We start from the raw sequence: 72,089 nt of genomic DNA, 5'->3' as shown, positions 1-72,089 counted from the left end.
TCCCTCTTCCAAGTTATAAAATAGTTTGTTGGGTCCTAGCCTTAATATATCATATTGGGTGTTATATTAAGGACTTAAATCAACTTTACGTGAATTTCTCCCATTGTTGATGTCTGGTTTAGACAACAATGATCTTCCCAAACCAAGCTTTCCTAATGAATATGACTTCCCGAGCTTGGCTCATGGAAGTCATACTTCTCTTCCTCCACCTCCTCCAATTATTCTCCCTAACCCACAAGTTCAAGGTCACTCAAGCCCTAATGGCAAGCAAGGTCTATGTGTGATCACATCTTAGAGATGAAGTCACATATTGACAAGCCGGGAGAGTTGGGTGTCAAAGTCTTGAGAAAGTTGGATGTTCAATCACTTTCTAAGTCACATAGTGAGTTCCTTTGGGACTACTATGAAACAGACTATGACATGAACCTTAATGATCATATATATTTGCTTGGTGCTGCTGAATCAGCAATGATTTGGAACGATAGTAAAGCAAATTTGATTAGCAGATCAACTTCCCAAAAACTTTATGGACAGTGACAATGGTGACACTGGAAATCCAGAAAAAGCATTCTCTTCCCAATGGAAAGGGATTGACCATAGTCAACCCGGTTGACCAAATGGTAAAGAGAAAGGCTAAGTCTGAGATAGTCCCATTACCAAAGGATCCATATGTTTATTTTGGCAAAGGAAGGGGCGTTGATTGCAAAGTTGCCAAATTTACCTAAGGATGTTAAAGTCAATAAGTTTGACTCTACATCAGGTAGAGCACATTATCTAACTCTGTTAAGTTCTATTCTGAGATCCACATTACATGATGTGACTGGGTCGCATGTTGATGTTTTAAGAATCAAAGAATAGAGAGAAATCTTAAAGGAAGTATATGCTGATTCTGATCGCGAAGGTGGATTTCGATCGCATCAGAATTTTAAGCAGTTGCTTAAGAAGTTATGATATATTGCTAAGGAATAGATAACAACAATTTTCCATGTGGATTGTAAGGATAAGTTTTTCCGCAAAGTTTTAAAATAAAAGAAAATTGTTTAATTTTATTTATTTGAAGTATCCTTACAATGGTATTTGTGGAAAATTGTTGCTTATATGATTCCACTGACAGCGATATTGGAAAATGGATTTGATTCTTTCATTTGTGGTAGTGTCTAAATTTACCAAATCAGGAAAGTTCCTCATCACCCAAGTTTCAATTGGACCGAAACTTGGAATCATGCAAGTTGAATAGTATGATGAATGAGACCTTTCAAGCATTGGAAAATCAAGACTAATTACTTGTTCACATGGATGTGTGAGTCAAGTGAAGGACTAAAGGGATCGAGTACACATTCTTGTGTACTGGTCATGTCCACCACAAAGCTCGTTAAGACTATTTGATTTACTAAAGCTTAGTAAATATGGTTATACTTACAAGTTTAAGTATAATTCTGAAACATTGGAAAAGTCTCAATGTATGGTAGAACGAATGGGAAGAATCAAATTAGTTAGAAAGATAAAAGTTTCTCAAATCTGAAAAGATGGGAGAGTACTTTAGTATCATGTTTGTGATCATCTTAATGATTTAGAAATCATATCACAATTAGTCCTCTAAAGGTCATCTTAGTGCATTATTATGACTAAGAAGAGGAGTCATGAATTGTTGAAATGGTTAGATCAGGAAGATGAGTCATACTTCGTTCCAAAACAATTCTTAGAGTCATACTCCAAGATTGTAACTGGAGTGACATATCTTAAAGAAAGGTTTAAAACACTTGTCAAATGTAAGAGTAAAAGTGTCCTACTCTTGTACATTTGAAATTGGTAAGTTGTGATGTTTTGGATAAAACAAAGACCAACTAAGGCCAATTGTGTGAAGTGTTTGTCTTGATAAAGAATCTGCACTATCTCTTGAATATTTGGCAAGATAGTCTTATATGTCAAGAGGATAGTGGGAGTCTTAAATATCCTAAAAAGAATTTCAAGAACTAATCAAGAATAAAACCTGAGGTTCTTCACTAGCACACGACTTGAGGTTTATAACCTATCGTGTTGACATATTCTGTGCCCATTCCAGTTAAAGTTGGCTTTGCATAGGAGTTCTGAAAGCTCTCAATTGGTTGTATAACAACTTGGAAGCAATGGCAGGCCCTGTACTGCCAGGTGGCAAGAAGTTAAGATTGCATAAGTTCAGTCCATATGAGTTTGGATTTGTCATTATCCTTGTCTTGTGACTATGGTTTTGACGATTCACATGGATAAGAACACATACACCATAAAATCTAAGGGTCATAAGGTTTCTCTTCGATTCATGAAAATGATGGTGAGGAAACACTTCCACCAAGTAGATTTGAAGTAGATGGCAAAAGGTCTAAACAATTGAGACTATGATTAAGGCATCCCTTTTCATAGTTCTGAAATTGTTTAGACACACATGCATGCTATCTAAGGAAAGGTGTATGATTTTGATAAAGTTTTATCAAAGCATCTCGTATCAGAAATCTGAACTTTGGTAAGAAAGTTAATAATGTATTGATTTCTAGAAGTCCAGCTGATTTCTGAGTACATGTCAAAGCTAGTGGGAGCATAAGTGTTATGCTAATAATCATCATGTTAGTGGGAGCATGATAATTATTGTTAGTGTTGCAAGTTAGCAATGTTAATTATAGAAAACAAAAGTTTCAATTCGTGAGGCTGCAGGGATTGAAAAAGTTGTTTTGCTATAATTAAGGGAGAGGATATACTTCATTTCAGTTCTAAAGGCTTAGATTGAGACCTTAATCATCTTTAGTCAAGAATATATATTTGAATTTCATGTTGGATTGGTTCAACTTAAAAAAAATTCTATATATTACGTTCTCAAAATTCGATTATGATTATGACATCCCTCTTCATAGTCAAATTTTGAAAACATGGCAAATAAAAATATTGTAGCGAAAGACTGGTCTAGAATCATGTCTTTATGTGAGACATCATGAATCGTGTACCATTTGCTTTGGGTACAGGATCGATTGCATGTGCTATAATATTTGTCATTTCTAAATTTTTCCAAATGCCCAGAGGCATTAAGAAGGGAAAAGGTCTAGAATTGGATATGACTAAAATGATTAAGCAATTGTCGAGGACAATCTAAGGTTTACCAAAGATTGGTTGATCAGGGACAGTTGGAAGTATAGTGCTAATTTTGGAAGGACCATATTGACATATTCTGAAAAGAGGCATCTCTTATTCAGAAGTGATAGTCAAAATGAGAATATGGAGTTGTCTTCATAGGTGGAAGTTATCTGTGTAAGATTAGAAAACTTAATGCAAGAAGCATGTCCAAAGCAATGTACTTTGAATATGAGACTTAGTTTCCATGGAGTTGATCTCCATTGGAATACCTTATAATGTCTGTTGACAAGTCTTTGTGACTTTGTACATATTCATTACAGGAGGGTCAGTGCATATAAGTTTAAAATCTAAACAGATTTCGATAAATGATATGAATTTGAAATTCTCACATTTTTCGATAAGGATTTGGGAGTGTGAAATTAGAATCATTGAAATTATGTTCAATTGGTTTATTTCAAAAAGTAAGGATCATAGACAAACATAGAGTGCATACTTGGTGTATGGCAAAGCTATTGTTTAAGAAAAACATAGTGTACATGCTTGGAGCATGGGACAACTAGTGTTTTTAATTCAAGTATAAAGTTGATAAAACCGAAACAATGAATAATGAGTAATCAGTATGGTGATAAATAAAAGTGTTTATTTATATTCGTAGGGTTTGATACCATATTTGATTCATTTATTCTTGTGTTTCACTTTGCATGTTTTGACTTCCAGAATAACTAAGTCGCTCTTCCTGAATGATTAAGTTATTCAAACCATCCACAGTCGGTCATATGTTGGAAGTAGATATGAATCAAGACTGTCATGGGTTGGTTTGTAGAGGTCCAAGTTGGTGGACAAAGTGGTGCTACAACACTCATGAGTGCTCATAAGTTCTGAGTATTGGATCCAACCCGCGCTCATTTGAATCACTTCATGGATTTTATCACGAGTGATCATGAGACGATAATATCTTATATTCTTCAAACCTAGAGATATGAGTTGTTACTATAAGTTGGTTATACATTGATTGCACGAAAACGCATTTGGTAACTCGATGTTATAAAATGTGCCTTTGTGTATGATTCAACAAGTAGTAGAACAAGCCATATGAGTCGAAGTTTATCCATTCCTTTTACCTTCGGCATAAAAGCGATATTTGTGGGCCCCTCGATGATTTAGCGATGACACATGTGAGTGCTTGGCCAAGCCAGGACTGATTTGATTTGTTAAATCAGTCAGTCATCATAAATCGAAAATCGGGAAACAACAAATGGACAGAGAGAATGATTATAATCCATGTCTCAGTCCATATGATATCTAGAATGGAGGAATATATGATCCCTTATCTAATGGACAAGTCATTGACAAGGTCAGAGTTCGACAGCGACTTTAAGAGCTATGATTGCCAGTTAGGTTTTGAAGTCATACTCAATAGTAGTTTTAGACTTATCCAAGTGGGAGACTGTTGGATTAATGTCTAAGTCCATAACTATATTTGGTATGTACTTGACCCGACCCGGCATGGTCCATTTGGGTTGCACTTCACCAGCATAATTTATATGGATAGTCTTTTGAGAATAGTATATTTATGATTTATATTAATATATTATAAATTCTAATATATTAATATGGAATCATATTATTTAATTAGTATTGATCAAGAATTAATTTAGAATTAATTAAGTGATCAAAAAGAACTAATTAAATATGGACTCTTATATATATGGAATGGGCCAAGTTCATTTAGGTTGGGCTAAGCTTTCATGGATGGTCCATGGAGCTTTTAACCCATGGATCCTATGTAAATGAAAGGTCATGGGTATTAGGGTTTACATGGATGTAACCCTAATCCTCCATAATATATAAAGGGGTCCTTGGCTCACAAAATTGGCACAAGTGTGTGAAAAAAAGTGTGGGCCGATTTTAGTGTGCATACACATTCTCTCAAGTTCTTCCAAGGTGTTTTGGTGATTTGTGATTCCATTTGAGGCTTCCACACTATTGGGGTTAAGCTCTTAAAGCTTGAAGACATCAAGCTACATCAAAAGGTATGTCATCTAACTAGAACTTTGTAGTATAGGTGCTTCATAATATGCTAGTTAGGATGAAACCTTGGAATAGTTAATATTTGCATGTATAATAGAGAAAACATAGATCCAAGGTTTATAGGGTTACGTGTACACCATAGGAGTGTTAGAATGCTCAAAAACCCAACAGGACTATCCATATATCTAAACTAAACTTGTTTTCTTCTTTTCAGATGTCTTCCAACAATGCTACTTCTGGCTCAAACCCTACTGGCGCATTCTCTCTCATGAATCATTATGGGAGAGTCATCTTTGATGGATCCAACTTTACTGACTGGATCAAAAACATCAGGATGGTCACTCGATACGAGAACAAGGAATAAGTTCTTGACAAGGAGCTTAAGGTACCTGAGCCAACTGCTACTCCTGAGGAGTTTGCTGAATATGAGGCACATGAAAGAGATGCTACAAAAGTGGCATGCATCATGATGGCCACTATGAGAGCCGAGCTCCAAAAGTCCTATGAGGACTACTATCCTTTTGAGATGCACCAGGATTTGATGGACCGCTACCATCAGAGTGCTCGTCAAGAGCGATATGAAATCATCTCCTCTATGATCACAACTCGAATGAAAGATGGTGAACGCATCACGGGCCACATGCAATAGATATTATTTTCCACTCCTTGCCTTCGTGTTATGATCAATTCCACATGACATACCACATTAACAAGGAGGAAGTTACACTTAGCAAACTTCAAGGACTCCTAAGGACCGCATAATCGGGTCTTAAAGGTAAGTCGGTTGTGACCACTCCTACTACTACTCCAAACTCAACACCTGTCCTGGGAATCATGAAAGGTAGAGGGAAGAAGAGGAAGAACCCTAAGAAGGGTACCCAGGGTAAGACCCTTGATGGCTCCTCTTCTTGCGGAACCAAGAAAGGTTTTGCTACACCTTCTTCTGATCCCAAAGAGGCTGAATGCTTCTATTGCTATGAAAAGGCGCACTGGAAGCGGAAGTGCCCAAAGTACCAGCAAGACTTGAAGGATGGGAAAGTCAAACCCAACCATGCAGGTATTTACACTATCTTATCTAATAACTCACCTATTCTAACTCTTGGGTCCTTGATACCGGTTGTGGTATACATATTTGTTCTGATTTGTACGGACTAAGAAGAAGTGAGAATGTGGACCATGGAAAGATAAACTTGATCATTGGGAATAGGAAAGTTTCACCTGTCACCAAGATTGGAGTTTATACTTTGTTGCTAAGTAGTGGGTTTACTTTAGATTTGAAAAAATGTTGTTATTCGCCAGAAATGGCAAGAAATGTTATTTCCTTTCATGCTTTGTACAAACAAGGTTTTACCTTTTCTTTTGATAATGAAATTGGTGGAATAAATGCTTTCTTTAATAATGTGTTTTATTTTAAAGCATTACCTTGTGATGGTGTGTATGAAGCTGTGTCTGTTGTAGATAATTTAGGAAATTATGTGTTATGTATTGATTCTACTAACGATAATAACTTGGATAATGCATCATTATGGCATTGTCGTCTTGGACATGTAAGCAAGAAACGCATAGGCTAACTCCAAAAGGATGGAGTTTTGGAATCATTTGACCTAAAGTCAGATGATAGTTGTGAATCATGTGTACTTGGAAAAATGAAAAAGTCACCCTTCACAGGTTCTTGTGCTAGGGGTGAAGGTTTGTTGGATCTAGTGCACACGGATGTGTGTGAACCCTTTAAAACTGCCACAAGGGATGCTAATCGTTATTATGTGACTTTTACAGATGATTATAGTAGATATGGATATGTCTACTTAATCAAGCATAAGTCAGAGACTTTCGAAAGGTTTAAAGAGTTTAAACAGGAAGTCAAGAATCAATTAGGCAGGAACATTAAGATGCTTCGATCCGATCGCGGTGGTGAGTATCTTAGTACTGAGTTCCTCGACTATCTGAGGGAATGTGGGGTTGTCTCACGATTGACACCTCCCAGGACACCACAGTTGAATGGTGTAGCTGAGAGGCGTAATCGAACCTTGTTGGACATGGTTCGTTCGATGATGAGTCGAGCTACGCTACCAATCTCATTTTGGGGGTATGCCTTAGAGACTGCCGCCCATATCCTTAATCTGGTCCCTACAAAGAAGGTTGCCAAAACACCTCACGAGATATGGACTGGAAAAGTTCCTAATCTAGCGTACATCAAGATTTGGGGTTATGAGGCTTTCGTGAGACACGAGACTCACGACAAGCTCGAACCTAGAAGTGAGAGGTGTATTTTCATCGGCTACCCACAGAAATCCTTTGGTTACCTCTTCTACAGACCTAGTAAGAATGTGGTCTTTGTAGCAAGGAGGGGTGTCTTTCGAGAAAGAGAGTTCATAAGCTAAGGAAACAGTGGGAGGCAAATTGACCTTGAAGAAATTCAAGAGTCAAGTGGTGAAGGAACCTCAAACCCTAGCAGTCAACTTGAGGAGGAAACTCCTATTGATCCAATTGACGAATCCGCACCTCTGAGGCGTTCCACAAGAGTTAGGAATGCACCTGAGCACTACTATGGTTTCCATATTACTGCGGAAGGTGAGACACTTATCAGTGATGAGACATTGGTAAGTCTGGATGAACCTAACAGCTATGCAAAAGCCATGGCAGGCCCCGAGTCTGCTAAATGTAAAGAGGCAATGGACAGCGAGATACAGTCCATGTATGACAATCAGGTTTGGGACTTGGTTGACAATGTACTAGGTCGCAATACAGTTGGGTGCAAATGGATCTTCAAGAAGAAGACCGTCATGGATGGTAATGTACACACTTATAAGGCATGGTTGGTTGCAAAAGGTTTTTCTCAAACTCCGGGAGTTGATTATGATGAGACCTTTTCACCAGTGGCCAAGATAAAGTCTATTAGAGTATTGTTAGCCATAGCTGCATTTCATGACTATGAAATATGGCAAATGGATGTCAAAACCGCTTTCCTCAATGGCAAGTTGGCTAAGGATGTTTACATGAATCAGCCAGAGGGTTTTGTAAGTACAAAATACCCTAATAGAGTGTGTAAGAAATCCATTTATGGATTAAAGCAAGCACCTCGCAGATGGAGTTTTTTCGTTGATGAGAAAGTCAAAGAGTTTGGCTTTCGAGGAATGAATATGAATCTTGTGTATATGTCAAGGCTAGTGGGAGTATAGTTAGCTTTTTGGTACTGTATGTGGATGACATACTACTCATAGGAAATGACATCCCGACCTTGTAGGAAGTGAAGTCCTGGCTGGGGAAGTGTTTCACTATGAAAGACCTAGGAGAAGCTGCCTATATTCTAGGGATAAGGATTCTGAGAGATCGGAGTAAAAGACTAATTGGACTTAGTCAGAGTACATACTTGGAGAAGGTGCTGAAGAGGTTCAGCATGCAATATTCCAAGAAAGGAGAGTTACCCATCTAGAGTAACGCTAGACTGAGTAAGACTTAGAGCCCGAGTACCAAGGTTGAGATAGCAAAAATGAGTCGAGTACCTTATGCTTCTGCAGTAGGCTCGATCATGTATGTTATGACATGCACTCGCCCTGATGTAGCCTTTGCTTTGAGCATGTTTAGCAGGTATCAGGGGAACCCTGGTAAGGCTCACTGGACAGCGGTAAAGAATATTCTCAAGTACATGCGGAGGACTAAGGACTGGGTCCTTACCCTTAGTGGGAGTGATGACTAGAGAGTTGTAGGGTATAGTGATGCTAGCTTCCAGACTGATAGGGATAATTTCCGCTGTCAGTCGGGCTGGGTCTTTACCTTAAACGAAGGAACTATCTCTTGGAAAAGTTCCAAGCAGGAGACAGTGGCTGATTCAACTTGTGAATCAGAGTATATAGCGGCAAGCGAGGCAGCAAAGGAGGCGATATGGCTGAAGAACTTCATTAGAGATCTTGGAGTTGTACCAACTATTATGGAGCCTATGGAAACCTTCTGTGATAGTGAAAGTGTTGTTGCCTTAGAAAAGGAACCAAGGGATCACGGGAGATCCAGACACATTGACAGAAAATACCATTTCATCAGACATCATATAGAAGAAGGACTCATCGTGGCAAAGAGGGTATCATCGGATGAGAACCAGGCAGATCCCCTCACGAAGGGACTGGGTAGGGTTAAGCATCTCCAGCATGCAAGGAGCATAGGGCTGAAGGACGATATGAGTTTTAGTAGTTAGATAATTTTGAAATATGTAAAGTGTAATTGACATTCGATGATGAATAAAAGTTGTGTTTATTTATGAGTAAAGTGTTGCTATCTTTTGTCAATCGTTTACTATTATTTCTTTTGCATGTTTTGACTTCCAGAATATTTATGTTGTGTTTACATATTATTCAAATTATCCACAGTCAGTCATATGTTAGAAGTAGATATGAAGTAAGACTGGCATGGGTTGGTTGTAGAGGTCTAAGATGTTGGACATGGCCTCAACACTCATGAGTGCTCATAAGTTCTGAATATTGGATTCAACCCACGCTCGGTAGTATCACTTCATGGAATTTATATCGAGTGATCGCGAGACGGTAATATCATATAAGTCTTCAAGCCTAGAGATATGACGTGTTGACTATGAGTTAGTTATGCATTGATCGTGCGAAAACGCATTGGTAACTCGATGTTATAAAACGTGCGTTTGTGTGTGATTTAACAAGTAGTAGAACAAGAATATGAGTCGAAGTTTATCTGTTCCTTCTTTGATTAGAAGCGATATCTAGGCCCCTCAATGATTTTGTTTTGACCCATGTACCGGGCCCGGTCAGAACTAAGTTGATGTGTTCAATTAAGTTCTATGTCAAACAAATCAGAAATCATGAAACAAACTGATGGACAAAAGTAAGACACTGTTCCATGTACTTGTCCGGCTGATATCTAGAACAGAGGATTATATGATCACTTATCTGAAATGGTGTACCATCATCTTCTCAGTTCCGAGAAACCTTGAAAAGAGCTATGATTGCTGATCGGTTCCTGAAGTCATACTTGTAGTTATAGTTATTAGACTTATCCAAGTGGGAGACTGTTGGATAAGGTGTCTAAGTCCATAACTATTTCTGGTATGTACTTGACCTGACCCGGCATGGTCCATTTGGGTTGCATGGCATCGTGCATTTGGATAGACTAAATGAGAGAAATAACACTTGTGGTTTATTAATATATTATAAGTTCTAATATATTAATAGTATTATTTAATTAGTATTGATCAAGAATTAATCTAGGATTAATTAAGTGATCAAAAGATGACTAATTAAATATATGGGTTGATTATGTAAATCATCCATAACTTATATAGTGGGCTAAAAGGCTCCATGTATAATCAAGTTGGGTTAAACCCATTGGATGCTCCATGGAGGCTCCATGGGAGTTACAAACCAATGGGTCATGGAAATAAAGAGTCATTACACATTAGGGTTTACATGGTGTAACCCTAGATGTGACACACTATATAAAGTGCATATCATTCACCAAAATCGGCTACACATAGAAATATAGAGGGCTTGGCCGATTTTTGCAAGTGTTACACTTCTCTCAAGTTTACTCCAAAGCATTTGGTGATGCGTGAAGCATTTGAGGCATCACACTTGGGGTGCTAGGCTCTCAAGGTTTTCAAGGAATCAAATCATCAACAAAGTATGTTATTCTAGCAATTCTTTTAGTTAAAACTTCCCCATGTATGCTAGATAGGTTTATGAACCTTGGAAAAAGTATTTTGCATGTATTTTAGACAAACATAGATCCAAGGTTTTCTAGGGTTGCATGTACACTTAGGAGTGTTAGAATTACTCAAAACCCATCACTTGGATCCATGGGTTCAAACATACCAAGGAGCATCCATGGAGCATCTTATGCGTTTTAGCCCAACTTGACAATCCATGGAGCATTAGCCCACTATACAAGTATGGGTGATTTACACAATCAACCCATATATTTAATTAGTCTTCTTTTGATCACTTAATTAATTCTAGATTCATTCTCGATCAATACTAATTAAATAATCTTATTAATATATTATAACTTATAATATATTAACAAACCTTTAGTGTTATTTCTCTCATTATAGTCTATCCAAATGCATGATGCCATGCAACCAAAATGGACCATGCCGGGTCGGGTCAAGTCTTACCAATTATAGTTATGGACTTAGACATTAATCCAACAATTACCACACTGTTATTTGATATTGTGATATGTTAGAACAACATGCTAGTGATAGACAAATGTTCTTCAGCAATTGCATGATAGAGTTGCCTGATTATATACGGCCTCATAGCCTAGGTTTCTTTCTTATATGAAATTGACATCATTATTCTGTTCACTTGGTGTGTGCATCATAGTTGTACATAACAAAGATTCTATAGCCTGAGAATGTTTGATTTAGCTTTACTTCCTTTTCTTGTATGATTAAGGGCTCACAGTAGAGTCAAGTATTCGACTGTCTATAGGATCCAACATTATGTATGATTAGAATGCACGAGTGGTTGCAGGCTTCGTGGAAGTTTCATGAGTGGGTGCATATATATTTGGGCATCGTGAAGAATGATTAGCCACTCTTGAGAGAGTAAGGCCAGGGTGAAGGTGCATCCGAGATGCTTGAAGATAGCGATCGAGAATTTCGTAAGAGGATCTGCCTTATTTTATTGTATCTTAGTGTCGGTCATCTTCGTTGCTCGAATGCTACTTGCTTTGTTCTTTATGAGACTCACATTGATGTGAGCCAACTATTAAACGAACACATTAAGTTACATACAATGGAGGTTAAATAATATTAGAATGAAAGATTTGGCCCAATTGTGCAGCTCTCGTTTGAGTCTAACCATTGTATGATTGGGTCCTTTAGTCGAAGGATTATTTAAGTTTTGTTGCATGTAATTATATTCACGAAGTAGTTGGCTGACATTGATTGGAGCCCTTCAGCAGCTGATAGCAGGGGAGGTGGCGAAATCCTTGGAGAACATAGGAGGTATTTTAGTGCGGTTGTTTTGCTGTTGAGCAGGTATCTGGAGTATTATTACGAGTAGGTCTTAGAGGACCTAAGAGGATTCTTGAGGAAAGTATCGATAGGTGTAGAAGGTAGTCTTGGGCTTGTACTATTGGAAGCACAGGATCCATACTCGATTCGAGGGGAGTTTCGGGGATTCTAAGGGCTGGTCTGGAAAGAGTGCATGGTTTGATACCTTGATTCGTGGCAGTAGTTTCGTATCTGTCGATCTTATGGTTTTGGTTACTCAGGCATGAGGATGGGTTTGGTAGTTGTTTTGGGCCCCAACGACGATATCAGTTTGGGTTGACTGGTGCAGAGCTAAATGATTTTATTGGTTTCGAGGCCTCAAGGGTTTTGCTCGAGACCGCCCTTTCGAGTCATGGGACTCAAGAATGGAACGATTGTTATGATGAATGGATTGGAATGTCACTATCTATAGTGGGGATTTTTTCCTTTCAGTTTTCCGAGTTCGGATGAGTGATCAGGCTTGACACTAACATAGTTGGGATGTAAACCCAACATGTAGCCAGTTGGTTGCAATGTTCGGCGACAATATATTGGCGTGGGAATACGCAGGAGGATTGATGTTGTATGGATTCTTAGTAATGCAATAAAGGTTCTGTTTTCCTTGGTTATAGGAAAGTCAGGTATCAGATTGACGATTAGGATTGCAGACAATAAGTGTATGTTTTAGATCGTAATTCGGTGCGTGTGTATGCATTTGCATGAAATCGCTAAGTTATAGTGGTTATAATTAGGAATTTCAGACGTCTTCAGTTGAATCCAGAATTCTCTAAGGATTTGATTGGTCCTTATCTGGAAGACCATCCTGTGTGTTATTCATTCCAGGGTCAAGGATGGTCGTACCTGGTTGAGCCAGTTGAGTTATGGTTTTGTTTCAACATTAGTGGGTGGTAGTTCGAACCCTAAGTGGGGGGTGAGGGGGAACTGGGTATTCTGCTTGGAGGATCATCGATCCGTTCGAGTTTGTGGTATTAAGAGGATTGTTCATAGGGATCTGCGGTGCGAGTATCTGGGATCTCGATTCATGATTTGGTCGAGGCAGCGGTATAGTAGGTGGCGATCGGATGTATATGTTCATGAAACACATGAATTCTCCCTCAGCAGAAAGTGGTTAGTTAGGGGATCGTTGCAGTTATTGGTTCCTTTTGGGGGTGCCAATGAATAGATGAGGAGTTGCTGGGATGACTCAAGTTGAGTGTCGGTTCTTGAGGAATTTGTCAACTTGTTGTATGGATTTTTAATCATAGTCTAGCTTGGGCAAAGGTCAATCAGGGAATCAATTTCAGAATTGGGTACATTCAACTCCGTGCAGGTTTTGGTTCATTAGATCTAATGTCAATGTGTCCTCGATCATTGGTCGTTTCGTTCATCATTCATCGCAGATTCTCCGAAAGTTTCAAAGTTGTCACAGTTGAAGTTCACGGAATGTGTCAAACTATCATCAAGCTAAGTATGTTTTATGTTCCTTTGGCCTCTGGCTATGTTTGTTGGATTAGGTGTCTAAGCCCATAACTATAACTAGTATGTACTTGACCCGATTGTAGCATGGTCCTTTTGGGTTGCCTTCACCAGTGCAATTTGATAGGATGAATTTTGAGAATAAGGTTATTTATGGTTTATTAATATATTACAAGTTTAATATATTAATACAAAATTATTTAATTAGTATTGATCAAGAATTAATTTATTAATTTTGTGATCAAAAGAGACTAATTAAATATACGGGGATTGATTATGCAAATCAATCATTCTTGTACTGTGGGCTAATGATCCATGATTATGGGCTAAACTAATCCATGTATAGTCCATGGAGGTTAAACCCATGGAGCATCAGAATGTAGAAAGTCATGGGTTATTAGGGTTTACCAAGTGTAACCCTAGAATCTCCAACACTATAAATAGAACCCTCCATAGACGAAAATCGGTTGCCTCTTCTTTTGGAGATAAATAGCTTATTCTCTTAAATCATCCTCTTGCATATTGGTGTTTGTGAACCATTAGTGGCATAACACTTGCGGTGCTCAAGCTTTCAAGGGTCAAGAACTACAAGTCCTTCAAAAGGTATGTCATCTAACTAGATATTTTATTCATTTGGCAATTTGTATGCTAGTTAGGAAAATGCTTTGGAAAAATTGAAAATATGCATGTATAATAGATAAAATATAGATACAAAGAATTTAGGGTTGCATGTGCACCATAGGAGTGTTATAGTGCTCAAACCCCAACAGTGGTATCAAAGACTAGGATTGTTTTCCATTATATTTGATGCTTACTTGTTTTTCAAACTGAAAAAGTCGAATTTTTTGCCTCTGACTGGTGAACACGCCGAGTACATGAACAGACTCGACGAGTCCACTCCGTAACAGAGCAACTCGGCGAGTCCAGTTCATGTACTCGACTAGTTGAAGGCTCTGTTTGCAGATTTTCGACTTTCTTGGCTTGGTTTGGATTTGGATCATTGGAAATGTTTTTTTATGATATGGTAGTGCTTGTACTCATTCAACCACAAGATTATTGTCAAAGATTTAAAATAATTTTTGTTTTTATGTGATAAACAAAATTGCATTCAAATTGTTTGACTAGAAATTATATTGCCTATGAGTTTACTTAGATCATGAATTATTTGATAATTTAGTTCTTAGAAAAGATGATCTAAATGCATTTTAATGACATCTATAACTTGTCCTCAAGTTATGGAAAATGAAAGGTCACATACATTAAAATCCTATTAAAATCATATGTTATGAATGTGAAGAGTTTTGACAAGTTTTAAAACTTGCCCTCAAGTTTTTGAATTTGGAGAATCACACTAATGAAACTTTAATTCCAAACCCTAGAGTTTTAAAAGTTTAATTTCAACCCTTATAAGTTTAATATATATATATATATATATATATATATATATATATATATATATATATATATATGTGTGTGTGTATGTATAAGATAAAGTCGGTCTTACCGTTAGTAGGCCTCATTCACGAAGCTGGTCTATAACGGGGGTATAAGTTTACTACCTATAAAATGGTAGTTTAATGGGTGTCCACTCTCACCCACCACTTCCTCGACTGGTGGTGGGTCGTTAGCCGAACGGGTAGAATAGGACATTAATTCTCCCTCATTAAAAGTACAATGATAAAAAAATATAAAGTAACTAAACTTTTATTAAAATTCTCAATCTTAGTTACTTTAGGAAAATGTGAAATGCTGCTAATCCATGAAATTTCACTTTGCACCTTGTTAAGTCGTTACTGGAGCGTATGTGCTTAACCGACACACTAATCTGGGACTGAAAATGTGTGGCAAAGGGTAACTTGGTGATAATCATAGATCAATAAGAGCGTGTGGTTAACCGGCACATTGATTAGGTGATTTGTAACATTGGGTGTACCAAGCTAATTTGCATGGTTATTCACTCCTTCTTTGTGATCCTCGGCATCCCAGTCACAAACTTGAAGGGCACAATCGAGATTTAAACATGTCGTTGAAAAAGTTCAATGAATCTCAAAGATTTAGGAATTTCAAATCCAATTAAAACATAATAATCTCTTTTGTTTTTTCATGGTGGAAATTGGTAAATCGTCATTTACCTACCTTCAAATATTCTATAATTCGATTACGGCATCCCTCTTCGCAATTGTAGAATATTGTGTTGGATCCTAGCCTTAATATTTCATATTGGGTGTAATATTAAGGATTATCACTTAATCTAAACTTTGTTCTTCTTCTTTTAAAGATGTTTATCCCAAACAATGCTTCCAACCCAATTCCTTCAGGCTCTTTCTCACTAATGAATCTATGTGGGAGGGTCATTTTCGATGGCTCGAATTTCAATGACTGGATTCGAAACATCAGGGTGGTATTCGCTATGCGGACAAAGAATATGTCCTGAACAAATCGCTAAACACACTACTCATGAGAGGGATGCGACAAATGTGTCATGTCTTATGATTGCAACCATGACTGTTGAGCTGAAGAAGTCCTATGAGGACTATTATCCTTTTGAAATGTATCATGATTTGAGGGAAAGATACCGTCAAAGTGCTCGGAAGGAGAGGTATGAGATCATTGCCTCCATGATCATAACCAAAATGAGGGATGGTGAACCCATAACGACCCACTTGCAGAAAATGCAGAGATTCGTGGACCGCTTGCTAAAATTAAATGTCAATTTTGATGAAGAGTTGGCCATAGATATTATTCTACACTCTTTACCTTCTTCTTATGATGAGTTTCGTATGACTTACCATATGAACAAGGAGGAGGTCACTCTTAGCAAACTTCAAGGCCTTCTTAGGACTGAAGAAAGCAACCTGAAAGGAAAAACGGTTGACTTTACTCCTACCACTACTTATGCCCCTGTTCTGGCAATCAGACATGGGCAGGGAAAGAAAAGGAAGGCTCCCTACAAGAGCCGCAAGGGAAAGTCTCTTGATGGATCCTCTTTAAGTGGCACCAAAGTTGGTTCTGTTAATCCCTCTTCCAATCCGAAGGAAGCAGAGTGCTTCCACTGTCAGGATAAAGGGCACTGGGAACGAAGGTGCCCCAAGTACTTGCAAGACATTAAGGATGGGAAGATCAAACCCTCATTTGCAGGTATTTACACTATTCAATTTAATAACTCATCACATGCTAATTCTTGGGTCCTTGATACAGGTTGTGGTACTCACATTTGTTCTGATTTGCAGTGACTAAAAATAAGTACGGATGTGGAGCACGGGAAGATAAACTTAATCATGGGAAATAGGAAAGTGTCGCCTGTGACCAATATTGGAGTTTATTCTTTATTGCTTAGTAATGGTTGAAATTTAGATTTGAATAATTGTTGCTACTCGATCGATATGGCAAGAAATGTTATTTCCTTTCACAGTTTGTATAAACAAGGTTTTACCTTTTCCTTTAATAATGAAAATGGTGGTATTTATGCTTATTGTAATGGTGTATTTTATATTGAAGCATTACCTTGCAATGGTATATATGAAACCGTGATGGTCGTAGATAACTTATGAAATAATGTGTTGAATATTGATTATTCCAATGATTTGGATAAGGCATGCTTGTGGCATTGTCGTCTTGGACATGTCAACAAGAAGCATATAGACCAACTCCAAAAGGATGTAGTTTTGGAGTCATTCGACTTAAAGTCAGATGACACTTGCGAATCTTGTTTACTTGGAAAGATGACCAAGTCACCCTTCACTGGTACTTGTGAAAGGGGTGAAGGTCAATTGGACCTCATACATACTGATGTGTGTGGGCCATTCAGAATTGCCACAAGGGATGCTAACCGCTTCTATGTGACTTTTACTGATGATTATAGTAGATATGGGTATATTTACTTAATCAAGCACAAGTCAGAAACCTTTGAAAAGTTCAAAGAGTTTAAGCAAGAAGTGGAGAATCAATTGGGCAGGAAGATCAAGATGATGCGATCCGATCGTGGATGAGAGTATCTTAGTATCGAGTTCCTTGACTATCTTAAGGAATGTGGAATTGTTTCACAATTGACGCCACCTAGGACATCACAGCTTAATGGTGTGGCAAAGAGGTGCAATAGAACCTTGCTAGACATGGTTCATTCCATGATGACTCGAGCTTCGTTACCTATCTCATTCTGGGGGTATGCCTTAGAGACTGCCGCCCATATCCTTAATCTAGTCCCTACCAAAAAGGTTTCCAAAACACCTCACGATATATGGACAGGGAAAGTTCCCACATTATACCACATCAAAGTTTGGGATTGCAAGGCTTTTGGGAGAAAAGAAACTCACGACAAACTCGAATCGCAGAGTGAGCGATGTATTTTCATCGGCTACCCACATAAATCCTTTGGATATCTCTTCAACAGACCGAGTGACAATGTTGTCTTCGTTGCGAGGAGAGGAGTCTTTCATGAGAGAAACTCATAGGCCAAGGAAACAGTGGGAGGCAAATTGACCTTGAAAGAGCTTCAAGAGTCAACCAGTGAAGGAACCTCAAAAACTAGCAATCAACCTGAGGAGGAAACTACAGTTGATCCACTTGACGAGTCCTTACCTCTGAGGCATTCCAGTAGAGTTAGAAATACACCTGAGTTTTATGGTTTCCATATTACTACTGAAGGTGATACATTTATCAGTGATAGAACACTGGTAAATTTGGATGAACCTAACAACTACAAAGAAGCCGTGGCAGGCCCCGAGTCTGCAAAGTGGAAAGAGGCAATGGACAGCGAGATTCAATCCATGTATGACAATCAAGTTTGGAACTTGTTTAATAATGTACCGGGTCGAAAGACAGTCAAGTGTAAATGGATCTTCAAGAAGAAGACTGGCATGGATGGGAAAGTACCCACATATAAGGCGTGACTGGTTACGAAGGGCTTTACTCAAACTCCAGGAGTTGACTATGATGAGACCTTCTCACCAGTAGCGAAGATTAAATCAATAAGGGTTATGCTAGCCATAGTTGCATTTCATGACTATGAAATATGGCAAATGGATGTCAAAACCGCTTTCCTTAATGGAAAGTTGGCTAAAGATGTTTACATGAGTCAGCCAGAGGTTTTTGTCAATGCAAAGTACCCTAATAGAGTGTGTAAGTTTGAGAAATCCATTTATGGATTGAAACAAGCATCTCGCATATGGAATATTCATTTTGATGAGAAAGTCAAAGAGTTTGGATTTTCGAGAAGCAAGGATGAGCCATGTGTATATGTCAAGGCTAGTGGGAGTATAGTGAGCTTTCTGGTATTTTATGTAGATGACATACTACTCATAGGAAATGACATCCCAACCTTGCAGGAGGTCAAGTCCTGGCTTGGGAAGTGTTTCGCTATGAAGGAACTCGGAGAAGCTGCCTATACCCTAGGGATAAGGATATTGAGAGACAGAAGTAAAAGGCTAATAGGACTTAGTCAAAGTATCTACTTGGACAAGGTGTTGAAACATTTCAGCATGGAGAATTTCAAGAAAGGTGAATTACCTATCCAAGGCAATGTCAAACTGAGTAAGACTCAGAGTCCGAGTACAGAGGCTGAAATAGTAGAAATGAGTCATATACAATATGCTTCTGCAGTTGGTTCGATCACATATGCTATGACTTGTACTCGCCCTGATGTGGCCTTTGCTTTGAACATGGTCAGTAAATATTAAGGGAATCCTAGTAAAGCTCATTAGACTGCGGTTAAGAACATTCTTAAGTACCTATGGAGGACTAAGGATTGGATCCTTACCCTCGGTGGGAGTGATGACTTGAAAGTGACAGGGTATTGCGACGCCAGCTTCCAAACATACATAGATAATTTCTGCTCTCAGTCGGGCTGGGTGTTTACCCTGAATGGAGGAGCAGTGACATGGAAAATTTCCAAGCAGGAAACCGTAGCTGATTCAACGTGCGAATCAGAGTACATAGCAGCAAGCGAAGCATCGAAGGAGGAGATATGGTTGAAAAACTTCATTGGAGACCTTCGAGTCTCTTCATCCCTAAAGGAGCCAATGGAGATTTTTTGCGATAATGAAGGTGTGGTTGCCTTAACCAAAGAACCGAGAGATAATGGTAGATCCAAGCATATCGACAGAAAGTACCACTTCATAAGACATCAAGTAGAAGAAGGGCACCCCGTGGTAAAGGGGGTATCGTCAGATGACAACCCAGCACATCCTCTTAAAAAAGGACTGACTAGGGTTAAGTACTTGCAGCATGCAAGGAGCATTGGGCTAAATTGTAATTGACATTTGATGATTGAATAAAAGGAGTTTTATTTATAAGTAAAGTCACTGTCTTGTGTCAATTATTTACTATTATTTCACTTTGCATGTTTTGACTTCCGGAATAATAAAATTTTGATTATTATTATTATTATTCAAACTATCCACAGTCGATCATACGTTGGAAGTAAGTATGAAATAAGACTGTCATGAGTTAGCTTGTAGTTTGTCTAAGGAGTTAGACATAGCAAAAGTGTGCTACACCATTCATGACTGCTCTTGAAATAAGATTTGAATATTGGATTCAACCCGCGCTCACCTGAATCACTTCATGGAATTTATCACGAGTGATTGTGAGATGATAATATCATATAATCTTCAAACCAATATATATGTGTCGCACCCCAAAACTGAGAACGGCGGAATACGTTCTGGGGTGGAGGACATCATGTACAGTATCATAACAATGCATAATAGTAAAGACAAGCAACAACATCCATTGCATTTATATAATAATTGTAATACAAGCGTGTTCTGTACAGTTTGTTAGACACCAAAAGTATAATCAAAATAAATAGGAGTCTTGTATGTGCTCCATCTTCTCAAAGCTGCATCTGTACCTTTCTACTGATGACCTGAGAATACAAGTTATTTTGAAAGCGAGTATCAGCATAAAGCTGGTGAGTTCATGAGTATTTAGTGTCATTGCTTGTATAAAAATGATTACAACCATGTAGTATAATAATTGATCTCAATGTTGGAAAATAGTATGCTCCCTAGGAAAACCCTATGTTTTCCAGTAAAAGTGGTCTTCTACCAAGACCCGATTGTATGTATGTTTGATCCTTTGAAATGTAAAAGTTTTCCCAGAGAAACTATTAGTAGGAAAATATAGTTTTAGACTTCATTCATGTAAAGTAATTGGGAAAATAGTGTTTTACCCCAGCAGTATCACTGCCAGCTAATAAAATGAAAATGCAGACTCCAGGTAGTATTAAATGTACAATACACCCCGGGGAGTCTGTTTTGCCTTTAATTCTTAATGTATTAATTAAAGGTCGAAATGTGAACTTGTATGTAACCATGCTGATTGACGATCGAATCCCTGATGACCCTCCGAGTCATCTGTAGAAATGTGACATTTTGTCACCCCTAGGCCTAGTCGGCTCGGACTGTAGCTAGCAGTCGGGATGTGGGAGTGTCTGTCCCGTATAGATCTATACACATAATGCCCGCTCTCCCTCCAGGAGACTCTGGTTACACGGTGATAGCACAGTGAAGTGTCGTATCGAGAGATAGTATGTCACATTCTGTTGTAGTATGTTCTCTTTGTATAATGTATAATGTACTTTCTGGTATAGTGTATAGAGTGTTCTCTTGTATAGTATATAGTATTCTCTTTTTATAGTGTTTAACATGTATTGACTCATAACTGTTCGGACTCTGGTAAGTACCATTGTAATAGTATACACGAGTAGTAACCCTTAACTATACCTATTATAGTTAAATAGTAAGGTTGGTTGCATGCCTTTGATACATAAAGGTATTGAACTGAAGTGAAGACTTTAATATTCAACACGAATATATATAATATATAACTAAGAATTCAACGACCGTCGGACAGATAACAATATACCCTAAGTCCACAATCAAACAAGAACAGGAAGTAAGGTGAGTCATCAGTCCTAAGTCCTTCAAGTCTTACTTATATAAATATATTGGTGTAGATATGGTTTGGGAACAGAAGGAGTTTTAAAAGAGTTTAGAAATATTTATATAACAATTTAACATGAAAATGAGTTTGATAAACGCTTAAAGCAGTTTTGTTGGTAAAGCAGTTTAAAGTATAAAAAAAATCCTTTTGGTTGCAAGTTATAAATCATGTGTGATTGATACTATAACTTGATTGATTCAACTTGTATTCCCCCCCCCCAATAAAAGCATTTAAAAACATTTAAAAGGTTGATTAAGGGGTATGAACTCACCTGCAGTGAGTGAAGCGGATGGTAGTGCTGAGTAAGATGTTAGGTGTCAAGTGAGGACTTGAACGCACCCAATGATCCTATGTAACATGTAGTGATACATAAATGTATCTAATTAGTTATTTAATCACTAATTAAGTATGTAATGACGCTCCAATGCAAGAAAACACTTGGTTTAAAGTGCTAAGAGTGTTAAAGGTTGCTTCTAAGGAGTGTATGACCTCACTATGGAGTTTACACCTCAATTGGTAGTCCCTAAGGATGTTTACGGTTTCTTGACCATTTCCCCATGAGTTTACGGCCGTAAACTCATGGTAATGGTGTATTTGTGTGATTTAAGGCTTCATGCTTCACAAAGAAGGGTCCTAGGGTTGAATCAAAGGTTTAGGAAGTGATTGGGGCTAGAAATGGACACTTCTTGGAGTTTACGGTCCTTGGACCACTCCCTTGGGAGTTTACGGCCGTAAACACATGAGTTTACGGTCGTAAACTCATTTTGGTTCATTTCTCTTGTGCTTTGGTGGTTCTAGGCTATGCATGCAAGGTTCTAGTCACTTATACAAGCATAGGAAGGTTTTTAAGGCACTTAAACACCCTTAGAAGGTGTTTACGGTTTTGGGAGGCCTTCTCAAACCGTAAACTCATGTTTGCACCATTCAATCCATGTTTTAGGGTTCTAAGATCATTCCAGCAAGTTTCTAGGTCATTAGGCAAGCATTGAAGAGGGTTTGGGGCATCAAAACCCCATTTTGAGGTGTTTACGGTTCATGAATGTTCATGGACCGTAAACTCATGTTTACCCCCAAAAAGTCATGATCTTGGGGTTTTAAGTTCATGAATGCAAGTTTCTAAGCCATACCTAAACACTAGAAGAGGTTTGGAAGGGTTTTGGGGCTTCAAAACCCCCTTATGGGAGTTTACGGTTTTGGGAGGTGTTCCCAAACCGTAAACACAAGTTTTTGGGTCCTTTGGAGAGTTTGACCCACAGATTTGTATGCATGTTAAGTTAAACAACAAGCTAGGAAGGATTACTTACGATTTTGGAGCTTGAATGAGTCATTCTTGAGCAAAAATCCGATTTTTAGACAGAGAGTGTAGAGAGAGAAAGTTCTAAGATGGGAAAAGACTCAAATGGTGGCCACTCAACCTTTATATAGGCCTTGAGTTAGTGGTCAGGTGGGGACACACCCAATCCTGACATTAAACGGAGTTTAAGATTTTTCCCGATTAAGTGACCATAACCCGACTTAGTCGTAAACTAGAAATTTTTCCAAAGGATTATCGAGGGTATTATATGTGATTTTATTGATTTCCTACACATAGGAAATTATGACAGTAACCCTAGATGAATTATTTAACTTAAAAGTTAATGGACAATTGTTAATAATAAAATAAGTTTTATTAACGGAAAGGGTTACAGTGACGGAATAAATTTCGGGTTGTCACATCATCCCCCCGTTAGAGGGAATTTCGTCCCGAAATTAGAGTTCAAGGAACTAAGTTATTATACAATAACTAAGTAAAAAGATGAGGATATTTAAGTCTCATTTGATCCTCGCGCTCCCAAGTGAACTCCGGTCCTCGCTTGGCGTTCCAGCGAACCTTCACAATTGAGATGCGGCTTTGTTTCGTTCGTTTGACCTCTCGGTCCATAATTTCCACGGGTTCTTCCACGTAGTTGAGGCTTTCGTTGATCTCGATCTCGTCGAGTGGGATTACAAGAGTCTCGTCGGATAGACACTTTTTCAAGTTCGAGACGTGGAAGGTAGGATGTACATTACTAAGTTCGTGGGGTAGGTTGAGTTTGTACGCTACGGGGCCGATTCTGGCGAGAATCTCAAAAGGCCCTATGTATCTTGGATTCAGCTTTCCACGCTTTTCGAAGCGTATCAAGCCTTTCCAGGGTGAGACTTTCAAAAGGACTCTGTCTCCCACCTGGAATTCCAAAGGTTTCCTTCGTTTGTCTGCGTAGCTTTTCTGTCGGTCTCTGGAGGCTTTCAATCGTTCACGGATCTGAACGATCTTCTCCGTTGTTTCCCGAATGATCTCTGGACCTATGAGAGTGCTTTCAGGAACTCGTCCTTTAGCTAATTGAGTGTCACCCACCTCAGCCCAGCACAGGGGGGACCTGCACTTTCGGCTGTAGAGGGCTTCGTATGGAGCAACTTTGATGCTCGTGTGATAACTGTTGTTGTAGGAAAATTCGACGAGGGGTAAGTGGGTATCCCAAGCCTTACCAAAATCGATCACACAGGCTCGCAGCATATCTTCCAGAATTTGGATGGTTCTCTCACTTTGTCCGTCAGTCTGAGGATGGTAGGCTGTACTCATGTCCAGCCTCGTTCCCAGGGAGCTTTGTAGGGACTGCCAGAACCTCGAAGTGAATCTGCTATCCCTATCGGAGATAATAGGTATAGGAACACCATGCAGTCGTACGATCTCCCTGATGTATGTTCTTGTGAGTTTCTCCATCTTGTCAGTTTCTTTGATGGGTAGGAAGTGTGCGGACTTGGTCAATCTATCGACGATGACCAATATGGTATCAAGCCACCCGTTGTCTTGGGTAGCTTGGTTATGAAGTCCATAGTGATCTGCTCCCACTTCCATTCAGGTGTCTCCGGTTGTTGGAGTAGACCTGATGGTTTCTGGTATTCGACCTTGACCTTGGCGCAAGTAAGGCATTTACTTACGAAGGTAGCGATCTCCGCTTTCATATTAGGCCACCAGTATAATTTCTTGAGATCCAGATACATTTTATCTGAACCCGGGTGGACGGAATATCGAGTGTTGTGCGCCTCCTTCATGACCAAGTCTCTGAAGCCACCGTGTCTCGGGGTCCAGATCCGGTCCATGAGATATAAGGTTCCGTTACCCTTGACCTGTAGGTTCTTATCCATTCCTCGCAGGGATTCTCCTGCTATATTTTCAGGTTTCAAGGCTTCGAACTGAGCCTCCTTTATTTGTGCGGAGAGACGCGAATGGATAGTCATTGTTAATGACTTGACTCTTCGACCAGAATAATCTTTCCGACTTAGAGCGTCTGCTACTACGTTGGCTTTACCCGGATGATAACGAATTTCACATTCGTAGTCATTGAGTAGCTCGACCCACCGTCGTTGTCTCATGTTGAGTTCTTTCTGGTTGAAGATCTGTTGGAGGCTTTTGTGGTCGGTATAGATGATACTCTTCGTACCATATAGATAGTGTCTCCAGATCTTTAGGGCGAACACAACCGCTCCTAGTTCGAGGTCGTGCGTGGTGTATTTGACCTCGTGTGTCTTCAGCTGTCTTGAGGCGTAGGCGATGACTTTACCTCGTTGCATCAGAACACAGCCGAGCCCCTGGTTGGATGCATCGCAATATACTACGAAGTCTTCTATCCCTTCGGGGAGGGACAGTATCGGTGCGGTGCACAAGGCTCGTTTTAGGGTTTGGAATGCCTTCTCTTGTTTCTCTACCCAGTCAAAGGCCATGCCTTTCTGGGTCAATGTCGTAAGAGGCTTCGCAATCCGAGAGAAATTTTGAATGAACCTTCGGTAGTAGCCAGCGAGGCCTAGAAATTGGCGAATTTCTGTAGGCGTCTCCGGTGCTGACCAGTTCTCAATAACTTTAATCTTGGATGGGTCCACGTGGATTCCTTCTTCGCTAACCACGTGTCCTAGGAATTCGACTCTTCGGATCCAAAATTCGCACTTAGAGAACTTTGCGTAAAGCTTCTCTGATCGCAGGTTTCCAGGACCTGTCGCAGATGATCGCTATGCTCTTCCTTACTTCTAGAGTAGATAAGTATATCATCAATGAAGACGATGACGAACTGATCCAAGTAAGGACGGCATACTCTATTCATCAAGTCCATGAAGACTGCGGGCGCATTGGTTAGTCCGAACGGCATCACTACGAACTCATAGTGTCCGTAGCGAGTTCAGAAGGCTGTTTTCGGAACATCCTCCTCAAGCACTCGTAACTGATGATACCCGGACCTTAGATCAATCTTGGAAAAGTAGCTCGCCCCTTGCAGTTGGTCAAATAAATCGTCTATGCGAGGAAGAGGGTAACGATTCTTGACCGTCAGCTTTTTGAGTTCTCTGTAGTCGATGCACATGCGGAACGATCCGTCTTTCTTCTTTACGAACAAGACTGGTGCTCCCCAGGGTGAGAAGGTTGGTCTTATAAAGCCCTTGCTGAGCAGTTCGTTAAGTTGGCCGGACAGTTATTGCATCTCAGCAGGCGCTAAACGGTAGAGCGCCTTGGCTACGGGGGTCGCTCCTGGGATTAAGTCGATTCGGAACTCGACTTGACGTTGTGGAGGTAAACCCGGTAGTTCTTCAGGGAAGACGTCGGGGAAATCGCGTACTACGGGAAGATCCTTCAGGTCCTTCGTTTTCTGGTTCGTATCTACAACATGCGCCAGGAATGCACGATATTCCTTACGCAGGTACTTCTAGGCTTGAATGCTCGAGATGATACGAAGGCTCGTACTGGGTTTGTCTCCGTAGATCATCAAGGTTTCGTTGTTGGGTAGATTCAGACGGATGGCCTTGTCGAAGCACAAGATATCGGTACGATGGAGACTCAACCAGTCCATGCCTATGATGACATCGAAGCTTTTGATCGCTACTGGTATGACGTCGATAGGAAACGAATGATTATCTAGCGTGAGGGTACAACCTATATCGATTTCGTTAGAACTTTCCGTCTTGCTGTTAGCCATTTCTACGACGAATGTTTCTTTCAGTGATCGCGGTGTTTGTTTGAGTAAGTGATTAAAGTTTTGATTTACGAAACTTCTTTCTGCCCCACTATCGAATAGAATACAAGCATAAGAGTTATCGAGAAGGAACGTACCCGTGACAACGCTGGGGTCTGCTACAGCCTCATTGTGGCCAATAGCAAGTAGTCTACCTGCTCCTCCCGCGTTTCCAGCCTTTGGACAGTTTCTTTTGAAATGTCCGACTTCGCCACAGCCATAGCAGGCTTGGCTTGCTCCCGAACTGGGGATTTGGGAAATGGGTTTGGGAGGTGCTCTGCAAAACCGGACGGTATGGCCCTTCCGGTTGCAATTGGTGCATTGCATCTCACGGCAGGGGCCGTTATGATGGAAAGAGCACTTATCGCACTTGGGTAGATTCCCCGCATATGTTTTGGCGGGTACAGGGGCCGTAGGAGTCGTGGCAGCATGGACAGCCACCGTTTGTTGGTTATTGGAAGAGGATTTGGCTGATTTGCCCTTCCTTCGGTTCCCACGCTTCCTTTTGTTGTCGGATGTGTGGGTTGGTGCAGAGGTAGTTGTAGTGGTTGTTGATGGAGTGTAAGGGACTTCATGATTAATCAACCTCTGGGCCAATTCCTTGGCACTGTCAAAGGTCGCAGGCTGTGACGCTAGAACATTCCCTCGATATGGGGGTACTAATCCCCAGATGTATCGTTCGATTTTCTTGCTTTCGGTGGGCACCATGTTTGGGCACAGAGCCACCAAGTCGCAGAACCTGGCCGTATAGGCTACGATGTCGGAACCCTTCATTTTGAGGTTCCAGAGTTCCTCCTCAAGTTTCTGAATTTCGCCCCTCGGGCAGTACTCCCTCGTCATCAGGTCCTTCAGTGTGTCCCAGCCCATGGCGTTGGTTGTGACCAGGGAGAGTGATTTGACATGGCCATTCCACCACGTCAAGGCCCTTTGGGTGAAGGTGCAAGCACCAAATTTTATCTTGCTTCCTTCGGGGCATGAGCACATTTCGAAGATCGCTTCGGTTCTCTCAATCCATTGGGACAGTGCAAGAATCCCTCTGGTTCCATTGAAGTAAGTAGGTTTGCAGCTGATGAAATCCTTATAGGTGCACTCTCGTGCACGTGGGTGGATTTCACCATGGCTGGAGTTTGTGCCAGTTCCCGTTCCACTAACACCACCAGAGTTGACTTGCGCCAGCGCGGCGGTCACAGCTGCAGTCACAGCTGCTTGTAACATCACCGGGTCGAACTGCGGTGGGGGAGGTGGTGGTGGTGTTTGATCCACAGGCGTGCGTCTGGTCGGACGCTTGCGAGGAGGCATCTTTTACTGAAAAGTTTTAAAAGATGATGACAACAGTGAGAGTCAATTGTAAGTATGATGAGAGTATCTCATGGAATAAATCGCCATAGTCCAACAATTAGATAGATGCATATCAATAGAGTAAGAAAACACAAGAGCATGAACTTCCAAATAGATTAGACAACTGCCAATATTACTGGTATTACTGATGTAAAATGAGTTCAGGAAAAACGACCGAACAATTGGTCTTACATCAAACCATAAGGAGAATGTTGACAGTTTAGAGGGCTAGTTATAGTACTTTCAAAGTCGGGAGTGTTTTACAGACAGGTGAGACGGAGGTATTGAAGGGGAAGGCTATTCTTCTTAAGAAGAGAGAGGATGAGTAGATAATCTTCTGCTGGCGACGGGCACCCCTCTCTGGGTTACCCTTGAATCAGCCATTGTATCTATGCGAGAATGGAGAGAAGATAGTTAGTAGACGTACTAATCCTAAGATACTTATAAGATGATCGTTATTAGTCGACCCAATACTTGCATAATGCATACCAATTACATGTAATCGAGACAAGATAGACCTTCGAATAAGTGACCCTAACTCTAAATCCACAACCAAACAAGGAACAGGAAGTAAAGCAAAGATCACAGATTCTAAGTCTATAGCGTCTTAGTCACATGTAACTGTAGTGTATCCACTTAGCAACTATTGCCCTACTAGTAACGACCTTTTTAGTTCTCACATATGTAAATTACAGGAAATGCAGAATACTCCTATAGTATTCTTATTCAGATGTTCTTGAAGTAGTATTGGTAAGTTTTTAGTCTTGCTGCAACACCACAACCATTCTTAGGCACATGCTAGTCACTCCTAGGAAAATGTAGTTGATCAGGCTACATCCGCCCAGATTTGACCATATGTCTCTAAGCCCAATTGTGCTATTCAATAACCTTAATACTTTTGTTTTGTTCTAGTATGATACTGACCCTTTGTATGAATGGATTGTACATTTATATACATAGTTAAATATTTTATTATTAAAAAGTATATATTCTTGTTCAGAGTGTTTTAATCCCGATGTGTTTAAAGTTCGTATATCTTTTATGGGTTGATATACTCGATTCACTATAAACAATGCTCTGATACCAATCTGTCGCACCCCAAAACCGAAAACGGCGGAATACGTTCTGGGGTGGAGGACATCATGTACAGTATCATAACAATGCATAATAGTAAAGACAAGCAACAACATCCATTGCATTTATATAATAATTGTAATACAAGCGTGTTTTGTACAGTTTGTTAGACACCAAAAGTATAATCAAAATAAAGAGGAGTCTTGTATGTGCTCCATCTTCTCAAAGCTGCATCTGTACCTTTCTACTGATGACCTGAGAATACAAGTTATTTTGAAAGCGAGTATCAGCATAAAGCTGGTGAGTTCATGAGTATTTAGTGTCATTGCTTGTATAAAAATGATTACAACCATGTAGTATAATAATTGATCTCAATGTTGGAAAATAGTATGCTCCCTAGGAAAACCCTATGTTTTCCAGTAAAAGTGGTCTTCTACCAAGACCCGGTTGTATGTATGTTTGATCCTTTGAAATGTAAAAGTCTTCCCAGAGAAACTATTAGTAGGAAAATATAGTTTTAGACTTCATTCATGTAAAGTAATTGGGAAAATAGTGTTTTACCCCAGCAGTATCACTGCCAGCTAATAAAATGAAATAGTAGAACTGAGTAAGACTCAGAGTCCGAGTATAGAGGCTGAAATAGTAGAAATGAGTCATATACCATATGCTTCTGCAGTTGGTTCGATCACGTATGCTATGACTTTTACTCGCCCTGATGTGGCCTTTGCTTTGAACATGGTGAGTAGATATTAAGGGAATCCTGGTAAAGCTCATTAGACTGCGGTTAAGAACATTCTTAAGTACCTATGGAGGACTAAGGATTGGATCCTTACCCTCGGTGGGAGTGATGACTTGAAAGTGACAGGGTATTGCGACGCCACCTTCCAAACACACATAGATAATTTCTGCTCTCAGTCGGGCTGGGTGTTTACCCTGAATGGAGGAGCAGTGACATGGAAAATTTCCAAGCAGGAAACCGTAGCTGATTCAACGTGCGAATCAGAGTACATAGCAGCAAGCGAAGCATCGAAGGAGGAGATATGGTTGAAAAACTTCATTGGAGACCTTCGAGTCTCTTCATCCCTAAAGGAGCCAATGGAGATTTTTTGCGATAATGAAGGTGTGGTTACCTTAACCAAAGAACCCAGAGATAATGGTAGATCCAAGCATATCGACAGAAAGTACCACTTCATAAGACATCAAGTAGAAGAAGGGCACCCCGTGGTAAAGGGGGTATCGTCAGTGGACAACCCAGCACATCCTCTTAAAAAGGGACTGACTAGGGTTAAGTACTTGCAGCATGCAAGGAGCATTGGGCTAAATTGTAATTGACATTTGATGATTGAATAAAAGGAGTTTTATTTATAAGTAAAGTCACTGTCTTGTGTCAATTATTTACTATTATTTCACTTTGCATGTTTTGACTTCCGGAATAATAAAATTTTGATTATTATTATTATTATTCAAACTATCCACAGTCGATCATACGTTGGAAGTAAGTATGAAATAAGACTGTCATGAGTTAGCTTGTAGTTTGTCTAAGGAGTTAGACATAGCAAAAGTGTGCTACACCATTCATGACTGCTCTTGAAATAAGATTTGAGTATTGGATTCAACCCGCGCTCACCTGAATCACTTCATGGAATTTATCACGAGCGATTGTGAGATGATAATATCATATAATCTTCAAACCAATATATATGTGTCGCACCCCAAAACCAAGAACGGCGGAATACGTTCTGGGGTAGAGGACATCATGTACAGTATCATAACAATGCATAATAGTAAAGACAAGCAACAACATCCATTGCATTTATATAATAATTGTAATACAAGCGTGTTCTGTACAGTTTGTTAGACACCAAAAGTATAATCAAAATAATGAGGAGTCTTGTATGTGCTCCATCTTCTCAAAGCTGCATCTGTACCTTTCTACTGATGACCTGAGAATACAAGTTATTTTGAAAGCGAGTATCAGCATAAAGCTGGTGAGTTCATGAGTATTTAGTGTCATTGCTTGTATAAAAATGATTACAACCATGTAGTATAATAATTGATCTCAATGTTGGAAAATAGTATGCTCCCTAGGAAAACCCTATGTTTTCCACTAAAAGTGGTCTTCTACCAAGACCCGGTTGTATGTATGTTTGATCCTTTGAAATGTAAAAGTCTTCCCAGAGAAACTATTAGTAGGAAAATATAGTTTTAGACTTCATTCACGTAAAGTAATTGGGAAAATAGTGTTTTACCCCAGCAGTATCACTGCCAGCTAATAAAATGAAATAGTAGAACTGAGTAAGATTCAGAGTCCGAGTACAGAGGCTGAAATAGTAGAAATGAGTCATATACCATATGCTTCTGCAGTTGGTTCGATCACGTATGCTATGACTTGTACTCGCCCTGATGTGGCCTTTGCTTTGAACACGGTCAGTAGATATTAAGGGAATCTTGGTAAAGCTCATTAGACTGCGGTTAAGAACATTCTTAAGTACCTATGGAGGACTAAGGATTGGATCCTTACCCTCGGTGGGAGTGATGACTTGAAAGTGACAGGGTATTGCGACGCCAGCTTCCAAACACACATAGATAATTTCTGCTCTCAGTCGGGCTGGGTGTTTACCCTGAATGGAGGAGCAGTGACATGGAAAATTTCCAAGCAGGAAACCGTAGCTGATTCAACGTGCGAATCAGAGTACATAGCAGCAAGTGAAGCATCGAAGGAGGAGATATGGTTGAAAATTTTCATTGGAGACCTTCGAGTCTCTTCATCCCTAAAGGAGCCAATGGAGATTTTTTGCGATAATGAAGGTGTGGTTGCCTTAACCAAAGAACCGAGAGATAATGGTAGATCCAAGCATATCGACAGAAAGTACCACTTCATAAGACATCAAGTAGAAGAAGGGCACCTCGTGGTAAAGGGGGTATCGTCAGAGGACAACCCAACACATCCTCTTAAAAAGGGACTGACTAGGGTTAAGTACTTGCAGCATGCAAGGAGCATTGGGCTAAATTGTAATTGACATTTGATGATTGAATAAAAGGAGTTTTATTTATAAGTAAAGTCACTGTCTTGTGTCAATTATTTACTATTATTTCACTTTGCATGTTTTGACTTCCGGAATAATAAAATTTTGATTATTATTATTATTATTCAAACTATCCACAGTCGATCATACGTTGGAAGTAAGTATGAAATAAGACTGTCATGAGTTAGCTTGTAGTTTGTCTAAGGAGTTAGACATAGCAAAAGTGTGCTACACCATTCATGACTGCTCTTGAAATAAGATTTGAGTATTGGATTCAACCCGCGCTCACCTGAATCACTTCATGGAATTTATCACGAGTGATTGTGAGATGATAATATCATATAATCTTCAAACCAATATATATGTGTCGCACCCCAAAACCGAGAACGGCGGAATACGTTCTGGGGTGGAGGACATCATGTACAGTATCATAACAATGCATAATAGTAAAGACAAGCAACAACATCCATTGCATTTATATAATAATTGTAATACAAGCGTGTTCTGTACAGTTTGTTAGACACCAAAAGTATAATCAAAATAAAGAGGAGTCTTGTATGTGCTCCATCTGCTCAAAGCTGGATCTGTACCTTTCTACTGATGACCTGAGAATACAAGTTATTTTGAAAGCGAGTATCAGCATAAAGCTGGTGAGTTCATGAGTATTTAGTGTCATTGCTTGTATAAAAATGATTACAACCATGTAGTATAATAATTGATCTCAATGTTGGAAAATAGTATGCTCCCTAGGAAAACCCTATGTTTTCCAGTAAAAGTGGTCTTCTACCAAGACCCGGTTGTATGTATGTTTGATCCTTTGAAATGTAAAAGTTTTCCCAGAGAAACTATTAGTAGGAAAATATAGTTTTAGACTTCATTCATGTAAAGTAATTGGGAAAATAGTGTTTTACCCCAGCAGTATCACTGCCAGCTAATAAAATGAAAATGCTGACTCCAGGTAGTATTAAATGTACAATACACCCCGGGAGTCTGTTTTGCCTTTAATTCTTAATGTATTAATTAAAGGTCGAAATGTGAACTTGTATGTAACCATGCTGATTGACGATCGAATCACTGATGACCCTCCGAGTCATTTGTAGAAATGTGACATTTTGTCACCCCTAGGCCTAGTCGGCTCGGACTGTAGCTAGCAGTCGGGATGTGGGAGTGTCTGTCCCGTATAGATCTATACACATAATGCCCGCTCTCCCTCCAGGAGACTCCGGTTACACGGTGATAGCACAGTGAAGTGTCGTATCGAGAGATAGTATGTCACATTCTGTTGTAGTATGTTCTCTTTATATAATGTATAATGTACTTTCTGGTATAGTGTATAGAGTGTTCTCTTGTATAGTATATAGTATTCTCTTTTTATAGTGTTTAACATGTATTGACTCATAACTGTTCGGACTCTGGTAAGTACCATTGTAATAGTATACACGAGTAGTAACCCTTAACTATACCTATTATAGTTAAATAGTAAGGTTGGTTGCATGCCTTTGATACACAAAGGTATTGAACTAAAGTGAAGACTTTAATATTCAACACGAATATATATAATATATAACTAAGAATTCAACGACCGTCGGACAGATAACAATATACCCTAAGTCCACAATCAAACAAGAACAGGAAGTAAGGTGAGTCATCAGTCCTAAGTCCTTCAAGTCTTACTTATATAAATATATTGGTGTAGATATGGTTTGGGAACAGAAGGAGTTTTAAAAGAGTTTAGAAATATTTATATAACAATTTAACATGAAAATGAGTTTGATAAACGCTTAAAGCAGTTTTGTTGGTAAAGCAGTTTAAAGTATAAAAAAAAATCCTTTTGGTTGCAAGTTATAAATCACGTGTGATTGATACTATAACTTGATTGATTCAACTTGTATCCCCCCCCCCATAAAATCATTTAAAAACATTTAAAAGGTTGATTCAGGGGTATGAACTCACCTGCAGTGAGTGAAGCAGATGGTAGTGCTGAGTAAGATGCTAGGTGTCAAGTGAGGACTTGAACACACCCAATGATCCTATGTAACATGTAGTGATACATAAATGTATCTAATTAGTTATTTAATCACTAATTAACTGTGTAATGACGCTCCAATGCAAGAAAACACTTGGTTTCAAGTGCTAGGAGTGTCAAAGGTTGCTTCTAAGGAGTGTATAACCTCACTATGGAGTTTACACCTCAATTGGTAGTCCCTAAGGGTGTTTACGGTTTCTTGACCATTTCCACATGAGTTTACGGCCGTAAACTCATGGTAATGGTGTATTTATGTGATTTAAGGCTTCACGCTTCACAAAGAAGGGTCCTAGGGTTGACTCAAAGGTTTAGGAAGTGATTGGGGCTAGAAATGGACACTTCTTGGAGTTTACGGTCCTTGGACCACTCCCTTGGGAGTTTACGGCCGTAAACACATGAGTTTACGGTCGTAAACTCATGTTGGTTCATTTCTCTTGTGCTTTGGTGGTTCTAGGCTATGCATGGAAGGTTCTAGTCACTTATACAAGCATAGGAAGGTTTTTAAGGCACTTAAACACCCTTAGAAGGTGTTTACGGTTTTGGGAGGCCTTCCCAAACCGTAAACTCATGTTTGCACCATTCAATCCATGTTTTAGGGTTCTAAGATCATTCCAGCAAGTTTCTAGGTCATTAGCCAAGCATTGAAGAGGGTTTGGGGCATCAAAACCCCATTTTGAGGTGTTTACGGTTCATGAATGTTCATGGACCGTAAACTCATGTTTACCCCCAAAAAGTCATGATATTGGGGTTTTAAGTTCATGCATGCAAGTTTCTAAGCCATAGCTAAACACTAAAAGAGGTTTGGAAGGGTTTTGGGGCTTCAAAACCCCCTTATGGGAGTTTACGGTTTTGGGAGGTGTTCCCAAACCGTAAACACAAGTTTTTGGCTCATTTGGAGAGTTTGACCCACATATTTGTATGCATGTTAAGTTAAGCAACAAGCTAGGAAGGATTACTTACGATTTTGGAGCTTGAATGAGTGATTCTTGAGCAAAAATCCGATTTTTAGAGAGAGAGTGTAGAGAGAGAAAGTTCTAAGGTGGGAAAAGACTCAAATGGTGGCCACTCAACCTTTATATAGGCCTTGAGTTAGTGGTAAGGTGGGGACACACCCAATCCCGACATTAAACGGAGTTTAAGATTTTTCCCGATTAAGTGAACGTAACCCGACTTAGTCGTAAACTAGAAATTTTTCCAAAGGATTGTCGAGGTTATTATATGTGATTTTACTGATTTCCTACATGTAGGAAATTATGACAATAACCCTAGATGAATTATTTAACTTAAAAGTTAATGGACAACTTTTAATAATTAAATAAATTTTATTAACAGAAAGGGTTACAGTGACGGAATAAATTTCGGGTTGTCACAATATGAGTTGTTGACTACGAGTTGGTTGTGCATTGATGGCATGAAAACGCATCAGTAACTTGATGTTATAAAACATGTCGTTGTGCATGATTTGATAAGTAGTTATTTCAAGCATATAATGTCAAAGTTTATTTGTTCCTTTTATTCTAAGAGGTTTAAAATCAATATCTTGGGCCCCTCGATGATTCTAATTTTACTTATATGTCGGGCACTGTCAGAACTAAATTGATGTGTTCAATTATGTTCTATGTCAGACGAATCAAAAATCGGGAAACAAATTGTAGGACAATAAGTATCACTATGTTCCATGTATTTGTCTGTGTAGATATCTTGAGAACAGAGGAGTATATGATCACTTATCTGAAGCACGCGTCACTGACTAGTTCAGAGTTCGACAGCGGCTTTTGAAAGCTTACGATTGCTAAGTCAGATCCTGAAGTACATTAGCAGTAATAGTTATTAGACTTATCCAAGTGGGAGACTGTTGGATTTGGTGTCTAAGCCCATAACTATAACTGGTATGTACTTGACCCGATTGTAGCATGGTCCTTTTGGGTTGCCTTCACCAGTGCAATTTGATAGGATGAATTTTGAGAATAAGGTTATTTATGGTTTATTAATATATTAAAATTATAATATATTAGTAAGGAATTATTTAATTAGTATTGATCAAGAATTAATTTATTAATTTTGTGATCAAAAGAGACTAATTAAATATATGGGGATTGATTATGCATATCAAGCATTCTTGTAGTGTGGGCTAATGATCCATGATTATGGGCTAAACTAATCCATGGATAGTCCATGGAGGTTAAACCCATGGAACATGAGAATGTGGAACATCATGGATTATTAGGGTGTACCAAGTGTAACCCTAGCATGTCCAACACTATAAATAGAACCCTCCATACACCAAAATCGGTTACCTCTTCATTTGGAGATAAATAGATTATTCTCTTAAATCATCCTCTAACATATTGGTGTATGTGAACCATTAGAAGCGTCACAGTTGAGGTACTCAAGCTTTCAAGGGTCAACAACTACAAGTCCTTCAAAAGGTACGTCATCTAACTAGATGTTTTATTCATTTGGAAATTTGTATGCTAGTTAGGACAATTCTTTGGAAAAATTGAAAATATGCATGTATAATAGAGAAAACATAGATCCAAAGCATTTAGGGTTACATGTTCACCATAGGAGTGTTATAGTGCTCAAAACCCACATGTTTAGCAGGCTCGGGTTTTTGGTAGCATGTAGGAAACCTTCCTGAGATTAATTCGTATTGATTGAGTCTGTTCAGTCTCAATCAAAGTATGAGGTATTGTTCTGATAGTTCACGGGGATGTCTTCTATAATGATTGAGTTTTATCGTTTCGAAAAGAACTCCGGTATTTCTTCCCTCGTTGGTTGAGGTTATGGGTTTCCTAAGGATGTACATTGTGGTAAATTCATGATACGTTGCCGAGAGGGGTGTTTATAGGTTGTGGGACCAGTAATCATGATTGTTCATTTCTCCTGCTTGTGGTACCTTCATATTGGTGCATTGTTGGAAGTCGGGAAACTCTCAAATAATCTAGTTTGGATAAAGGGAACAGTTAACGGTTGTTGGGAGTATCAGTCGGGTATCAAATAGTCTCTGTGAAATGTATGCATTATAATCCCATTTGTTCGCAAGCTATAATTAGGGTTTGATTATCAAGGTTGGTAATCAGTTATGAAGTTTCAAATCATAAAGCTCTTTGTGAATGTCTCGAGTGATTTTTCAGGTGGGGGTATACCTGAGCTGTCAGTGGTTGGATGCAATGCGAAAATTCTTGGATTGATCATCTTTGCTCATAGGAGAAGTGGTTGGTAATCGCATGGCAGGGAGTCACAAGTTTATTAATGGGTTTGGTAGATCTTATGGAATTGGATTGGATGAAGATCGTGATCGATATGTTTTGAGTATCCTTTCTCCATGTCAGTGAGAAGAGGAAGGTTGGTGAACGGATGCCGTGAATCGGAAGATTTCAGGTGAAATACAAGTCGAAATCCTTGGATATCAGGTTTTGAGTGCATCGAGTTGGTTCTGGTAGAGACTCGTGTTGGAAGTTGAGGGTATATATATATATATATATATATATATATATATATATATATATATATATATATATATATGGAAGATCTTACCTCAGGAGGTTATGGATATAGGAATCTGTCTATTGGATTATTAGTTGGAAGGTTCAGGGCCAAAAAAGGACGTATGTAGTTCGGAGGGTAGAAAAGGCCCTTGTGATTGTGTTTTGGAATGGTTCTACCTATGTGTAGGTCTGGCAAGTTATGGGACTTCAGAATTATAGCAACAGCATATCGGTCCGGCAGTTAAGGAATCAGTATCTTGTCAACACTAGGATGTTTATCTCTCATATTGTATCTTGTAGGTCATTTTGCACATGGATTCATTAACTTCAGGATAAGTCTTTTACACGAAGGATTATCTAATCTTCTACTAAGTAAAAGGTTTCGGCAATAAGCATCAGTTAGTAATTCTGTTTCAGTGGAAACAACAAGGTAATCAAGAAATGGAGGTGTTATGGTCAGTCGGTATGCGATGTGGAATTGTATTGTCAGTGTTTCAACATGGGCTGTCTTTCAGGGAGTTAGACAGGGCTTAGAGTTTCAAATTGTAGGAAGAATGGTAATGGTTATCCCAAAGGGGTATTGGATGAACTGTTCTAGTTGTTCAGTGTGGTTGGGAGGGAATAAGGACTGATTTGAAGGACGAAATCTAATTTAAGTGGGGGAAATTTGTAACATCTGTGTCCTTCGTTGAATCGAGTTAGGGTTTTGGAGGATCAAAAGATTGGATTTTTATGAAAATGGGGTCCTCACAATGTGAGGCATGGAGGCTCACGACTTGAGGAGGGTCGCATGAAGATTTTATTCGGGACTAAGCTCACGATGTGAGCAATAAGAGCTCCCGACGTGACGAGCGATATAGCCCAAGCCCATGAAGTTATAGGATTTATCACGTACTTAAGACCTCTTTTCTCAGTTTTAGGGTTAATTTCTCATCCTCCACCTTCCCCTAAGTCATCAAACCCTAACCCTAGCCTTTCTTTGTGTTTATTGAGCTTTTGGTGGATTTTTGGTGGTTTAAAGAGGAGGAGATCACCATGGAAGCATAGTTTCAGTTTAAAAGCCTCATTTTCAACCTTTAGATACACTTCTGGACCAATTTGAATAATCAAGATCCAAGCTTTATGTTTCCTTGTTGCTAAATCTAATGTTTTATGCATATTTATCCAAGATCTTAAGAGTTGGAGTGTCGGGACTCCATAAAGTTGGCAAGTTTATAGGTGCTTAGGGTCCGTACATGCTTATATGTCTTGCACCTGAAGTTTGGATGATGTTGGAGTTCATGTATGAGAATTGATCCTCTTTTTCTCCATGAAAGACCTATTCTGAGTGTGTGACTTGTATTGGACATACAAGGCCTTAAAGCATCGATTTTTATGAGCCTAAGAGTGTTAGGAAGCCTCCTGGAAAAGCTGGATTGGTAGCTTAATGGATTATTAGGTTTTTCGATCAAAATGGCATACAGACGGATCTCACAACGTGAGGAAGATGCGTCACGTCGTGATGGTTGCAGCCTCGATTATTTTGTCTTGTAGCGGCTCACAACATGGGCCAAAGATGGTCATGTCGTGAGGGGCTGCTGGCCGTTGACTTTTTCGCCAAGGGTATTTTGGATATTTTGGGTAGTGTTTGAGATGTGGTCTTGGGATTTGTTGGGCCATTGGATTTCTGATTTTGGGCTTTGAGTTTCCATTTTGGTATTTTTATGCTTTTGGATGGGGCCTTGGTTTTGGGCCAAGTCAGGAAAAGGGTAGAACAGCCTTTTACGCTTTATGAAGTTGGATCATGGATTCGGTCTTGCATTTTGGATTTTCAGGATAATTATTCATTAAGATTGTATTTTTGGTAGTTGATGTGAGGTTATCCGGTTCAGCAACCCAAGCATGCATTTGATTATCAGCGGATTGACGTGAGTCTTCCTCACTGTGGTTTCGGGTCGAAGGCACCACGGCCGACCCATTGGATTGTTATCCTGGTTTATCGTATGTTGGTATGATGTAGTGATCTCTTAGATCTGTATCCTGGTATATAGGATGAAGCTATGCTTAGTGATCTGTAGATCTCCTGATTGTTTGTTAACTAGTTATATGTTGACCTGTCGCATATGTCGACATAGTGTGGTTGGGTTGAGACTGTACTGCTTCGTGATGCCAGTCAACAAACCCAGTAATATATATCTATTGATATGTTGTTATGGTTTACTGGGCTTATATATGTTTATCTGGCATGTATATATCAACATGTTATGTGCGGTTGGGTTGAGGCAGACTAATGGAGACTGAAGGCCAAGAGACACAGGGCGGCCCGGATAGACTGAAGGCCCGTGTGGCAGACCAGTCAGGCCGAAGGCCCGAAGAACGGTCCAGATCGGATGAAGGCCCGATGGGATGGTACAGTCATGATGAAGGTTCTGTGAGTGGTCCAAATAGTCGGTAGGCCTTCGAGGTGGTCCAGTTAGGCTGAAGACTATGTATTTATGTTGTTTGTTTGTTATTATGTTTATGTGGTGGTTCTTTGGGGCAACTCACTAAGCTTCGTGCGTACAGTTTCAGTTTATTTTTTAGGTGCTTTAGATGATTGTGGCAAGGCGAAGGCATGACCGTACTATTGGATTAGGTTTCTAAGCCCATAACTATAACTGGTATGTACTTGACCCGAGACTACCATAGATCTTTTGGCTTGCCTTAACCATAGCAATTTGATAGGATGGACTTTTGAGAAAGAGGTTATTTGTGATTTATTAATATATTATAAGTAAACTATATTAATTGAGAAATCATATTATTTAATTAGTATTGATCAAGAATTAATTTGGATTTACTTTAGTGATCAAAAGAGACTGATTAAATATACGGGGACTGATTAAGTAAATCAATGATTCTTATAGTTTAGGCTAATGATCCATGGTTGATTAGGATGGGCTTAACCAATATGATAGTCCATGGAGGTTTAACCCATGGAGCCTAAGAAATATGAATGGTCATGGTGCATTAGGGTTTGCATGGATGAAACCCTAGTCTTTTCCACACTACAAAAGAAAACCCCTAGCCCCTAAAATCGATGCTCATGCATTCTAAGAGAGTGATAATCGATTTTGAGCTAACTAGCCTATTCTCTCAAGCCTCCTCTTTCATTTTGTGTTTGTGACACATTAGAGGCATCACACTTGAGGTGATAAAGCTTTCTAAGGCCAAGAACTACAAACTACATCAAAAGGTATTCATCTAACTTGTTATTTATGTTATATATCCTCTATTGTATGGTAGTTAGGATGTATGCTTTGAAAAAATGTAATTGCATGTATAATTAGAGAAAAGTTAGATCCAAAGCATCTAGGGTTGCAAGTGCACCATATGAGTGTTATAGTTCTTAAAATCCATCAGTGGTATCAGAGCCTAGGATTGTTTTCTATTATATTGATGCTTGGTTATTTTTCCAAGCAGAAAAAAATCGATTTTCTGGCATCTGACTGATGAACTCACCGAATCCAATGATATGACTCGACGAGTTCACTCAGTAAAAGGGCAAATCGATGAGTCCGGTTCATGCACTCATCGAGTAGAGCCTTCTGTTTGCAGAATTTGGAGTTTTTGGCCAGAATTGGATTAGGATCATTACCACAAACTGTTTTGTATCATAAAAATCGTATTTTCTGATTTGGTAATGATGATACTCATCCAATTAAAGGACAATTGTCAAATTTTAAGATAATAAGATAATTATTTGTATTGTTTCATATGAATTATCTTGCTATATGAGTTAGATTAGATCAATGGTAAATTTTATGATCATGTTGTTAGTTAAAATTGATCTAAATTGTTCTTGAAGTGAGTTTTGAAATTTGTCCTCATGTTGTTTTAAAAGTCTCATTCATGAACATTAAAACTCATAAGTTTTCATAAGTTATGGAAACCAAAAGTTTTGAAGAGTTACAAAACATGCCCACAAGTTTTGGAATTTGTAAAGTCTCACTTATAAAACATTTAATTCCAAACCTTAGAATTTTAAAAGTTTAAAATTCAACCCTTATACTATTATAATATTATAAGTTTAATATATATATATATATATATATATATATATATATATATATATATATATATGTATGTATAAGACAAGTCAGTCTTACAGTTAGTAGGCCTCATTCATGAAGCCGGTCTATAAGGGGGGTATAAGGTTACTGCCTATAAAATGGTGGTTTAATGGGTGTCCACTCTCACCCACCGCTTCCTTGACTGGTGGAGGGTCGTTAGCCGAACGGGTAGGATAGGACATTAAATCTTGTTATAATTATAATGATAATTATAAAAGTAACCAGATGTTTTATTAAATTCCGAATCTTAGTTACTTTAGGAAAAATGTGAAAATGGTGTTGTTCCATCAAATTGCAGTTTGCACCTTGCCAAGTCGTTAGTGGAGCGTGTGTGGTTAACCGGCACACTAATTTGAGACTGACAAGGGTGGAAAAGGGTAGCTTGCTGTTAATCATAGATCAATGGAGCATGTATGGTTAACCGGCACATTGATTTGGTGATTTGTAACATTAAGAGTACCAAGCACATTTGCATGGTTATTCACACCTTGTTTGTGATCATCGGTATCCCAGTCACAAACTTGAAGGGCATAACCGAGATTTAAACATGTCATTGAAAAGTTCAGTGAATCTCAAAAGAATCTAGGAATTTCAATCCAATTTAAAACTGTCACAACTAGGAATTCTAAAGCTTTATAAACATTAAACAAGGATAATATTGTAACTAAAATTTGAAAGCAACGTATGATGCTTATTCAATGACAACCAAATTCCATCAAACACTCTATTCAAAACACTCAAATAGTCAACAAAAGGTTGGAAACCCTAGAAATCCCGATTTAAGTCCATTATGGACTAGGATTTCTTTATTGGGCCTAATGGGCCAATAAACCTCCAATGTGACTATTTTGGGCTTAGAACTCTTAAATGGGCTCTAATTGGACCCACTCTCATAAGACTTAACCTTTTTGGGCTTTATATGTCTAAAATGGACTAGTTTACCTTTAATGGGCGTTATTGGGCCATAATAATCCAATAAGCCCTAAAAAGCCACAAATCCATTCTTGCATGCACGTTTGGGCCGTAATTCACTCCAAAGGCCCAAATGGGCCGAAAACTATTAATTTGGGCTCCATATTTTGGACTCTAACACCAAGGCCCAAATCTTTTCTCTTCTCTCTCTCTCTCTCTCTTGGCCCAAGTAAAACAAAAAAAATAGGAAAAGAATGGATAAAGGAGGGTTGACTTTCCATGGTGCCACCTCATAATTACCCATGGGATATCCATGCACCAAATCCAATACCTCCATGCACCATCACCTCAAGACTCTCCCCTCTCTCTTCTCTTCTTGTTTCGGCCGAGGATCACCAAACACACACACACACACATCTTCAAACTTTCATCCTAAACACTCTCAAGCACATCCTATTCCCCATCTAAATTTTCGAGATTGTGGAGCATTGCAAGGAGGTTCTTCCACAAGAATCACCATCTTAGGTAAGTTAAATGCTTGGATCTATAATCTAGTCTCTTTATTTCATCAAGAATCTTTCTAAACTCACACAAACTCATGATCATCATCTTAGGGAACTCTAAGTTCGAGATCCACCCAAGAAGGCTTACTAGGACCAAAACTCTTCCATTTCCTTCTTCAAAAATCGAACCCACAAACCTAAGGTGAGTTCATACCCCTCTATTTTCGGTTTTCATATGTTTTATGGGGGAGAATGCAAGTAAAGTGTGAAGATCTATGTGTATTTGTATGATATATGTGATCTCTTCTGTTTTTGTGGTATATATGTGCTTAAAATGAAAGATAATTCGAGATCTATAGTTCAAGAAGGAAAAACATGTGATCTAGTTCATATTTCACTTTAACATGTCAACATAAACTAACATACAAGTTTTAAAATACCACACCACAACATAAAACTCATTTTTGGATTCTTTTTGTCAAATAAGTAAAAGTTTGGGGAAAAATTGTCATTTACGGTTTTTACAAGGTTCAAAAAGGCCAAAACAGTTAAAGTAGAAGTTTCTATCAACATTATGTGTTTCAAAGGACTAAAAACGAAATTTATGGCTTATTGGGCTAAATTTTTGGGCTTTTCGGCCCATAGGCCCAAAGTTGCGAAAACTTTGAATTTAAGGGGCTGAAATGGTATATTTCTCTAAACAGTGGGTAGAAAAGTAAATAAACTTATTTCAGGGGTTAAAATGGCCTTATGTGTCAAAAAGGATTGAAAATGCAAAGATTTTGGGTTTTGGGTAAAAAGTCTAAAAATTGCGAAAAAGTTGGACTAAAATGCAAATCTTTTAACTAAAGGGTTGAAACTTTCCAAAGATTTACTTTTGGGCATAAAACATTCTTTAAATAAATCTTTGGGTCAAAGATGTCAAGAAAAATAGTCCAAGGACCTAATACGTCATTCTTTTTATAAAAAAGGCAAAAATTGCCAACTTTACAAAATAAGGGGCTGAATAGGTCAAACTAATGTTTTTGGTCAAATATGTTGATAATAATAATAATTGGGTCAAAATATGCAAAACTTTATAACTTATTGGTTGTAAATAGAATAATAACTATTTTTATGAATCTATAAATCGTTATAAAAGAAATTTGTGATTTATACGACACATCGATTAAACAACTCGCAACATTAATACTATACAAAACAAGTAAACGTTCAAGTGGTTGGGCTTGAGAGATTCTAATCATGCTTAATGGGCCTTCGTGACTCATTAACATGGCTTTTGGGCCCAACATAAATAACACATGTTATTGGGCCTCCTGTGACCCAATCTCATGCTTAATGAACCTTCAATGGTTTTTACATAGTATTGGGCCTCAGTGGCCCATTAGTATTACTAGCAAGGTCCAAATAAAGTTATATGCGAAATGGGCCAACGCGCTCTTCGTATACTCGACAGCCTTAAATACCATACGAAATTAGTAGGGCCTTGTAGTCCTCTTCTCCTCGTCTGGTAGGCTTACCTTCTCTTCAAGTAAAATATTAATGAATCATTAATCAAGGTTAATCAAGTTCATGTGGATTGAGTGAGTAATAACGGTTGACACCTATAAGTGTCGGTCGTAGTCTGTAGTTGTAATCAGAGTCTCCTGGAGGGAGAGCGAGAGTTTGTGTATAAATCTATACGGGGGTGACTCCCCCACACCTAAGCTGTTCGCGACAGTTAGACTCGGCCAGTCTAGGGTGACAAAGTCTTAAGATCAAATTTCGGTGTTCATTTAGAATACCAAGACAGACGAACTAGTCATTATCATGCATGGTTATAACGACTCATGTAGAAATCCGACATCATTAATCAGGGGAAATCATTAATCAATGGAAGTCATTAATCAAGGGAAATCATTAATCAAGGGAAATCATTATTCAAAGGAAATCCTATTCATTCGATGTAACGATTCAATAAAGCAAAAACAATTATAACTTTTTATTCGGAAGACATCGGGTCTTCCGGGGAAACCAGTTTCATTCACCTCTATCCTCAAAGACTATATTGCAAAACTTTTTATTTATTCATGTCTTGAAATCATTCACGCATATACTTACCGGATCATCACAACATTTTCAAGAAAAGTTTTAATACAGAAAATATCGGACTTTCTGGGTTTTACCAATGACATAAACTACTTTACATCAAACACATTTATGAACTCACCACCATTATATATGTTGACCGTTTTCAAAATAACTTGTATTCTCAGGTAACAGATAAGCTAAAGAAAAATTGCCAAGTGTGTTAGGATGTTATGTTTTGTGATTCTCAAACAATTTATACTACGGATTATGTAATGTAAACAATGTACTGGATGTGAACAATGATGGTTGTAATGTATTAATGCATGGGAATGTTTAGGTTATGTTTCATGTATGTTCATTGTGATGATATTTCAATTTAAGTCACGCCAGCCCCCGGACGTTTCCGCCGTCTGGTTCGGGAGTGTGACAAAAACTTAATAATCAATTTCGTTTTTCCTGGTGGAAATTGGCAAATCGTCATTTACCTACCTTCAAATATTTGGAATTGGATTACGGCATCCCTCTTCCGAATTGTAAAATATTGTGTTGGGTCCTAGCCTTAATATTTCATTTGGGTGTCATATTAAGGACTCTTGTCTAATCTAAACTTGTTATTTTCTTTTCAGATGTCCAACCATTCTAGCTTTCTCTCCCTCATGAACTTGGTTGGGAGAACTATCTTCGATGGGTCAAACTTTAACGATTGGATTCAGAAGATTCGTATGGCCCTTCGCTACGAGGACAAGGAATATGTCCTCGATAAAGAGCTAAGGGAGATTGATGAACAAACTGCTACTCCTGAGCAAATCGAGGAATACAGGGTTCATGAGAGGGACGTGACAAAGGTGCCGTGCATTATGATTGCTACCATTACTGATCAGCTTCAAAAGTCCTATGAGGACTTCTGGCCCTTCGAGATGCACCAAGATTTGATGGAAAGGTACCATTAAAGTGATCGGCAGGAAAGGTAAGAGATCATTGCCTCCATGATCACAACCAAAATGAAGGATGGACAGTCCATCACGGCCTACTTGCAAAAGATGCAGAGATTTGTGGACCGCTTGCTGAAGTTGAATGTGAACGTCGATGAAGAGTTGCCTATTGATATCATCCTACATTCTTTTCCTCCTTGTTTTGATCAGTTCAGAATGACTTATCATATGAAAAAAGAGGAAGTCACTCTGAGAAAGCTTCGAGGCCTTCTAAAACTACAGAAAGCAATTTGAAAGGCAAGGCTGTTGTACCTACTCCTACTGTTGCTTCCCCTGTTCTGGCAATTGGACATGGGAAATGGAAGAAGAGGAAGGCTCCTTCTAAGAGCCGAAAGGGAAAGTCTCTTGATGGATCCTCTTCCTGTGGGACCAAATCTGGTTCTGCTAATCCCTCTTCCATTCCAAAGGAAGCAGAGTGCTTACATTATCATGAAAAAGGGCACTAGAAAAGAAGCTACCCCAAATACTTGCAGGACATTAATGATGGGAAGATAAAGCCCACCTTCGTAGGTATTTACACTATTCTATCTAATAACTCATCGCATGCTAATTCTTGGGTCCTTGATACAGGTTGTGAATTACACATTTTTTCTGATTTGCAGGGACTAAAAGGAAGTAGGGATGTGGAGCACGAGAAGATAAACTTAATCATGGGGAATAGGAAAGTGTCGCATGTGACCAAGATTGGAGTTTATTCTTTATTTATTAGTAGTGGGTGAATTTTAGATTTGAGAAATTTTTGTTACTCGTCAGATATGGCGAGAAACATTTTTTCTTTTCATGGTTTGTATAAACAAGGTTTTAGATTTTCATTTGATAATGAAATTGGTTCTATAAATGCTTTCTATTAGGGTGTATTTTATTTTAAAGCATTGCCTTGTAATGGTATATATGAAACTATGATGGTTGTAGATAACATAGGAAATAATGTGTTGAATATTGATTCCTCCAATGGTTTGGACAAGGCATTCTTGTGGCATTGTCGTCTGGGACATGTCAATCGCATAGCCCAACTCCAAAAGGATAGAGTGTTGGAGTCATTCGACTTAAAATCGGATGACACTTGAGAATCTTGTTTGCTTGGAAAGATGACCAAGTCACCCTTCACTGGTACTTGTGAAAGGTGTGAAGGTGTATTGGATCTCATACACACCGATGTGTGTGGACCCTTCAGATCCGCTACAAGGGATGCTAACCGCTTCTATGTGACTTTCACTGATGATTACCATACATATGGCTATATCTACTTAATCAAGCATAATTTAGAAACCTTTGAAAAGTTCAATTAGGTAGGAAGATAAAGATGCTCCGATCCGATCGAGGAGGAAGATAAAGATGCTCTGATCCGATCGAGGAGGAGAGTATCTTAGTATCGAGTTTCACGACTATCTTAAGGAATGTGGAATTGTTTCACAGTTGACGCCACCTAGGAAACCGTAGTTGAAAGGTGTGGCTGAGAGGTGTAATCGAACCTTATTGGACATGGTTCGTTCCATGATGAGTCGAGCTTCGTTACCTATCTCATTATGGGGGTATGCTCTAGAGACTACCGCCCATATCCTTCATCTAGTCCCTACTAAGAAGGTTGCCAAAACACCTCACGAGATGTGCACAGGGAAGGTTCCCTCGTTGGATCATATCAGAGGTTTGGGGTTTCGAGGCTTTCGTAAGACGAGAGACTCACGACAAGCTCGAACCTCATAGTGAGCGATGTATTTTCATCGGTAACCCAAAGAAGTTTTTTAGATATCTCTTCTACAGACCGAGTGACAATGTTTTCTTCGTTGCGAGGAGAGGGGTTTTCCTAGAGAGAGAGAACTCATATGCCAAGACGACAGCGGGAGCCAAATTGACCTTCAAGAGCTTCAAGAGTTAAGTGATGAAGGAACCGCAAACACTAGCACTCAACCCGAGGAGGAAACTCCTGTTGAACCTATTGACGAGTCATTACCTCTTCGACGTTGCTCTCGAGTAAGGATGGCAGTTGAGTTTTATGGTTTTCATATTACTACTGAAGGTGATACATTTATTAGTGATAGTACACTGGTAAATTTGGATGAGCCATCTAACTACAAGGAATCGATGGCAGGACCCGAGTCTGCTAAATGGAAAGAGGAAATGGACAGTGAGATTCAGTCCATGTAAGACAATCAAGTTTGGAACTTGCTTGACAATGTACCAGGTCGCAAGACAGTCGGGTGCAAATGGATCTTCAAGAAGAAGACCGACATGGATGGGAAAATATACACATATAAAACGAGATTGGTTGCGAAGGGATTTACTCAAACTTAGGGAGTTGACTATGATGAGACCTTCTCACCAGTAGCGAAGATTAAATCTATAAGGGTTATGTTAGCCATAGTTGCATTTCATGATTATGAAATATGGCAAACGGATGTCAAAACCTCTTTCTATAATGGAAAGTTGGCTGAAGATTTTTACATGTGTCAGCCAGAGGGTTTTGTCAATGCAAAGTACCCTAATAGAGTGTGTATGTCACACCCCCAAACCGGAATGGCGAAAACGTTCGGGGGCGGAGGACGTTATATTTAGTATCACAAAAATTGAATAATAGCAATCGAAGCAAGAACAACCATTGTATTAATAGTATAGTGTTTACATTACATTTGAATCATACTTTATTGACTCTAAAATTAAATACAAGTAAAGACTCGAAGATACTATGCTCCTTCTTCTTGAATCCGTGCATGTACCTGTCTACTAATGTCCTGAGAATACAAGTAGGTTTTGAAAGAGTATCAGCATAAAGCTGGTGAGTTCATAAGCATTTTGTTTTTGAAAAACTTTTCTTTGTTCTTTGGAAAAGTACGTTATGTTTCTCCAGAAAACCTTATATTTTCTGATGTAGTGAATGAGGCAGAAACCACACATTCCACAGTCTATCGGATATTCTTCATACGTAACTCGAATGCATAAACTAATGAATCGTAGAATTAATAATGAATATTCATTAATTGAATAATTAATCAATTGTTTGTAAAGTACTGATCTTTACAATGGATAATCCTATATTTTCCCTAAGTGTACGTTATTCAATTGTCTGTTTCAAATCGTAGAGTACAAGTATCTATCATATTTATGATGTTTAAGCATTGTTATGTTTAAAAACATTTGTATGAAAACCCTTGTATGAAAACCTTTGTATGAAGCCTTTGTACGAAAACCCTGGCTACCACCATTAATGTATAGTAGTCTTATTACATAAATAAAACTAGTTGAAAAAGTGTTGTTCTGTATACTGAAACTGTTGTTAGTACCCTCCTGTGATCACCTAGTACACACGAGTTATAGAAATCTAGATCGGACAAATAGTCGATTGGGTGATTCTGCCCTAAGCCCACAATCAAACAAGGAACAGGAAATGAGGCGGACATCACACATTTCACTACAAGTCGGATGTTAATTTCATATTATCCTAATGTACATACTAAGTCATCACATAGTTACTAACCCTGTTGACTGTTTGTTAGGTATATTATTACGTGAACGAGTCTTTGTTTCACCTGTAGATTCTTATAACTATCCTGATGGACGAATACCAAAACGACATACTTCGGACGTCGAAAACTGAACAGACGTTTGTCATCCCCGGTTGACTGTAGCTAATAGCCAGGGTGCGGGATTGTCAGTCCCCTATAGATCTATACACAAACTCACGCTCTCCCTCCATGAGACTCTAGTTATAAGGCGTCTCACACTGTAGTTCTCTCAACGAATCCACGAATAATACTATGAAAACTCTTTTTGTTATAAACATGAATCCCTATGAAATAGTACCTTTCATTTCATAATTCATAAGTTTGTTTTCTTTGTTTCGAAAGTTGTACTTGTAACATTTGTATCTTAACATATTTTGTAAAATGATTTCAACTCTAGTAGTAACTATGTTCATCATGTTTAGTAAGTTCTATGTTCAATGTATACTAATGATTAGGAAAAATATAATAAACCAAATTATATTTTTAAACACAAGATTACTTGTGCTTTTCCTTGTATCCTCCCCCTGAAAACATTGAAAAATTGGAAAAATATAGGGGTATGAACTAACCGTTAATTGTATTCAAGCGTCAAATCAATGAACTGAAAACGAAGACCCTCGAGTTGTTGTACGTGGTACTTAACGAAGACCCTTGAGTTGTTTTATGTGGCACTTAACGGAATCCTAATAACAATTAAATACATATATGTATCTAAATTAGCGATTTCGTTAAATAAAGTGTTGGAAAACACTTGCTTTCGGTTAAGGATTGTTACCGGGACTTGATTGAATCGAGGAAAGCGGGTTTTCAGTCTAATGTACCACTCAGGGAGTGTGTCCGGTCGTGAAAGGGAGTGTACGGCCGTAGACTACCTTGAAGGGTGTACGGCCTTTGAAGGTGTGCGGCCATGAATGAGTGTACGGTCAACGAACTTGAAGGTATACGGTCGTACAGTCAAGAACATGAGTGCTGGAATCGATGAATACGTGTCCTAGATGCTCGAAAATGAACCCCCAATGGTGTTTTTCGATGTTTTACAGAAGAATAAAGGTGCTTTAGGGTTGTACGGTCGAGAGTCTATAGAGAGAAGTAGAGGGTGTTCGGCCAGAAAAGTGTAAATGCGGGGTAGGGTCTCGTATTTATAGGGGTTTTTGTGGTCGGTGGTGGGGTCCACCCGACGTTGGCCGTAAATGAGTGTACGGCCGTACACGGGTGTACGACCGTGAACCCAAGTCAGGCCGTGAATGTAGTTTTGGTTCCAACTCATATATGAAGCTCATTTATATAACAAAATGACTTTTCAAACCCAAGGAATTCGATGGGACTCAATAAAAATCCAAATTTTATTAACGAATTTGGATAACGGAAATGGAAAAAGGTTTGGGTTGTCACATCATCCCCTCGTTAGAAGGAATTTCGTCCCGAAATTCGGATTCCGAGTGGATGGTTAAGGATAAGGAAAAGAGACGGTTACTTTGGTTCCATTCAATCCTTGTGTTCTCTTAATGAATTCAGATCCTCGCGGGTATTTCGGCGGATTATCACCGTTGTATCTGTTGTTCTGATATGTGAAGGGCGTGTAGGTTTAGCTTGCTCAACCATGTTCATCCAACTGGTAGGATGCCCATTCGTAGATCCGAGTAGGTTTTGTCCTGAAGTTCATAGTAAGACTCATACCTGGTCCATCTACTATTTTCTTATGTACACAAGTCGTATATAATTAAGATTGATAAGACGGTCGAATGGGTGACTCTGCCCCAGGTCCACAATCACACAAGGAACAGGAGATAGGTCGGAAACACGCATCCTAAGTCCGTTGAATCTTAATTATATACCACCCTCGCGTGCACATTTATCATTGATAGGGTAACCGCATCTGTCCCTAGCCTCTGTGCTTGAACTTGACTTGTTGCGCGAGTGGTGTTTCCAAAATGGTCAGCTGAGGGTGCTTAAGGAAGGTTACGGGTGGATACCATACTCCTCGCATGAGTATTTTCGGGGGTTTGAAGCGAGATGAAATTTTGAGGTTCGCGTCTAGTTTGTCGTTATGAGTGACGAGAGTTTTTTTATTCGGTCGGTTTAAGGCAAAGGGTCTCCTCGATGACACGTGGGTTTGGTATAACGCAGACTCAAACAGACTAAGTGGGATGACATTGTAGGATTTGCGTGTTAAGTTAGTTTGGAAGGAGTATTTCGTTATGACGTTAGTGTATCTGTGTGTGAACGTTTCTAGTGCTTTCTGTGTTGACCTTGGTATTACTACTGCGAATGTTTTGTACTATATTAAGTGTACTAATTGAGAAACTGTTTTAGGGAATGATACTTGATATTATGATTCCTATCCGGTCCTTCTATAATCGATTGGTGTCTACAAGTCATATATAATTAAGATGATTAAGACGGTGGACTGAGTCACTTTGTCCTAAATCCACAACCAGACAAGGAACAGGAAATAAGGCGGAAACATGCACTCTAAGTCTATTGGTCCTTAATTATATATGGCCCTACCGTTTACACCAAGTCATTATAGCCTACCAGAAAAGAGTATTTAGTTTCTACATAGACTATGTGCTTTGTTTAAACGAGGAAGAAAATATTATAGGTAGAAGTTAGTTGTGAGACGGTTTCCTTGAAAATGTAGGTTTGGGAAAAGATTCGAGTTGGAAAGACGTACCGCTGTTCTTGGGGCTTTCCGGGGTAGACTCTCCTATAGTGATCATTAGCATTCCTCCCTCTTCACCAGGGTTCTTGACCAATGGACAATCTCTCCTGAAATGTATCGTTTCACCACATCTGTGGCAGGTCTGACTTACTTCCTCAAATGGGACCTAAGAGATTGGTCGTGTCGGTCCCTACAGGAGCGGATGGTGTGTCCCCTTCTGAGGCAGTTCTTGAAATACAACTTCCGACACCTTCCGATATGATGGAAGTTGCACTAATTACGTTTAGGGAGGGCTTCGGCATAGCGATTGTCGGGTTCTGGGGTGGTTGGTGTCGTAGCAATGTATGTTGTACCTGTCTGTTGTCCCTCTGAGGGTTCTTGTGTTGATTGTCTCCTCTTTCTGCTCTCGGGCGTTTGATTATTATCGCCTCCTTTGGTTGACCCTTGAACGGGGTCCATTATGCCTTGGCGGATCCCATAATCCACCAATGTTCGAGCCAGGCGTTTGGCACTATCAAACATAAGAGGTTTTACTGCCAATACGTTTCCTTGGATTCGAGAAGGCAGTCCCTAAATGTATCTCTCTACCTTCTTGCTCTCTAGGGTAACCATCCCCGGGCATAGTGCAGCTAAGTCGCTGAACCAATCAGTGTATGCTACAATGTCTGAGCCTACCATGGTAAGATTCCACAGCTCATGCTCTAGTTTCTGTACTTCGCTCCTCGAGCAGTATTCTTCCAGCATCATTTCCTTTAGATTTTCCCAACCCATTGCGTTTGATATAGGAAGAGTCAATGACTTGACATGACTGTTCCACCATGTAAGGGCTCTGTTAGAGAAGGTGCAGGTAGCAAACTTCACTTTGCTTCCTATGGGGCATGCGCATAACTCAAAAATCGATTATGTCTTCTCGAACCATCGCATTAGGGCGATAACTCCCCCATTTCCATTGAAGGATTTGGGTCCACAATTCATGAAGTCCTTGTATGAGAACTCCCTTGTGTGTTCATGGTTAAAGCTGTTGGTACCACTACCCGATCCACCGGTACCACATGCGTTGATTTTAGTCATGACAGCTGTCATTGCGGCTGTTACAGTCGCCTGAAAGATAATCGGGTCATACTGAGGAGGTGGTGGCGGTGTGCGTACTTTTTGTTTTTGTTCGACTTCTTCGGTGGCACATTGCTGGCAAAAGGTTTAAAAGTCTAAATGAGGGTAAGTCCTTAGATGTTACGAACCAAGTTTATTCTAAATCGAAGTTTTCATAGTTATGAGTGTTTCATGTTCTGACGTTTGAAGCAATTCATAACAGAGGTCTACACAACATAGACTTATGAATTTGATAGTGACTACCCTCTTAATGAAGTTAATGAATCTGGTTTACTGTTAGCTGGCTTATATGATAAAGGCAATAAGTCTGACATGTAGCGTGAGCAGTGTAATCACTAACTCACTAGATTATATTAGTTAGTTAATTATTAGTATGACGTATATGGTGCTCTACCACCTTGCGCGCCTCGGGAGGAGTTTTTGTTCTAGTTATGATGGTCCGGTATTTAGATGTGAGGGTTTGTTGTTTCTGGGCTTTCTTATGGTTCTCCTATTCACTGTGGATCATGCTTCGGTTTTTACCACAGATCTCCATCACTTCCTGATGGAAGATTTGTATCCTCGTATGATTCCTTCTAGAAACCCTCTTTATGAATCCTCTATGGTTCCTCCTTGATTCCTCTGTTGGTGATTGTAGTGGAGTGGTTATCTCTATCTAGGTTGTTCGCGCGAGAATGGGGATGTCAAAAGAATCTTATGAGATTAAGTAAACATTTCTTCTTATAGTTATTGATGATCCAAACTGGGTCCTCCCATAGTCAAGCAGTGCATGCAAGTTGTATATAACCAAGATCAAATATACCTTCGAATATGTGATCCTACTCTAAAACCACAACCAAACAAGGAACATGTAGTAGAGCGAAGATCACCAATTCTAAGTCTATAAGATCCCAATTATATATAACCCCGGAAGCATGCAGTTCGTAACTATAGACCTGCCAGTAAAGGTCTTTTATTTCTCATTCAAGTTTGTTATAGTGCCTAAAATACTCCTATAGTATTTTATCTTAATGTTTTCTTCTAAGAATACTTTTGTATATGGAGTTAGGTAAGTTTTAGACTTGTTGAAACACCACCATCACTCCCAAACACATGTTGGTCATATCTCAAATAAATATAGTTGATCAGGTTATATTTATTTTAGATATGAATACATAACTGCTTAGGTTTGACTATTGTGTCCAACATCTAAATACTTTTGTTTGTTTTGATCTTACATGTTCTTATTGTGATACTTGTTCTTAGTATGTATGCTTATTAGTATACTTATCGTAAAATACTTATATTTTAAAAGTATACTTTTGGTTAGAGCACTCCGGCCCCATTGTATTTATAGTTGTATATCTTTTACTGGTTGATATACTAAGTTCACTATAAACAATGCTCTAATACCAATCTGTCACACCCCAAACCGGAACGGCGGAAACGTTCGGGGGCGGAGGACGTCATATGTAGTATCACAACAATTGAATAATAGAAATTTAAGCAACAACAACCATTGTATTAATAGTATAGTGTTTACAATACATTTGAATCATACATGATTGGCTCCAAAAGTAAATACAAGTAAAGACTCGAAGCTACTATGCTCCGTCTTCTTGAATCTGTGCGTGTACCTGTCTACTAGTGTCTTGAGAATACAAGTAGGTTTTGAAAGAGTATCAGCATAAAGCTGGTGAGTACATAAGCATTTTGTTTTTGAAAAACTATTCTTTGTTCTTTGAAAAAGTACATTATGTTTCTCCAGAAAACCTTATATTTTATGATGTAATGAATGTATAAACCTTAAGTGAAAATGATTCTTACCAGTTCCTACTGTGAGTACTTAGTGTATACAAATCATATACAATCCAGATCGAACAAACAAATCGATTGTGTGGTTCTGCCCTAAGCCCACAACCAAACAAGGAACAGGAAATGAGGCGGAGGCCACACAATCCAATGGTTGTCTGATCCTCATGTACATAATCCTGAAGTATTCACCAGATACTTACAAAGTTAACTTTTTGTTCCTTTGATATCTGTTGATGTTGTTCCTCAAGAAAATCCAATATTTTCTTATGAAAAGCATGATTAAACCTATTCCTTCAATAACTACTTAGTTCATACTAGTTACGTATAAACCAATATCGAATGGACTGTTAATTGTGTGGATCGGCCCTAAACTCACAACCAAACAAGGAACAAGGAATGAGGCGGAAACCACACATTCCACAGGCTATCGGATATTCTTCATACGTAACCCGGATGCATAAACTAATGAATCATAGAATTAATAATGAATATTTGTTAATTGAATAATTAATCAATTGTTTGTAAAGTACTGATGTTTACCCTGGAAAATCGTATATTTTCCCTAAGTGTACGTTATTGAATTGTCTGTTTCAAATCGTAGAGTACAAGTATCTATCATACTTATGTTGTTTAAGCATTGTTCTGTTTGAAAACCTTTGTATGAAAACCCTTGTATGAACACCTTTGTATGAAGCCTTTGTACGAAAACCCTGGCTACCACCATTAATGTATAGTAGTCTTATTACATAAATAAAACTAGTTGAAAACGTGTTGTTCTGTATACAGAAAATGTTGTTAGTACCCTCCTGTGATCACCTAGTACACACGAGTTATAGAAATCCAGATCGAACAAACAGTCGATTGGGTGATTCTGCCCTAATCCCACAATCAAACAAGGAACAGGAAATGAGGCGGATATCACACATTCCACTACAAGTCGGATGTTAATTTCATATTATCCTAATGTACATACTAAGTCATCACATAGTTACTAACCCTATTGACTGTTTGTTAGGTATATTATTACGTGAACGAGTCTTTGTTTCACCTGTGGATTCTTATAACTATACTAATGGACGAATACCAAAACGACATACTTCGGACGTCGAAAACTAAACAGACGTTTGTCACCCCCGGTTGACTGTAGCTAATAGGCAGGGTGCGGGATTGTCAGTCCCGTATAGATCTTTACACAAACTCACGCTCTCCCTCCAGGAGACTCTAGTTATAAGGCGTCTCACACTGTAGTTCTCTCAACGAATCCACGAATAATACTATGAAAACTCTTTTTGTTATAAACATGAATCCCTATGAAATCGTACCTTTCATTTCATAATTCATAAGTTTGTTTTCTTTGTTTCGAAAGCTGTACTTGTAACATTTGTATCTTAACATATTTTGTAAAATGATTTCAAGTCTAGTAGTAACTATGTTCATCATGTTTAGTAAGTTCTGTGTTCAATGTATACTAATGATTAGGAAAAATATAATAAACCAAATTATATTTTTAAACACAAGATTACTTGTGCTTTTACTTGTATCCTCCCCCTGAAAACATTGAAAACTTGGAAAAATATAGGGGTATGAACTCACCATTAATTGTGTGCAAGCGTCAAATCAATGAATCGGAAACGAAGACCCTTGAGTTGTTTTATGTGGTACTTAACGGAATCCTAATAACAATTAAATACATATATGCATCTAAATTAGCGATTTCGTTAAATAAAGTGTTGGAAAACACTTGCTTTCGGTTAAGGATTGTTACCGGGACTTGATTGAATCGAGGAAAACGGGTTTTCAGTCTAATGTACCACTCAGGGAGTGTGTTCGGCCGTGAAAGGGAGTGTACGGCCGTGAACCGTGTACGTCTGTAGACTGCCTTAAAGGGTGTACGGCCTTTGAAGGTCTACGACCGTGAATGAGTGTACAGTCAACGAACTTGAAGGTATACAGTGGTACACTCAAGAACAAGAGTGTTGTAATCGATGAATACGTGTCCTAGATGCTCCAAAATGAACCCCCAATGGTGTTTTTCGATGTTTTACAGAAGAATAAAGGTGCTTTAGGGGTGTACGGTCGAGAGTCTAGATAGAGAAGTAGAGGGTGTTTGGCTAGAAAAGTGTAAATGAGGGGTAGAGTCTCGTATTTATAGGGGTTTTTGTGGTCGGTGTTTATGAATCTTCTTTTCTTATCAGATCTTGAGGATACCTCAATCTTCCTTTTCTCACCAACTTCAACCTTGTTGGTGGGTCTGCCTTTGATCATTTCTTCAACAGACATAGCAACCCAGATGGCAGCCTCAAGAGTAGGTGCCTGGCGTATTGCCACAGTGTACTCCTATGGCAGTCCCTTTGTAAACTTATCCATTTTTGTTAGCTCGTCATGGGAAATGAGCAGTGCAAATCCATCTTTTCTGTGAACGCATTGGTATACTCATCAATGGACATGTTCCCCTTTTTCAACGTCAGAAACTGGTTTTCCAGCTCTAGCATGTTTTGGGCTGAGTAGAACTTATGTTTAAAGTGTACCAAGAATTCTGCCCATGTCAGTTGTAGTGGCTCGTTGGGGCTTATGATCTTTCCCAAAGTGTTCCCCCAACGAACAACCCTACCCCTAAACTGATGCAGAACATAAGTGGTTTGTAGCTTGCCCTTGCAACCACATGTTACGAAAGCTAGCTCCGTCTCAGAGATCCAGTCCGTAACTCTGATTCGATCTTCTTTCCCAGTAAAAGCTGATGGTTTACAAGTCGTAAAGTATTTATACTTGCATCCATTCCTTTCAATTCCTTCATCCTGGTTAGTTCTTCTAACTACTTGGGGTTCAACTTGACTCACTATACAATTGTAATTTCCCTTTTCCGACAGTTCTTCATTCAGTTCAGGCTGGAAGATAAGCACAGTAGGTTCATCCTTATTTTGTTGAAGTAGACGCCTTGTCTCTTTCATCTGACGATCCAACATCATCTACATCATTGCTTGTACTCCTGCCATCGTGATTGGCTCGGATGCAACTGCTACCTTTGGTGCATGCTCAACCACTCGTAGCTCAGGCTAATGGTTACCGTTTCCCAGTCTGATTCGAGTTCTCACCATGTTGATCTATACACCAAATCATACGTTCTGTGTGCAGTGACAAAAATTAAGATAGGGAAAGCTTTATTTACGATAAACGTATAAATATCCTTATCATTTTGAAAAGTTACATGCCACTTCTAATACCGTAATTGAACATTTAGAAATCTGAACACATAAAGTTTCAAGATGCGGTTGTCAAGAGACCATAGATCCAATCAAATAATAGCATCATAAAGCATCACAAATTATTTAGCACATAAAAGCATTTTAGGCATCTTCCCTAAATAAGCTACTGATTGTGTCTATTCAGGTGTACTTCCAAAAATATATTAGAAACACTCCTCACGATCATCTCTTAGCATTCTAAGTTTAAGTCTAGAAATAAATCATTATTCCTAGTTCGCTTAAACTAATGCTCTGATACCAACAGTGACATCCCCAAATTCACGGTCATTTAAAAAAAAATTATTTATACCTGTGATACAAATAAACTCGAAGCCTGGTGAGTACATAGTGTTTTCAACCCATAATGATATAGTTGATTTGTTTCTTCACATACTTCATGCCAAACAATTAATCAAATTATCCATCCCCGTTATCTTTATTTATTATTCCCTAAGGGTCATCTCCTATTTCGTGTTTACCTCTCATCACCTTACATCACATTTCCTTATATCTTTGTTCCTCAGGACTTTTCCTAAGGATCATCGCCTACATCGCATAGACAGTACTGATTTAGGATTATTCCCCCAATATGTGTCCAATAAGGGTTAGAGTATCATCGCATGAATATGTAGTTACTACATCACCTGAACTCGTAATTCATCACCTACAGGTTATGAGCCTGTCGGTGTTTCCACATGACTTGTTTAGATTAATTAGTGGTCGCCATATATACTCTGGTAGATGACTACATCACAACATCGCAACATCGTAGGTCTAGGTTATGGCATCTCATAATCATCTCTTATCTCACATCACCTATTCATCATTACATATCTATCATCAGCTAGTTATCATCACCTTTCTATCATCACATATCTCTCATCACTCATCTACCCATCTTTACCAAATATATTTACAGGTATAAAATACATATACAGTTTAAATCACGTAAAACATGTATAAATCATTCATCTAGCATATATATCAGGAACACAGATAATAAGCACATATAACATTTATTAATGGTTCATATCTATGTGTAAGATGAAAGTAACTATGCACTCACTTGTCAAAGTGATGACTCCAAACTCGGGCAGTGCTTCGCTTCTAACAATTTTACTTTCCTTCGACGAAACCTAGTATCATTGTAACTAGATTTTAGTCTAATATTTATTGCGACTAATTATTAGTCGAGTAATATTGTTTTTCTTGTATTATATTGTCACACCCCAAACCAGAACGGTGGAAACGTCTTTTGGTGGATGACTTCATGTACAGTATCATAACAAATGAATAGTAATGATCAAAGCATTACAACCATCCTATTGATAAATAATAAGTTTACATTATATCCAAAACATTGTTTACTTGATATCATATACATATGACAAAATAAATGATGTGACGCTGCAACGCCCCATCCTCAAAACCGTTTTGATTACCTGTCTACTGATTTCGTGATAATACAAGTGATTTTCAAAAGTGTCAACGAATAAGTTGGTGAGTTCATAAGTGTTTTGTATAAGAGAAATCGGTAGTTTTTCCTTGTGAAATGTTAGAGTGTGCTTTCAGAAAATCCAATATTTTCTTTAAAAATGAACTATAAGTCTTAAACCCAAGACTAAAAATGTAAGTAATGTTGTACTGGAAATAGTGTTATGAAGTTTTATCTTTATATAAAACTACTTGAATGTATGTTAACCCCGTAAAAAAATTGTTTTGTTAATACCCCATGTGAGTTATCATAACCATGCTAATAACTAGTTTTCCTGCTATGACGTTCTTCAGGCATCGGAACTGTTAAACATTTATCACCCTAGACTGGTCGATCTAACTGTAGCTAACAGCTTAGGTGCGGGGTTGTCAATCCCGTATAGATCTATACACCAGTGTCACGCTCTCCCTACAAGAGACTTTGGTTATAATGCGGGACATAGTGTGTACTCTGGTAGGTACGGTGAAGCCAAATGTCTCACAAAATTGTATCAACTGGTTTATGTGTACCGAAAACCCCTTTGTCTTGTAAATGAATGCATTGCTCTTCCATAGTGGTTACATAGTGTAAAAATAATTATACCTTTAAATAATTATATATTTCTTCCGTAATGATAATGTAATGTTTGTGACTCCCAAAATATACCAATTATAGTTGATTATGTTTATTTGTTAAGACTATTTATATTATAATTTATATAAATACATAGTAGTTATCTTGTCTAGATGTTTTAAAAGATTATGTCATAAAAACATACATCTAACACAAGTATGAGAAATTTGTATGAAAAAGGTCCATTTGGAGCTTTTGCCACGTTTTTAACGGTGTTTTTGTCTAGTTTCAAAATGGATGGTCAAAACAACATATTTTGGGTTGTGTCCTACAAAATGGTGAAACAACTAGAATGTAACCATTTTTGTTAGAAATACCATATTTTGGTAAAAAGTCTCAGAATCCTTGTAGTTTTGTGGTTTTAACCTTTTACTAAAGAACATATAACATAGTTTATGTTTTTTTTTCTTAGTTTTATACCATTAAAACTATCATGCCACAAATAAATGTTTTATAAACTAGTATACTCATATTTCATGCAAATAATGTCTTATATTCACAAAGAAATAGAACATGCAAACATTTGTGTTAAAAGTTAACTTTACTTGTATCCCCCCTCCTAAAACATGAAAAACTCGAAACTGTGGGGGTATGAACTCACCTTGAGTGTGCTTGCGGTTAGTTGAAGAGATGATGGTGAAGATCTTTTTGCCTAGAACACTTGAAGTGGTTGAAGAACTCCTTAAAAATGGTCTAATCCTATGGGTTTAACACATAATATTGTGTGTAAATGAGATGAATCTAACACGAAAAGGTGTAAAAACACTAAATAAACAAGAACTACTTACCAAAATTCTAGGAATCAACTAGGAGAATTAACCCTTGGAAGTTTTTGACTTAATTCTTGAGAGAAAATAAGGGACTTTGCAAATGGTAGGGGGTTTGGGGTGTTCTCGGCCGAAGATAAGGAGGGAAGGATGAGGTGATGTTTTCTTTGATATTTGTTGGATAAAAGCCTTGATATAGATTGGGTAAAACTTTGTGTTGGAAAGGGTGAAACATCATGTCACAAAAGTCAACCCTCTTTCTTTCTTCTTCCCACCGAAAACCCTATAGAACCACCAAAATCACATGTGATTTTGGTCTAGTACCACCGAGATCACCTAGTGATTTCGGTTCACGCACCAACCAAGATCACATGGTGATTTTGATCTAGGTACCAACCAAAATCACAAGGGTTTGGGTCCTAAGTGGTTGACTTGTTGACTTTACTTGACTTTTGTTGGCTCATTTGACTTCTGTTGGACCTAAAATCGGCAGTTGTCACATCATCACCCTGTTAGAGGGAATTTTGGTCCCGAAATTAGTTCTGGAGTGGGTACTCATGAGCCAGGGAAAGATGTGGGTACTTCTGTTTCATTTGATCTTCTTGTTCCCAGGTGAATTTCGGCTTTACTTGTCGTTCCAACGGACCTTCACTATGGGTATGCGACATTGTTTCGTCGGACAGACACTTCTTCAGGTTCGACACGTGGAAGGTGGGGTGTACGTTACTGAGTTCTTGTGGTAGTCAAAGTTTGTAAGCTACCGGGCCAATTATGGCAAGGATCTCGAATGACCCGATATACCTTAGATTTAATTTCCCAAATTTCCCAAAATGAATCATTCCCTTCCAGGGTGAGACCTTTAACAGCACGCGGTCACCAACCTGGAAATCCAAGGGTTTCTGTCGCTTATCTGCATAACTCTTTTGCCGATCCCGCCATGCCTTTAATCGTTCACGTATTTGAACGATCTTCTCCGTGGTTTCACATATGATCTCTGGTTCGGTGAGTGTGCTATTAGGCACTTGTCCCCTTGCTATTTGTGTGTCACCGACCTCAGCCCAGCACAGAGGTGATCTGAACTTGCACCCATTGAGGGCTTCGAATGGCGCGACTTTGATGCTATTGTCATAGTTATTATTATATGCGAATTCGATGAGTGGTAAATGGCTATCCCACGCTTTAACAAAGTCTATCACACATGCTCTCAACATGTCTTCCAGTGTATGTATGGTTCTCTTGCTTTGCCCTTCAGTTGGAGGGTGATAAGCTCTACTCATGTCGATTTTGGTCCCCAAGGATTTTTGTAGTCACATCCAGAACCGTGAGGTCAATCTACTATCTCTGTCGGAGATGATGGATATTGGCACCCCATGTAGTCATATAATTTATTTAATGTACTTCCTTGTTAGCTTCTCCATTTTGTCGGTCTCTTTTATTGGTAGGAAGTGTGCGGATTTGGTTAACCTGTCAACGATCACCCAGATGGTGTCAAGTCCACCCGTTGTCTTGGGAAACTTTGTTATGAAGTCCACGGCTATCTGCTCCCACTTCCACTCGGGTATATCTGGTTGTTGGAGCAAACCCGAGGGCTTTTGGTATTCTACCTTGACCTTGGCACAATTCAAGCACTTGCCCACATAGGTAGCGATCTCTGCCTTCATGTTTGGCCACGAATAGAGTTTCTGGAGGTCCAGTTACATCTTTCCTAAACCGGGATGAACGGAGTATTTGGTCTTGTGAGCCTCATTCATGACTACGTGTCTGTACCCACCGAATCTTGGTGTCCAGATTCGATCCATGAAGTAACGAGCTCCGTCATCCTTGACTTCAAGATTTTTAACCATTCCCCGCAAGGCCTCACCTGCGACGTTCTCAGGTTTCAAGGCTTCTAACTGCACCTCCTTGATCTGTGTGGACAGGTGTGAATGGATGGTCATGTTCAATGATTTTACTCGGCGGCCTGAGTATTCTTTCTGACTTAGGGCGTCTGCTACTACGTTGGCCTTGCCTGGATGATAAGGAATTTCGCATTCGTAGTCATTTAGTAGTTCTACCTATCTTCGTTGTCTCATGTTGGGCTCCTTTTGATTGAGAATGTGTTGAGGGCTCTTATGATCTGTGAAGATGGTGCATTTGGTGCCGTACAGGTAGTGTCTCCAGATCTTCAGCGCAAACACCACTGCTCCTAGCTCGAGGTCGTGCGTAGTGTAAATGACCTCATGAGTCTTGAGATGTCTTAAGGCATAGGAAATGATCTTTCCTCGTCGCATGAGCACACATCCTAGGCCCTGCTTGGATGCATCGCAGTAGACCATAAAGTCTTCGGTCCCTTCTGTGAGGGATAAGATTAGAGCACTACATAGGCCTTGTTTAAGCATTTGGAAGGCAGTTTCTTGTTTATTCTCCAAGCTGAAAGTCACTCCCTTTTGAGTCAAGTTAGTGAGCGGATTTGCGATCTTAGAGAAGTTTTGTATGAATCTTCGGTAGTAGCCAACATAGATCAAAAACTGGCGTATCTTCGTCGGTGTTCTTGGTGTTGCCCAGTTTTCAATCGCCTTGAATTTGGAAGGTTCCACGTGTATCCCTTCCTTGCTGACTACGTGTCCCAAGAAGTCTACCCTTCGAATCCATAATTTACATTTCGAGAACTTCGCGTATAGATTTTCTGCCCTAAAAGTTTCCAAGACCTATCGTAGATGTTGAATATGTTCCTCCTTACTCCGTGAATAGATTAGTATGCCATCGGTGAATACTATCACGAATTTATCCAGATAAGGTCATCACACACGGTTCATTAGGTCGATGAACACCGCTGGCGCATTAGTCAAACCTAAGGGCATCACTACAAACTCGTAGTGACCATAGCGAGTTTTGAATGTCGTCTTAGGAATATCTTCCTCCTGAATTCGCAGTTCATGGTACCCCAACCTTAGATCAATCTTTGAGAAATAGCTTGATCCCTGTAGTTGATCAAAGAGATCATCGATTCGTTGTAGGGGATAACGGTTCTTGATAGTGAGTTTGTTCAGTTCTCGATAGTCTATGCACATGCGGAATGATTCGTCCTTCTATTTCGCGAACAAGATCGATGATCCCCAGGGTGAGAAGCCTGGTCTGATGAATCCTTTGCATAGCAGTTCATTCTGTTGGCTGGACAATTCCTTCATTTTCAGCTGGTGCTAAACGGTATAAGGATTTGGCTATGGGGGTGGCTCCAGGAATTAAGTCGATTCTGATGGACGAATACCAAAACGACATACTTCGGACGTCGAAAACTGAACAGACATTTGTCACCCCCGGTTGACTGTAGCTAATAGTCAGGGTGTGGGATTGTCAGTCCCGTATAGATCTATACACAAACTCACGCTCTCCCTCCAGGAGACTCTAGTTATAAGGTGTCTCACACTGTAGTTCTCTCAACGAATCCACGAATAATACTATGAAAACTCTTTTTGTTATAAACATGAATCCCTATGAAATAGTACCTTTCATTTCATAATTCATAAGTTTGTTTCCTTTGTTTCGAAAGTTGTACTTGTAACATTTGTATCTTCACATATTTTGTAAAATGATTTCAAGTCTAGTAGTAACTATGTTCATCATGTTTAGTAAGTTCTGTGTTCAATGTATACTAATGATTAGGAAAAATATAATAAACCAGATTATATTTTTAAACGCAAGATTACTTGTGCTTTTACTTGTATCCTCCCCCTGAAAACATTGAAAACTTGGAAAAATATAGGGGTATGAACTCACCATTAATTGTGTGCAAGCGTCAAATCAATGAACCGGAAACGAAGACCCTTGAGTTGTTGTATGTGGCACTTAACGGAATCCTAATAACAATTAAATACATATATGTATCAAAATTAGCGATTTCGTTAAATAAAGTGTTGGAAAACACTTGCTTTCGGTTAAGGATTGTTACCGGGACTTGATTGAATCGAGGAAAGCGGGTTTTCAGTCTAATGTACCACTCAGGGAGTGTGTTCGGCCGTGAACGGGAGTGTACGACCGTGAACCGTGTACGTCCGTAGACTGCCTTGAAGGGTGTACGGCCTTTAAAGGTCTACGGTCGTGAGTGAGTGTACGGTCAACGAACTTGAAGGTATACGGTCGTACACTCAAGAACAAGAGTGTCGTAATCGATGAATACGTGTCCTAGATGCTCCAAAATGAACCCCCAATGGTGTTTTTCGATGTTTTACGGAAGAATAAAGGTGCTTTAGGGGTGTACGGTCGAGAGTCTAGACAGAGAAGTAGAGGGTGTTTGGCCAGAAAAGTGTAAATGACGGGTAGGGTCTTGTATTTATAGGGGTTTTTGTGGTCAGTGGTGTGGTCCACCCGACGTTGGCCGTAAACGAGTGTATGGCCGTACACGGGTGTACGGCGGTGAACCCAAGTCAGGCCATGAATGTTGTTTTGATCGAAGGAAAACTCGAAATTTCGCGTAGTTTTGGTCATGACTCATATATGAAGCTCATTTATATAACAAAATGACTTTCCAAACCCAAGGAATTCGATGGGACTCAATAAAAATCCAAATTTTATTAACGGAATTTGGATAACGGAAATGGAAAAAGGTTCGGGTTGTTGTAAGCTTGAGAAATCCATCTATGGATTGAAATATGCATCTCGCAAATGGAATCTTTGTTTTGATGAGAAATTCCAAGAGTTTGGTATTTCAAGAAGCGAAGAGGAGTCCTGCGTATATGTCAAAGCTAGTGGGAGTATAGTTAGCTTTCTGGTGTTATATGTAGATGACATACTTCTCATAGGAAACGACATCCCAACCTTGCAGGACGTTAAGTCCTGGCTTGGGAAGTGTTTCGCTATGAAGGACCTTGGACAAGCTACCAATATTTTAGGGATGAGGATATTGAGAAACTGGAGTAAATGACTAATACGACTTAGTCAAAGTACCTACTTGGACAAGGTGTTGAAGCGTTTCAGCATCCAAAATTCCAACAAAGGTGACTTACCTATCCATAGCAATACCAAACTGAGTAAGACTCATAGCTCGAATACAGAGGCTGAGATAGCAGAGATGAGTCGAGTACCATATGCTTTCGCAGTTGGCTCGATCATGTATGTTATGACTTGTACTCGGCCAGATGAAAGACCCCTTTTCATAGTTAACATTATTACTCCAAACATGCTACATGCATATTCATAATAATATTTTAGATATATGGTTTTATTACAAAAGACTGGATACAAACCGACTAACGAGTTTTTACAAAGTTTTATATATATTACATACCTTCCCAACAATTTATACATTAAATACAAAAGCTATAATATTATATATTCTACATCTTCTAACAGTACATGACTATAGTGGATGCTTATCACCTGCAATAGTTTAAACATTGAGAGGGGTAAGCGGGTGACGCTTAGTGAGTTCAATAACAGTTACAATATAACGTTATGCCATATATATATATATATATATATATATATATATATATATATATATATATATATATATATATATATATATATATATATATATATATATATATATGACAGAAGCAAGGAGAGACAAAGAACAACAAAGGCATATGTGAATCATGTGACAAGCTTTCCATATCAACAAATGATATGATTCAAAGATTTACAATCAATGCGATATAACGATTTCAACTTGATATACACCAATAAGACTTCAGCCCAAGTGTCATAGAAAATACAATTTCGAATTATCATTTGTCTAGCAATTTACAGGCTTTCAGCCCTGCCTAGCCTTCTGCCAATGCTAAAGTGATGCTTAATCATTCACTTCATGGTCAAAGGCGACATACCAATACCCAAGTGATGCTTAGTCATTAATTTCGTGGTCAAAGGTATAGCTCATTATCTTAATAACACGGGAAAGCACATTGCGCATATAATACATAACATACAATTGTCCCTATATTGAACTCACCGTGAAATAACTGATTGATAAAATGATAATTTGGGCAGCACTTCGCCTCTAAAAACGACTTTCTATGACGAAACTGGGGATTTTAGTTGAAAACCGGGCCTTGCACAGGCAGAGTTTCAACTTGAAAAGATTATTTTCTCGGGTCTTCAGTGCATCGGGACTTGCTTCGGGTGTCGGGGATGATTCCTAGGCTTCAGGGGGGTTGGGATAGGCTAGAAAGTGAATAAAGAGTGAAAGAGAAGTTTAAAATGTAAACTAAATTCGGAGATCTCGCACCCCTTTTATTGGTGGCCGAAGCCTCGGAGTACGCTGGGCGTACTTCGGTACGTTGGGCTTACGAGGCGTGGCACCTGCTCGGTTCCTGGGTCTCGGACGTGTCATCAACGGGTGATAGGTGTCCTCCGTCCAAATAAAGAGGTGACGTGGCCAACTTCTGTGCTATTCCAAGTACGTTGGGCGTACGGATTCGGATAAGTCTTGAATTTTTATTTAAAATTTCAAAAAATCATATCTTTTTCATACGGGCTCCGTTTTTGATGTTCTTTATAACCACGTCTAGGTGACATTATACTCTACAACTTTCATTTAGACTTTGTCGGCTAACTTTGACTTCATTTTTAAAGTTATATTTTTAACAGGCCGGTACAGGAAAAGTCCGTTAAAAATTCATAACTTCTTCATCCGACTTCCGTTTTCGTCTGTCTTTTTACCGTTGTACTACTATTGACGAGATCTTCGATTTTGGTATAGGTTGTGTCGGCTAAAAATCACTCGATCTTTATTTCGAGTTTTTAGTTGTGTACTGTTATGCTGAATCTTAGAAAAATCATAACTTCCTCATACGAAGTCAGATTTGGACGTTGTTTTTATGAAAATTATCGTTTTAACGAATATTACGAATTTCATTTAGATCAATTAAGCTAAAAAGTAGTTTATCATAAACTCATTTTTACGTTATATGGCGTCGTGCCGATTCTATCGCGAAACGTCAATAAGTCATAACTTCTTTGTTATAAGTCGGATTTCGATGAGGTTTTCGTCTAAACATTTCTAACGAGATAATTTACAACTTTCAGTAACATTATTTTTACTTATTTCCAACTTAAATTTTACCTTTTTGCTAATTTCAATATTTGACTTTGGATTGGAATCTCATAACACTTTCAATACTTCCCGAATGATTCTAAACATAGTTTTACTTCAATTCTCATAAAACTATCTTGTTAGAACTCAACACTCAAAATCAAATATTATTTAATAATATTCATTTTTAAACAAAACATGATAACTGAACGTGTATGTTACAAATAACTCCTCCTTTTGAGGATTTCGTCCCCGAAATTACAACGATTTAAACAAATGGGGATATTTCGTTCTTATCTTATTCTTATTTTCCCAAGTATAATTTGGGCCTCGATGGTGTTTCCACTTGACGAGCACTAATTCCACTTCTTTATTACTCAATTCAGACGTTCTTTCGTTTATGATCTCTTCAGGCTCTTCTACATATCTTAATTTATTATCCAGTTTCACCTCGGATAACGGAACTGTTTCATCATATATGCTCAAACATTTACGCAGATAACTCACATGAAACACATCATGAATACCTGCCAAATCTTCAGGCAATTCCAAGAGGTATGCTTGCTTACCAATTCTCTGGAGGATTTTGAAAGGACCAACAAATCTAGGACTTAGTTTTCCTTTCTTCCCAAATCGTATAATGACTTTCCATGGGGATACCTTCAATATTACGAAATCACCCACCTGGAATTATATGGGTCGTATCCTCTTTTCTGCATAGGAGTTCTGTCGATCCTGGGCCGCTTTCATTCTTTCTCGTACAATTTCAATCTTGTCAGTGGTGTCTTGAATTATTTCAGGGCCTCCAAAGATTTTCTATCCTATATCACACCAACATAATGGAGTACGGCATTTACGTCCATATAATGCTTCATATGGTTGCATTTTTATTGAAGTGTGGTAACCGTTATTATATGAAAATTCAACAAGAGGTAAGTACTTATCCCAATTACCACCAAACTCCAAGACGCATGCACGAAGCATATCTTCTACCGTTTGGATTGTTCTCTCCGTCTGACCATCTGTCCGGGGATGATAAGTTGTGCTGAGAGCGATCCGAGATCCTAATTCACGTTGCATATAGCCCAAAAATGAGAAGTGAAGTGAGTATCACGATCGGAAATAATTTTTAGTGTCACACCATGTCTTGCCATAATTTCATCCAAGTATACTTGTGCATATCTCTCCATTGGAACTGTTTCACGCATGGCAAGAAAATGTGCACTTTTAGTTAGTCGGTCGACAATTACCCAAATGCTATCATTTTGTCTCGCAGTCTTCGGCAATTTGGTAATAAAATCCATGGACAGCTCCTCCCATTTCCACATAGGGACACTAATACCTTCTGGACTACCATATGGTTTTTGCTGTTCTGCTTTGACTTGTAAACATACTAAGCATTCCTGCACGTATCTTCCAATGTCTCTCTTCAATGCAGGCCACCAATAATGAGCTCGTACATCATAGTACATTTTACTTGTACCAGGATGTACTGACAGCTTAGACTTATGGGCTTCATCTAAAATCTTCTTTCTTAATCCACCAATCTTTGGAATCCATAGCCCATTCTTAAATACTTTCGGTCCACGTGGATCATCAAGTAAATTATCAACATAATGTACCATCCCTTCCTTCTTCACATTTTCTGGCTTTAAGGCCTCCACTTTCCAATTTTCTAGTTTATCAAGAATAGTGAACTTTATGGTAGTGTGGGTAATAGCATAACACATACTATTATGATAAACCTTTCTGCTAAGTGCATCGGCAACAACATTAGCCTTTCCAGGTTGATACAGGATTTCACAATCATAGTCTTTGATCAGCTCCATGGCTCGCTGTTGTCTCATATTCAAAGTTTGCAAAATGAATACAACTATACGTGAAAAATCTTTAATGAATCTTCGGTAATATCCCGTGAGACCCAAGAAACTACGAATTTCAGAAGCATTACGGGGCGCTTCCCAATTCTGAATGGCTTCAATTTTGGTAGGATCTACTAATATACCATCACTAGAAATCACATGGCCGAGAAATTGAATTTTACGAAGCCAAAATTTACATTTGGAGGATTTATCATATAGTTTCTCCTTTCGAATAAGTTCGAATATTTCACGAATATTAATGGCGTGATCAGATTCAGACTTGGAATAGATTACAATATCATCAATGAATATGATGACAGATTTATCGAGCACTGGACGACATACCCGATTCATCATATCCATGAATACGGCATGAGCATTTGTCAAACCGAATGGCGTGACAAGGAATTCATAATGCCCATATCGAGTACGAAAAGCAGTCTTATGTACATCCTACTCGTGTACTTCCAACTGATGATAGCCAGATCTCAAATCAATCTTCGAGAAATAGCTAACTCCCTGAAGGTGATCAAATAAATCGTCAATGCAAGGTAGTGGGTACTTGTTCTTGATAGTTACCTTATTTAGCTCACGGTAATCAATACACATTCGCATCGAACCGTTCTTCTTCTTGACAAACAATAATGGAGCACCCTAATGAGAGATACTTGGTCGAATAAAGCCTTTCTCAATTAATTCCTGTAGTTGGATCATCATTTCCTTCATCTCAGCTGGCGCAAAACGATAAGGAGTATTTGCAATTGGAGCAACACCAGGTACAAGATCAATTCGAAATTCTACTTGCCTATCCAGAGGAAGTCCAGGCAAATCATCGGGGAAAACATCAAGATATTTATTAACAACAGGAATGTAATTTACAGTTTTCTTCTCCTCTTTTGAGATATCAACTGTATAGGCCATATAAGTAGAACATCCTTTCGATATAAACTTATGAGCTTTTAAGAAAGATATTATTTTTAAGATTTTAAGTCTTTGTTCACCGTAGACATAAATAGGATTCTCCCCTTTAATAGGAATGCATACTATCTTCTCAAAGCACAAGAGTTTTGCGCGGTTCTTTGACAACCAATCCATGCCGATAATAATATCAAAGTTGGGCAAGGAGATAGGAATCAAGTTACCAAGAAAATTATAACCTTCAATTTCTAAGACACAATCCCTATAGACTTTATCAGCAAGTAATGATATACTTCCTGCAGTATCTACATGAAATGGTTGCGCGAGTGCATAGCAAGCAATTTGAAAGGAATGTGTGAATTCATGAGACACAAAAGAATCTGAGGCATCAGAATCAAATAAGATGTGAGCATGTCTAGAATTGACGAGAAATGTACCGGTCACAACATTCAGATCTTCACGTGCCTCCTTCGTGGTAATTTAGAATACAGGACCTTTAGCTTTTGGCACCTCCTCCTTTTTAGTTGGAGTACTCTTTGGTTGTTGGACAGAAGCTTGACTCCCCTCCATTTGACTAGTAAGAGTCGGGCAGAAACGCTTCATGTGGCCAGCAACACCACAAGAAAAGCATCTAACATTCTTCATCGGGCCAACAGACTTCATGTGGCCTACTTCTCCACATCCCTAACAGACCACTGACCATTTTTCTAATCTGCATTCGCCCGGATGATTCTTTCCACAATTTTGACACGATGGCGATTGAAGAGAAAAAGATTGTGATCTACCGCGGCCACGAGGGGTATTATGAGATTGCACTTGTTTACCAGGATCAGTTCGAATAGATTGAGCTAGTGGAATAGAGGAGACAGGAACAGTTCAATCAATACGTGGATGCTTCGGAACAGAAAGAGTGGCACCACATATTTCTAAGTCATGCCCGCGCTTTCGGGCATACTCAACATCTTTTTCAAATGACAGAACACCCCGATTAGCCACAAAATCGCGGATTTCATACCATAGTCCATCCAAG

This window comes from Lactuca virosa, chromosome 4 (assembly GCF_052849685.1).
Source record: "Lactuca virosa cultivar CGN04683 chromosome 4, Lactuca_virosa_CGN04683_v6, whole genome shotgun sequence".
Classification (NCBI taxonomy): Eukaryota; Viridiplantae; Streptophyta; class Magnoliopsida; order Asterales; family Asteraceae; genus Lactuca; species Lactuca virosa.
This window is presented reverse-complemented; position numbering follows the sequence as displayed.